Below are 72,089 nucleotides of genomic sequence, written 5' to 3'. Positions count from 1 at the left end.
TTTTTTGAGCAGTGTATATATAAAAAAAAAAAAAGTGACAAAAGGCGTCATTGCGGCGGCTCCCCCAGGCTACGCTAACGCCAATTGGCGTCATCTCGCGTGAGCCGAGATTTCCTGTGAACGCGCGCACACAGGCGCGCGCGCTCACAGGAACGGAAGGTAAGAGAGTTGATCTCCAGCCTGCCAGCGGCGATCGTTCGCTGGCAGGCTGGAGATGTGATTTTTTTTAACCCCTAACAGGTATATTAGACGCTGTTTTGATAACAGCGTCTAATATACCTGCTACCTGGTCCTCTGGTGGTCCCCTTTGTTTGGATCGACCACCAGAGGACACAGGTAGCTCAGTAAAGTAGCACCACTACACTACACTACACCCCCCCCGTCACTTATTAACCCCTTATTAGCCCCTGATCACCCCATATAGACTCCCTGATCACCCCCCTGTCATTGATTACCCCCCTGTCATTGATCACACCCCTGTAAAGCTCCATTCAGACGTCCGCATGATTTTTACGGATCCACTGATAGATGGATCGGATCCGCAAAACGCATACGGACGTCTGAATGGAGCCTTACAGGGGCATGATCAATGACTGTGGTGATCACCCCATATAGACTCCCTGATCACCCCCCTGTCATTGATCACCCCCCCTGTCATTGATCACCCCCCTGTCAGGCTCCATTCAGACATTTTTTTGGCCCAAGTTAGCGGAAATTATTATTTTTTTCTTACAAAGTCTCATATTCCACTAACTTGTGTCAAAAAATTAAATCTCACATGAACTCACCATACCCCTCACGGAATCCAAATGCGTAAAATTTTTTAGACATTTATATTCCAGACTTCTTCTCACGCTTTAGGGCCCCTAGAATGCCAGGGCAGTATAAATACCCCACATGTGACCCCATTTCGGAAAGAAGACACCCCCAGGTATTCCGTGAGGGGCATATTGAGTCCATGAAAGATTGAAATTTTTGTCCCAAGTTAGCGGAAAGGGAGACTTTGTGAGAAACAAATATCAATTTCCGCTAACTTTTGCCAAAAAAAAAAAATTTCTATTAACTCGCCATGCCCCTCATTGAATACCTTGGGGTGTCTTCTTTCCAAAATGGGGTCACATGTGGGGTATTTATACTGCCCTGGCATTCTAGGGGCCCCAAAGCGTGAGAAGAAGTCTGGTATCCAAATGTCTAAAAATGCCCTCCTAAAAGGAATTTGGGCACCTTTGCGCATCTAGGCTGCAAAAAAAGTGTCACACATCTGGTATCGCCGTACTCAGGAGAAGTTGGGGAATGTGTTTTGGGGTGTCATTTTACATATACCCATGCTGGGTGAGAGAAATATCTTGGTCAAATGCCAACTTTGTATAAAAAATTGGGAAAAGTTGTCTTTTGCCAAGATATTTCTCTCACCCAGCATGGGTATATGTAAAATGACACCCCAAAACACATTCCCCAACTTCTCCTGAATACGGCGATACCACATGTGTGACACTTTTTTGCAGCCTAGGTGGGCAAAGGGGCCCATATTCCAAAGAGCACCTTTAGGATTTCACAGGTCATTTACCTACTTACCACAAATTAGGGCCCCTGGAAAATGCCAGGGCAGTATAACTACCCCACAAGTGACCCCATTTTGAAAAGAAGACACCCCAAGGTATTCCGTGAGGGGCATGGCGAGTTCCTAGAATTTTTTATTTTTTGTCACAAGTTAGTGGAAAATGATGATTTTTTCTTTTTTTTTTCTTTCAAAGTCTCATATTCCACTAACTTGTGACAAAAAATAAAAACTTCCATGAACTCACTATGCCCATCAGCGAATACCTTGGGGTGTCTTCTTTCCAAAATGGGGTCACTTGTGGGGTAGTTATACTGCCCTGGCATTCTAGGGGCCCAAATGTGTGGTAAGGAGTTTGAAATCAAATTCTGTAAAAAATGACCAGTGAAATCCGAAAGGTGCTCTTTGGAATATGGGCCCCTTTGCCCACCTAGGCTGCAAAAAAGTGTCACACATGTGGTATCTCCGTATTCAGGAGAAGTTGGGGAATGTGTTTTGGGGTGTCATTTTACATATACCCATGCTGGGTGAGAGAAATATCTTGGCAAAAGACAACTTTTACCATTTTTTTTATACAAAGTTGTCTTTTGCCAAGATATTTCTCTCACCCAGCATGGGTATATGTAAAATGACACCCCAAAACACATTCCCCAACTTCTCCTGAATACGGAGATACCACATGTGTGACACTTTTTTGCAGCCTAGGTGGGCAAAGGGGCCCATATTCCAAAGAGCACCTTTCGGATTTCACTGGCCATTTTTTACAGAATTTGATTTCAAACTCCTTACCACACATTTGGGCCCCTAGAATGCCAGGGCAGTATAACTACCCCACAAGTGACCCCATTTTGGAAAGAAGACATCCCAAGGTATTCACTGATGGGCATAGTGAGTTCATGGAAGCTTTTCTTTTTTGTCACAAGTTAGTGGAATATGAGACTTTGTAAGAAAAAAAATAAATAAAAAATATCATCATTTTCCGCTAACTTGTGACAAAAAAAAAAAAGTTCTATGAACTCACTATGCCCATCAGCGAATACCTTAGGGTGTGTACTTTCCGAAATGGGGTCATTTGTGGGGTGTTTGTACTGTCTGGCCATTGTAGAACCTCATGAAACATGACAGGTGCTCAGAAAGTCAGAGCTGCTTCAAAAAGCGGAAATTCACATTTTTGTACCATAGTTTGTAAACGCTATAACTTTTACCCAAACCATTTTTTTTTTTACCCAAACATTTTTTTTTTATCAAAGACATGTAGAACAATAAATTTAGAGCAAAATTTATATATGGATCTCGTTTTTTTTGCAAAATTTTACAACTGAAAGTGAAAAATGTCATTTTTTTGCAAAAAAATCGTTAAATTTCGATTAATAACAAAAAAAGTAAAAATGTCAGCAGCAATGAAATACCACCAAATGAAAGCTCTATTAGTGAGAAGAAAAGGAGGTAAAATTCATTTGGGTGGTAAGTTGCATGACCGAGCAATAAACCGCTAAAGTTGTGGAGTGCCGATTTGTAAAAAAGGGCCTGGTCTTTAGGGGGGTATAAACCTGTGGTCCTTAAGTGGTTAAAAATCATATGTACCCCAAAATAGTACCAATAAAACTGGCACATTATCCCCTAGTTTCCAAAATAGGGTCACTTTTTGGGAGTTTCTACTGTATGGGTGCATCAGGGGGGCTTTAAATGGGACATGGCATCTAAAACCAGTCCAGCAAAATCTGCCTTCCAAAAACCATACAGCGTTCCTTTCCTTCTGCGCCCTGCGTGCGCCTTTACATCAGTTTACGACCACATGTGGGGTGTTTCTGTAAACCGCAGAATCAGGGTAATAAATATTGAGTTTTGTTTGGCTGTTAACCCTCAATGTGTTAAAGAAAAAAAAATTAATAAAATGGAAAATCTGCCAAAAATGTGAAATTTAGAAATGTCAACTCCATTTTCCTTTAATTCTTGTGGAACACCTAAAGGGTTAACAAAGTTTGTAAAATCAGTTTTGAGTTACTTGAGGGGTGTAGTTTCTACAATGGGGTCATTTATGGGGGGTTTCCACTTTGTAAGCCCCACAAAGTGACTTTAGACCTGAACTGGTCCTTAAAAAGTGGGTTTTGGAAATTTTCTTAAAAATTTTAAGAATTGCTTCTAAACTTCTAACGTCCTAAAAAAATAAAATTACATTTCCAAAATGATGCCAACATAAAGTAGACATATGGGAAATGTTAAGTAATAAATATTTTATTAGGTATGACTTTCTGTTTTAGAAGCAGAGAAATTGAAATTTTGAAAATTGTGAATTTTCCAAAATGTTTGGTAAATTTGGGATTTTTTTCATAAATAAAGGTGAAATACACTGCTCAAAAAAATAAAGGGAACACTTAAACAACACAATGTAACTCCAAGTCAATCACACTTCTGTGAAATCAAACTGTCCACTTAGGAAGCAACACTGAGTGACAATCAATTTCGCATGCTGTTGTGCAAATGGGATAGACAACAGGTGGAAATTATAGGCAATTAGCAAGACACCCCCAATAAAGGAGTGGTTCTGCAGGTAGTGACCACAGACCACTTCTCAGTTCCTATGCTTCCTGGCTGATGTTTTGGTTACTTTTGAATGCTGGCGGTGCTTTCACTCTAGTGGTAGCATGAGACGGAGTCTACAACCCTCCATGTGCTCGCCAGAGGTAGTCTGACTGCCATTAGGTACCGAGATGAGATCCTCAGACCCCTTGTGAGACCATATGCTGGTGCGGTTGGCCCTGGGTTCCTCCTAATGCAAGACAATGCTAGACCTCATGTGGCTGGAGTGTGTCAGCAGTTCCTGCAAGACGAAGGCATTGATGCTATGGACTGGCCCGCCCGTTCCCCAGACCTCAATCCAATTGAGCACATCTGGGACATCATGTCTCGCTCTATCCACCAACGTCACGTTGCACCACAGACTGTCCAGGAGTTGGCAGATGCTTTAGTCCAGGTCTGGGAGGAGATCCCTCAGGAGACCGTCCGCCACCTCATCAGGAGCATGCACAGGCGTTGTAGGGAGGTCATACAGGCCCGTGGAGGCCACACACACTACTGAGCCTCATTTTGACTTGTTTTAAGGACATTACATCAAAGTTGGATCAGCCTGTAGTGTGTTTTTCCACTTTAATTTTGAGTGTGACTCCAAATCCAGACCTCCATGGGTTGAAAAATTTGATTTCCAGTTTTTTATTTTTGTGTGATTTTGTTGTCAGCACATTCAACTATGTAAAGAACAAAGTATTTCAGAAGAATATTTAATTAATTCAGATCTAGGATGTTATTTTTGTGTTCCCTTTATTTTTTTGAGCAGTGTATATTGACTCAAATTTATGACTATCTTGAAGTACAATATGTCACGAGAAAACAATCTCAGAATGGCTTGAATACATAAGAGTGTTCCAAAGCTATTACCACATAAAGTGACGCATGTCAGATTTGTAAATTTTGACCTGGACACTGGGGCATCAATGACCCTTAGTCATGAAAGGGTTAAGGATCCTGTTTCCTGGAATGGCTCATATGTATGTGTGAGTGAAGTAATATCATTTACAGAACTCTGCCAAGAATCCCCTAAAGCTAATGGCAGTATGTGCACCAACTGTGGACAGCCTGTTCCTGAAGACAATGTAGGTGATGTCTGCACCATTGCCTCCCAGCTGAAGATCTCCAGTGCAGACATAGTGCAGAGGTTGTGGAATGGTTTACTTCTCAGCGGGCAGCTTTGGCTCAGGTCCTTTTTGCTCCTATAGCTATAAGACCTCCCTTATCTACAACTCCTTTTACCTTATCTCCTGCCTCATCTCATCTGGATGTGGACTCTGTCTCGGTGATCAGGAGGATTCTGAAGATCTTCGTTTCATGATGGCATACCTTCATTATTAAAAGCTGTGCTAGCTCACCTTAAAATGGTTGCACCTAGAGGGGATAAGCCCAAAATGGATAAAAAAAACAAACACCAAACTCTAGGGTATTTCCTGATGATCCTATATTAACCACCTCGGCTCCCCTAGCTTAAACCCCCTTAATGACCAGACCACTTTTTACAATTCTGCACTACACTACTTTCACGGTTTATTGCTCGGTCATACAACTTACCACCCAAATGAATTTTACCTCCTTTTCTTCTCACTAATATAGCTTTCATTTGGTGGTATTTCATTGCTGCTGACATTTTTACTTTTTTTTATATTAATCGAAATTGACCGAAATTTTTGCAAAAAAAAAAAGAAGTCATTTTTCACTTTCGGTTGTAAAATTCTTCAAATAAAACTACATTTCTATCTAAATTTTTCTCTAAATTTATTGTTCTACATGTTTTTGATAAAAAAAAATGCAATATGTGTATATTTATTGGTTTGGGTAAAAGTTATAGCATTTAAAAACTATGGTGCAAAAATGTGAATTTACGCACTTTGACTTTCTGAGCACCTGTCATGTTTCCTGAGATTCTGCAATGCCCAGACAGTAGAAACACCCCACAAATGACCCCATTTCGGAAAGTAGACACCCTAAGTTATTCGCTGATGGGCATAGTGAGTTCATGGAAGTTTTTATTTTTTGTCACAAGTTAGCGGAAAATGTTTTTTTTTTTCTTACAAAGTCTAATATTCCACTAACTTGTGACAAAAAAATAAAACTTTACTTGAACTCACCATACCCCTCACGGAATACCTTGGGGTGTCTTATTTCTTAAATGGGGTCACTTGTGGGGTATTTATACTGCCCTGGCATTTTAGGGGCCCTAAAGTGGAATATAAATGTCTAAAAATTTTTACGCATTTGGATTCCGTGAGGGGTATGGTGAGTTCATGTGAGATTTTATTTTTTGTCACAAGTTAGTGGAATATGAGACTTTGTAAGAAAAAACAAAAAAAATCAATTTCCGCTAACTTGTGACAAAAAAAAAAAATCTTCTATGAACTCGCCATGCCCCTCAAAAGTGATCTTTTGCGCCGCAGCGATTTTACGGTGTTTTTGCAGTGATCAGAAAAAAAAAAAATTGTGTCACTGCGGTGGGGCGGACTGAACGTAAGTGTGCGCACAAGATCAGGCCTGATCGGGCGAACACTGCGTTTTTTTTGTAGAGCCTATAGAACATGTCCTATTCTTGTCCGCAATTGCGAACAAGAAAATGCATTTTCTATATAGTTCTGGCAATGTGCGGATCCGCAAAATGCGGAAAGCACATTGCGGTGTCCGTGTTTTGCGGATTCGCAAAACACATACGGACGTCTGAATGGAGCCTTACGGGGGGGGGGGGTGATCAGGGAGTCTATATGGGGTGATCAGGGGTTAATAAGTGACAGGGGGGGGTGTAGTGTAGTGATTGGTGCTACTTACAGAGCTGCCTGTGTCCTTTGGTGGTCGATCCAAGCAAAAGGGACCACCAGAGGACCAGGTATATCAGACGCTGTTAACAAAACTCCTTTCAGGGGTTAAAAAAATTGCATCTACAGCCTGCCAGCGAATGATCGCCGCTGGCAGGCTGTAGATCAGCTCGTTTACCTTCCAATCCTGCGAACGCGCGCTCCTCTGTGCGCGCGTTCACAGGAAATCTCGCGTCTCGCGAGATGACGCGCCGATGCGTCAAGGAGGAACAAACCGACCTCCCGCAGGACGCATCCCTGTGTTAGGCGGTCGGGAGGCGGTTAAGGGGAGTCTGTCACCAACCTGATCGGTTTTAAACCGATCACATAGTTCAGTGGGACACAAAGACATGACACAGATGTTACCTTTGTTTCGTTTTTCAGATCATCCAAATTGCCCAAAAAGTCGTTTTTATGATATGCTAATGAGCCGTTGCAAGTGCCCAGGGGCGGAGAGTTTGCTGAAAGTGCCCAAGTTCCCCCGCCTCACTCCGCCCCTCAGTAAGCTCAGGCCAGTCCTGTGGCTCTGTGACATCATATATCCCTATAGGTAACAGCTGTGTCATGTCTTTGTGTCCCACTGAACTATGTGATCGGTTTAATTTTTCTTTTTTATAAGCTAGCGAAGATTTGGAACATTGTGTTTTCACCTTCTCATTATGGAGTATTGAGTGCAGAATGGATGAGGAAAAATTTGAACTTTTTTTTATTTTAGCACAAGGCTGCAATAACTGTTGTCTGGGAGGCCGATGGGAAGGTGAAATACAGTGCACTACAGACTTCAGAAAGGGACTGGGCATGCTTCAAAGAGTAGTGGGCTGTGAATTATGTAATGGGTATAGTGGGAGGGTCCAACAGGCTGAGTTGGTGTAGTGAGTGGTGAGGAAGGAGAGAAAACTCTTCTAAAGATACAGCTGATCACCTGATGAATGAATGAATGAAACACTCGTTCATTGGGTTACATAGTTAATACGGTTAAAAAAAAAAAAAGAGACCATCAAGTCAAACCAAGGGATAGGTGAGGACGCAAATCCCAGAAGGAAGCGAGACTTAGATTTCTACGCATTTTCATAAGCGTTAATGTGATTTACTTTTAAAAAGGGTTTAGATGAATCCTTAAAACTGTCCACTGTTCCTGCTGTGACCACATCCTGAGGAAGTCTATTCCACAGATTCACAGTTCTTACAGTAAGGCCTAGTTCACACGAACGTTTTTTTTGCGAGTGTACGGGCCTTTTTTTGTGTTCCGTATACGGAACCATTCATTTCAATGGTTCCGCAAAAAAAACTGAATGTATTCCGTATGCATTCTGTTTCCGTATTTCCATTCCGTTGAAAGATAGAACATGTCCTATTATTGTCCGCAAATCACGTTCCGTGGCTCCATTCAAGTCAATGGGTCCGCAAAAAAAACGGAACACATACGGAAATGCATCCGTATGTCTTCCGTATCCGTTCTTGCTGAACCATCTATTCAAAATCTTATGCCCAGCCCAATTTTTTCTATGTAATTACTGTATACTGTACATGGTATACAGAAAAACGGAAAGGAAACAAACACAACGGAACTCCAAAACGGAACAACGGATCCGTGAAAACGGACCGCAAAAAACTATAAAAGCCATACGATTGTGTGAACTAGGCCTAAAGAAGCTTTGATGCTTCTGGAGACTGAACTTTTTCTTCTTCAGTCGGAGGCAGTGCCCCCTTGTCTTTTGAGGGCATTTTACATGGAACAGTTTTTCACCTTATTTTTTGCATGGCCCATTCATATATTTGTACAGATTAATCATGTGCCCCCTTAGACGTCTCTTCTCAAGACAAAATAAATTCAATTCTTTTAATCTTTCTTCATAACCAAGACCCTCCATGCACCTTATCAGTTTAGCCGCTCTTCTCTGTACTTTTTCCAGCTGTAGTGTGTCCTTTCTATGTACTGGTGCCCAGAACTGGACTGCATATTCCAGATGAGGCCGCACCAATGCTTTGTAAAGATCACATCCCTGCCCCGCGAGTCTATGCCTCGTTTAATGCATGACAATATCCTGGTGGTCTTAGAAGCAGCTGATTGACATTGTGTGCTGTAATTTAATCTACGATCTACAAGGACACCCAAATCCTTCTCTATAAGTGACTCTCCCAGTGCTACATCACCTAGGACATATGATGCACAGAGATTACTACTACTACCACCAAGATGCATAACTTTACATTTATCCACATTGAACCTCATTTGCCAAGTTGATGCCCAATCACTCAGAGTGGTCAAGTCAGCTTGTAGTATATGGACATCTTCCATAGACTGTACAGTTCTACACAGTTTAGTGTCATCTGCAAAAATAGAAATGGTGCTATTAATCCCGTCCTCGATATCATTAATAAATAAATTAAATAGAGGGCCCAGCACTGAACCTTGGGGTACACCACTTATAATCTGGGACCATTCTGAATAGGAATCATTGACCACAACTCTAGACACCGTCCTTCAGCCAGTTTCCAATCCAATTACAAACTATACTTTCCAAGCCTATAGGTCTTTAATTACCTGTGGAGGACCTAGATTCTTTTTTGAATATGGGCACCACATTTGCCTTGCGCCAATCATTGGCAAGAGAATCTTTAAAGGGGTATTCCTATCACATACAATGGGGGCATATCGCTAGGATATGCCCCCATTGTCTGATAGGTGAAGGTCCCACCTCTGGGACCCGCACCTACAAGGAAAACGGAGCGGGGAGAGCTGTGGCTGGAGAACCACTACCAAGCGCTGCTACCATACAAGTGAATGGGAGCGCACCACACACGTGCAGCCCCTGCTCCCACTCCGTTCTTGCTGTAGATGCGGGTGCCAGAGGTGGGACCCGCACCTATCACCTCTGGGACCCGCACCTACAAGGAAAACGGAGCGGGGAGAGCTGTGGCTGGAGAACCACTACCAAGCGCTGCTACCATACAAGTGAATGGGAGCGCACCACACACGCGCAGCCCCTGCTCCCACTCCGTTCTTGCTGTAGATGCGGGTGCCAGAGGTGGGACCCGCACCTATCAGACAATGAGGGCATATCCTAGCGATATGCCCCCATTGTATGTGATGGCAAAACCCCTTTAAAAATTACAAACAGGGGCACAGCAATGACTGAACGGAGCTCTTTAAGCACTCTTGGGTGTAATCCATCTGGACCTGAAGCCTTGTTCACATTTACCTTATTTAACTTTGCTTGGACCGTATCTACAGTTAGCCAATTGAGTATATTACTGGATGTACTAACAGCCCCAGCACCACCAATATCGGCTCCTTTCTCTTTTTTTTGTATATACAGAGCTAAAAAAAATTTTTTAGTAACTCTGCCTTTTCCTCATCTTCAGTGACTAACCCCCCCCCCCCCCTCACCCCTACTATTATTTAGGAGACCTACCTGCTCAGACCTTGTTTTTTTTAGCACTTATACATTTAAAGAATTTTTGGGGATTTGTTTTGCTCTCTTGCCACCTGCTGTTCGTTTTGTATTTTTGCAAATTTAATCTCCTTTTTACAGATTTTTTTTAATCCTATACCACCCAGACCTATTTTCCAGGCACACCCAGGAATTTAATCTAAACCTGCACACTATATTGGTGTTAAAGCCTATAACAAAATAATCCATAAAATAAATAAAATTATATTTCCTTTATCAAACTCAATTAAAATACAAGAAAGTTAAAATGAGAGAAATCCACATGATCGTAGAGAAAAAAAAATTGGATTTTTTGTACTCACCGTAAAATCCTTTTCTCGTAGTAGGCATTGGGGGACACAGCACCATGGGTATATGCCCAGCTGCCACTAGAAACAAAAAAAGTGTTGGCTCCACCCAGGTGGGCTATACCCCTCTGCCAGAGCCGAGAGAGATCAGTCGGTACAAAAGCAGTAGGAACCTCACACCTGAACCAAAAAAACTGAAAGCCAACAAGTCTTCAACCGGGGAGACCCGACAACCAAACAAGGCAAAAACCGTGACCTCGAACAAGAAGAAAATCAAGAAGGGTGGGATCTGTGTCCCCCAATGCCTACTACGAGAAAAGGATTTTACGGTGAGTACAAAAAATCCAATTTTCTCGTGCATGGCATTGGGGGACACAGCACCATGGGATGTCCAAAAGCAGTCACCGAGGGAGGGAAGAAACAAGCGCCATGCCACCAATCTAAAGCACAGCTGCTTGCAGAACCTTGCGCCCCAGACTGGCATCAGCAGAAGCCAAGGAATGAATATGGTAGAACTTTGAAAAAGTGTGAACTGACGCCCAGGCAGACCTGGGAAGCTGATGCCTGATGACGCACCGCCCAGGAAGCCCCAACCACCCTAGTCGAATGTGCGGTCAACCTGGAAGGGGGAGCCCGGCCCTTCGCGACATAGGCCTCCTTGACGGCCGACCGAACCCAGCGAGAAATGGTGGCCTTGGAGGCAGGCAAACCTTTACGAGGGCCCGCCAGGACCACAAAAAGAGTCAGAACAACGGAAGGGTTCCGTGAGGCGAAGATACAGGCGAAGAGCCCGAACCACATCCAGGCAATGGAGGGATTTCTCCCTAGAGTGAGAAGGATTGGGGCAGAAGGAAGGAAGGACGATTTCCTCATTAATATGAAACGAGGAGACCACCTTCGGGAGAAAGGAGGGAACAGGATGCAAAACCACCTTGTCCTGATGGAACACCAGGAAAGGCGAACGGCAAGAAAGCGCCGCAAGTTCGGAAACCCGGTGGATGGAGGTGACAGCCACGAGGAAGGCCACCTTAAACGAGACAAACGACAGAGGGATCTCTGCCAAGGGCTCGAAGGGCGATGACTGAAAGGGTCGAGGACGAGATTCAGGTCCCATGGCTCCACCGGAAAGCGAAAGGGAGGGGCTCGGCGAGCAACACCCTGGAGAAAAGTCCTAACCTGGGGCCACAGGACGCTGGAAGAGGACCGAAATCTGCCCCCTGAGAGAAGCCAGGCGAAGACCCTTATCAAAACTGGCCTGAAGGAAGGCCAGAATGTTAGGGATGGAGAAACAGAGAGGGCGGAAACAACCAGATTCGCACCAGGCAAAATACGCTCTCCAGGTCAGATAGTAAATGCGGGCCGACTGGGGCTTGTGAGCGTGAAGCATCGTCCGGATGACCGAGTCCGAGAGACCGCGGGACTTAAGGACCGTGGTCTCAACAGCCACGCCGTCAAACGAAGCTGAGGTAAATTCAGGTGGAACAGAAGACCCTGGGAAAGGAGATCGTGGTGCGGAGGAAGTCGCCACGGAACGTCGGCGAGCAGAAACACCAGATCTGCGTACCACGCCCTGCGGGGCCAATCCGGAGCCAGCAGGATCGCCAGAACTCGGGCTGCCTTGAGATGCTTGAGCACTCTGGGAAGGAGAGGAATGGGGGGGAAAAAAGATTCAGAAGGTCGAACTGAGACCAAGGCAGAACTAGGGCGTCGACCGCGAGAGCCTGAGGGTCCCTGGACCGCGCAACATAGCACGGGAGCCTGCGGTTGAGGCGCGACGCGAAGAGATCCACGTCCGGAGTTCCAACGGTGACAAAGTTGGAGGAACACTTCTGGGTGGAGAGACCATTCGCCCGGGTCGACGACTGAGGAAGTCTGCTGCCCAATTGTCGACCCCGGGAATGTGCACGGCGGAGAGGACCGGAACGTGCTTCTCCGCCCACCGCAGGATACGGGAGGCTTCCTGTAGGGCCATCACACTCCTGGTGCCCCCTTGGTGGTTCAGACGGACAATTCCACCGCTGTGGCCTGTCTGAACCCAGATCGGGAGACCGCGGAGACGGGGAGTCCAGTGAGACAGTGCCAGGAAAACTGCCCTGAGTTCGAGAACGTTGATCTGCAGGGAGGACTCCTGAACAGACCAAAGACCCTGGACAGTGAGGGACTCGAAGACCGCCCCCCCAACCCGAGAGGCTGGCATCCGTGGTGATCACCCGCCAACTGGGGGGAAGAAAGGACCGGCCCAGGGACACCGTCCGAGGATTCAGCCACCAGGAGAGATCCTGGCAAAGCTCGGGAGGGAGACGGGTCCAGCGATCGAGGCCTGCCGGGGACTTGTCCCACCTGGATAGGATGAACAACTGAAGGTCCCGGGAGTGGAATTGGGAATGGCCTCGAAGGAGGCCACCATCCTGCCCAGGACATCCTGATGGTCAGGGGGGACGGGTCGCGGAGACGAGTCACCCCTGCCTGAAGAGAGGCAATCTTCTCTGGGGGAAGGAACACCCGCCCAAGGCGAGTGTCGAAGATCATGCCCAGAAAAGGCATCCTCCGGCATGGGACGAGAGAGGACTTGGAGTGGTTGATGAGCCACCCGAATTGGGCAAGAGCCGAGAGGGTGATGCGTAGGCTGGACAGGTTTACCTCCAATGACAGAGCCCGGATCAGAAGGTCGTCCAGGTAAGGCACCAATACGACCCCCCCTGGCACGGAGAAGGGCCACGAGAGGCGCTAGCACCTTTGTGAAAACCCTCGGGGCAGAGGCCAGGCTGAAGGGCAGGGCGACGAACTGAAAATGAAGAGAACCTACCGCGAAGCGAAGGAACCTTTGATGGGAGAGGGCAATGGGGACGTGTAGATAAGCGTCCTGAATGTCTATGGACGACAGGAACTCGTCCGCCTCCAAAAAGGCAATCACCGACCGGAGTGATTCCATGCAAAAATGACTGACACGAACAAAGTGATTGAGCGCCTTCAGGTCCAGGATTGGGCGGAGCGAACAGTCCTTCTTGGGAACCGTAAAGAGGTTCGAGTAGAAACCCTGAAAGAGTTCTGATTCCGGAACCGGAACGATGACCCCTAGAAAGCGAAGGGAACGAATGGCCCGAAAAAACTCGTCTGCCCTGGCGGGGGACTTGGGGGTTGACGTCAGGAAGAACCGTACCGACGGAAGACCGGAAAATTCGATCTTGTATCCGGAGGAAACCACCTCCAGAACCCAAGCGTCCTACACACTTGCTTGCCAGATATTCTGAAAGGCGAGCAAGCGCCCCCCACCTTGACCGGAGCCGAGTCATGCGGAAGGTGGCTTAGTGGACTGGGGGCGAGCAGGTTTGGGCTTGGCATGCCAGGAGGGCTTGGCCTTAAAGGAAGGCCTAGTGGACTTCTTGTCTGATCAGGCGGAAGGGGCCCGAAAGGAATGCGCCCGAGAGGACGACCCAGGAAAGCAACGGCGGCGAGGTTGGTTCTGGGGGAGAAGGGAACTCTTACTGCCAGTGGCCTCAGAGATGAGCTCCTTCAAACGCTTCCCAAAAAGCTTCCCACCGAGGAAGGGAAGAGAAATTAGAGCCTTCTTGGAGGTGGAATCCGCCGCCCAGGAACGAAGCCAGATAGTGGAGAGGCATCGCAAAGAAACTTGGATGCCTGGTAGATCTGAGAGGCAAGCACTGCCAGTTCCCCCTGGACCGAGTCTGGAGGTAAGGCTCGGATGAGCTGTTTTGCCCAGATAGCGCAGGCCTTGGCCACCCAGGAAGCTGCAAACGCAGGACGGATGGCGGCACCCGCTGCCACGAACACAGACTTGGCCAAGGAGTCGACCCGTTTGTCAGCGGGATCCGACAAGGAAGCCACGTCAGCCAGAGGAAGGGTAGTGGCCTTCGCCAGGCGAGCCACCTAAGAGTCTACCAGAGGAGGAACCGTCCAGAGGTTGACGGATTCCTCAGAAAAAGGATAAGGGACATCCGAGGCCTTGGTAAGGTGAAGGCGCGGATCAGGATGACGCCACTCCTTAGCCAGAAGTGCATCAAGATCTGCGTGATTCGGGAAAACCACAGTGGAATGTCTACAACGGCGGAAGGACACCGACTCCTGGGAGGAAGAAGAAGGATCGTCCTGCACATGGAGCGCTTTCCGGACAGCTTTAATGAGATCCTGTATGGCCGCAGACATCGCCGAGCACCGCTCTGATTCAGAATCAGAGGAGTCCCCAGGAGCGGCGGAAGCGGCTAAAGAAGAAATCTCACCCGTCTCAGACTGCTCCGGGGAATGATCCGGGGAAGCTGAGGAAGAGTGGGACCCGGCCGAGACCCTACGAGGTCGCTTGCGGGATCGCGTGCCAGAGCGAGAACGGACGTCCCCAGCGGTAGAGTCCCTGCTAGAGGCGGCCGCAATCTGAGCAGGCAGACTGTCCAGAGACTGCACCAGGGATTGGGAGAGGCTGGCAAGGTTCCCTATGGCTTGGGACAGGGTAGCAGCCCATTCTGGAAGGACCGACCCGGAGGGGACTGCAGGGGCGGCCTGGGGTCGAGGCACTGTGCGCAGAGGGAGTTAGACTGGCCGCATGGGAACTTCTTATTACACAGGGAACAGGCATAATGAGTAGAAATCCCAGCAGGGGGAGTGGGGTTCCAACCAGAAGAAGACATGAGGGCTTAGGATGGAGCCTGCAAGGACAAAAGTCAGCCGAAAAGGCTGCCTACCAGACCCAAATGGTGCTGTGTCCCAGATGAGAAAAACAATCGCAGGAGAGGAGCAGCAAGATGGCGACCGAGTGCAGGCACTGCAGGAGAGGAAGGAGCCGGCAGAGAGAAGGGAACGCCCTCCGAGACCGGCAGAAGCCCGTGCAGATACAGGATAGGAGGAAAGGCCAAGCGCCTCCCAGGGCTCCACCCACGTAGGGGAGGGTGAATGAGAGAGCCCGGGAAGCCAGGAGTGGGCGGAGAGAAGGCTCTGCGCCACGTGACCTGCGGCCTAGTCGGCCGAAAAGCCGGGGCCTGAATTAGAAACATGCGGCCGGGAACGGACGCCCACGATCGCGGAGGTGTCCGGAAGCGGCCGCGGGGTGTGAGGGACACAGCGCCGAGGGTAAAAGCCGCCCTGCCAGGAGAAGCACCCAAAATGACCCCCATTATGAGCTCCTCCATAAGGTAACGCCCCGACTTCCAGGGCGAAATGCCGGACCCAGAACAAAGACATGGGCCTCCCTGCAGGTACCCTGGCCCCAAAACGACCCCCTGGAGATGGGGTAGATAGAATGTAGGGACCACCGAAGCAAAAGTGCCTCAGGCACTAAGAGCCCATGGGAGAGGAGGGGGGGAGGGGGAAGGGGACTACAGGGCCCCCGCAATGGATCCGGATCCCTACTTACCTTCCAATGTCTTCAGGCGCAGCAGTGACCACCCCCTCGGCGGAGCAGTGGGTCCACCGGAATTCCACTGCGGAAGCAGTTTCAAGTGGGGACTGGGTGGCTGCCAGGCAGGGGCGGACTGACCGGTCGGGCACTTCGGACATGGTCCGAGGGCCCGACTGGGATGGGGGCCCGCCGCAGAATAACAATATGTTATGCTGGCCTGGTAATGGTGGTAATGGCAGCGGGGCCCGGTGCACTCACTGTATTCTATCGCACCGGGCCCAGCTCACTGTAATACTAATTTTCATATGTGAACAAGAACAAGAGAAATCCTCTGCGATCCTCTCCCTCTCTGTACTCACAAGTCACAAACTCAGTAGCAGGCAGGCCGGGCAGCAGCGTAACTCACTGACGTCACGCGCCTGCTTCATTCATAAAGTGGGAGGAGCAGGCGCGTGACGTCAGTGAGTTGCGCTGCCGCCCGGCCTGCCTGCTACTGAGTTTGTGAGTACAGAGAGGGAGAGGATCGCAGAGGATTTCTCTTGTTCTTGTTCACATATGAAAATTAGTATTACAGTGAGCGGGGCCCGGTGTAATAGAATACAGTGTTATGGGGGGATCTGTGGATGACACATATATAACATAAGGTGCTATATATGTGTCCCCCACAACAGTGCCATCCACAGAGCCCCAACAGTGCCATCCACAGAGCCCCCACAACAGTGCCATCCACAGACCACCATTAGTTCAAAACCCTGGATTCATGCCCACATAGCCCGCAAGTAGCAGAGCAGTGGAACAAGTACAAGGTGGAGGGGACTGTTTCTAACAGAGGCTCACTAATGGACGCTGAGATTAGATCACCCCATACGAAAGCATTGAATCAATGCTTTCCTATGGGGAAAAATCTGACCCTGGAGGTCATCATGCAGAGTGTGAGGACGTCCAGCGTTAGATACCAGACCAAAGGTCTGTTTTACTCCAGGAAGCCCTCAGGTGGCTGCCAGCCACTAGAGGCTGACTTATTGCTGGAACTTAAACAATGCAGTTTCTCTAGAACATTGCAGCTCGATTTGCAAAAGGGACACTGTACCCAGACCACTTCAATGAGCTGAAGTGGTATGGGTGCCTTTTGTGTCGCTTTAACTTTGAAATCTTATTAAAGATTGTGTAGGGTGTGGCTGGAGGCGGGGCATGGAGGCGGGACAAGGGTGGGGCTTGCAGCAGAACATGGGTGGGGCCTGTAAGGGGGCCCTTGATTTATTTTGCCCAGGGGCCCTGAGGGTTCTCAGTCCGCCCCTGCTGCCAGGTACCTGAGTACGCGCCCGCAGGGGGGCAACTAAAGTGGAACACGATGGAGCCACCCCTACAGCAGGCCGAAACCTGCAGAGAAAAAAAAAAAGAGAAAAATAAAATAAAAAATTAGCAGAATGACCTGCGAAAAAAGATAACAGGTCATGTCTGCCTCCTACGGACACTAGAACTAGACTGCTCTCTCTCGGCTCTGGCGGAGGGGTATAGCCCACCTGGGTGGAGCCAACACTTTTTTTGTTTCTAGTGTCAGCCTCCTAGTGGCAGCTGGGCATATACCCATGGTGCTGTGTCCCCCAATGCCATGCTAAAAATGCCAAAACTAGTGAGTGTGACTAGCTCACATGCAGACAGTTACAAACTTATACATTGTATAATAAATACCAGTAAACAAAATATTAAAATGTCATCATATCCAAGTGGATTATGTCTGATATCAGAGCACATACATACACTTAGCGACTTCACAATAAGTCGCATATGAACCCGGTACCACAAGCCACAAAATAATGAAACAATGAAAAACGTACATCAAGTACACACTGTGTGCATGAAGGTCCCTCACTTACCTAACTCGTTTCGCCAACGGCTTAGTCAAGGCAGCAGATCATGTTGTCTAAACAGCACTCTGCTGCCCAGAAATAATGCAGCTGTATGAGGATAAGCCCTCATACTGTGGAGGTGATTTCTGCATGCATTTCTGTATTATTTTTACGAGCTCAGAATAAAGGTCCATTCACACGTCCGTATGTGTTTTGCAGATCCGCAAAACACGGACATCGGCACATCGCTGGCACTCTCATAGAAAATGAACCTATCTTATCCGCAATTGCAAACAAGAATAGGACATATTCTATTTTTTTGCGGAACGGAAGTGTGGATCCGGAAGTGCAGATCCGCAAATGCGGATATGGACAGCACATTCCGGCCCCATTGAAAATGAATGGGTTCGCACCTGCTACGCAAAATTGTGGAATGGATGCGGACCCATTTTGCGGATGTGTGAATGGACCCTAACGCTTTCATTTGGGGTATCCAGTAAACATCTGTAATATTGAAGAGAAGGCAATTCAATGGGACAGACCCTAGTTAAAAATTCAAAAATGATTTACTATTCAAACATATTACCAGATTTCCATGACTGCGGCTCTTGAAATGCAGCCCCGATATAGACATCTCATATTTTCACTTAAAATGTCATATATAAATATACACATACATGTTGTAATTCAATAAATCAAGACAAGATGGGCATATTAAAAATCTTTATGTTGTTTCCTACATATTTACATTTGTAAAATCTTCTAGAAGCATTCTTCCAGCAAACTTACTTTAGTTCGGCAAAGTGAACAGTCTCCACAGTATAAATTGCCAACTACAAACAAAACCAAGTGCTCCACAATAGTCTCTTCCGTTCATCATGCAATAGCTGATCTGAGTTATGATAGTAGGTTATATCAAAACAATACAACTTGTTTTGGGAAGAAGAATCCCTCCCTCCAGAGATGAAGTATTAAAACATTTTTCATCCTTGACATTAATCCAGCATCCAAAAGTAGCCTTGACTGCTGTAAGTGTGCAGAGAAGTCACTTTTCAATAGTTAATCTTTAAAATCCCATTGTCAAAAAGAAAAAAGAAAAACCGTGCATCTTTGCTGGACAGCAAAAATTTACCTGGTCCAAAAATGTTCAAAAAAATACTGTAAATATTGGTCATAAAACTGACAATGCAAAAGCTTGGAAAGTCTGATACATGTAAAGTGACATACAGTCAAGCTCAAATCTCAACATCACTCTCCTTGTCATTGTCATGATCCCCATCATAAAACTCATTCGAGGCTTCAGGCCTAGAAACAATAAAAGACAGTCAACAATGCAGGTTCAACGAATACATTAGATGGAAAAGGATAGAGATATAAACCGATAGATATTGCCATTCTAAATATAGTAAAGGATACGCCGTTCAGATTGGGGATTAACATTAGGCATATATTTCACCAATCCACTTACCAGTCACCTTTTAACTAGGTTTTCAGGAATCTAGGAAATATATAAAAAACAAAAAACAAAACAAAAACACACCTATTGTAATTATCCTCTGATCCTCTCTCCTCAGGATCTGGCTCATCTGTGCGGTCATAACTCAGAAGATCAGAGGGGACATCATGGATCTGAACACTGGGAGCGTGGTTCAGCATCTTCAAGTTTTCAAAAATTGTCTGTCTTATTTGATCTAAATACTGTAAGAAGAGAAATGTTATGTTCTGCAAATGATGTACACATAAAAGACGGTCGAAATGCAGTATAAGAGGACAGTTGTGAAGGAACACTCTAGGCTAAACTGATCCACTTAGACAGATTATGCTACTGTAGCTAGAGATAAAAATGTGTCCACAAAGTCTTAAGGTTCTGAGTATTCCTTCACATACCACTATGATCCCACAGATTTCTGTGTGGATTTCAAATCAGCGTCAGTGGAAATCAGTTTCCACTTATGGTGGAGATCATGGTGGGATATCACATGAATGGGGCTAATCTATTTGCAGGTCAGTGGGCCATCAAACTTCAAATCTGTGGCAGAAATCGGAGTCAGACTCGGATTTCTGTTGCCGATACTGTATAATTTTTCTACAAAAAAAAGACACCGTGTGAAAAAAAAGAAAAAGAAGACTCTATATAACCTGTCGTGTATTCTGATTTTCAATCCTCGTGCTGACATCCGGGTGAAGGGTGAAATCCGGTGCAAAATATTCAAAGTATTCTAAAGAACAATAAAAAAAAAAAAAAAAAAAAAAAGTACTCAGCAAACCAAGAAAATAACATCATGCACTCTCTTGGAAATAGGTTATGGCAAAGCATTTCTAATTTATGGTGATCAAATCCAGAAAAAGGATCAAAGGAATTTTCACACAAAGCTATATTTTGTCAATGAATTAATATCTTACTAAATCTGTCTGATCTAAGGCTACTTTCACACTAGCGGCAGGGGACTCCGGCAGGCTGTTCCGTCGGGTGAACAGCCTATCGGATCTGTCCTGCCACTAGTGACCGTGTGCCCCCGGGACTGCCGCTCCGTCCCCATTGGGGGCGGTGCGGAGTTCCAGCAGAGGCACGGCGAGAGGCTGCCGGAATAAATATCGGACATGTCATAGTTTTATTCCGGCAGCCTCTCGACGGGCGCTGTCGTGCCTCCGCCCCCATTATAGTCAATTGGGACGGAGCGGCAGTCTGGGGGCACACGATCACTAGCGGCAGGACGGATCCGGCAGGCTGTTCACCCGACGGAACAGCCTGCCGGAGGTCATTGCCGCTAGTGTGAAAGTAGCCTAATGAAGATAAAACAAAGCACTATAAGAATCATGCCATAAAATCAGGTAACTGACAAACGCTTACCGCTATAAGGCAATTCTTCACTAATTGTTTCATCCACTAGCAATGATGTTTCATACGTCCTGAAAAACACAAATCCAGAATTAGCAAACGTTAAAAGGGACTGTATAGGGTAAAAGAAGTTCAGTCAATGTACTTTCTGCTTCAGTTTACATACAACATTTCTGGCAAAGAAACACTTTGTGAGCTAAACAGGGCAAGAACACATATTTCTGTATGGTTCCGAATTTCATATCTCTAGCACTCATCTACGTGGATACAATGTAACAAACCAGCAGCCGTGTGAGCAGGACATAGTCAGGGTGCTTGTATCAATTCTACTGCAAGGGAAAGGTGGAGCAGCTGACCATAGATTCCAAATGGTTGATATGGGAAACCGCTCCACTCTCTCCTTTTAATTTTTCCGTTTTAAAGTCAATTAAAAACCAATGCAAAGAATGGCCTGGAGAGAGTAGTCCACAAACTGAACAACACAGGTTAATAGGAATTCATACACCCTCATCCACTTATATGTATTTCACATCCGACAGCTACAATAGAATACCGCAGCAACAAATCAGCCACAATGCTACTTTCAGTATACTGTATTCAGACACTATACAGTGCTTGATGCTGCTAACACCAACATGAGAGGCTCAAGAAAATCCCTCCTACAGGGCCCAGAGAAATAGGGGTCTACATCTTTATCTTACTTTATGAATGGGCAGGGGCTCACCGTGACCGGATAACTGCTGCAGGGCAATCTGCTGATCTACACTGGGGTGCGACACCCACAGAAACCCCCATTTACTTATATGCAGAACCTGCGTTAAAGTACATTTAAAAAGAAGATTTGAAGTTCACCAGAAATGTGAGCAGGAAAACACAATATAAAAAATAGGATTAATTAAAGCCAATTAACATATTACACTAGAAATATTTAACGATATTAAAAGGTTTTTTCAGTAATTCCTAGAAATCAATGTTCCCTAACTTATACCTCTCCAGCAGTTACAGAAACACAACTCCTCCCATCATGCCATGACAGCCATAAGGACATAATGGGAGTTGTATTTCTACAACAGCCAGAGTGCCAAAAGTCGGAGATTATTGCTACAGATACTCACCAGCATCGCGCTACATTGCGGACAGTGTAACCACCCCCTCCAAGTACAAGCAGGGGAATATTAAAGCTTTTCACATACTGAACACAGTCACTATGGATATAAAAAGAAAAAGAAAAAAAGTTATATATAACAGTCCACTGCTCATACATAGAATGTTTACTGAGAGTAAAAAAACTATAGGCTAAGGCTACATGCACATCCCGTATGTGTTTTGCAGTCCGCAAATTGCAGATCCGCAAAAAAACGACAAAAACAAACAAAAAAACGGGCAACATCTATATGCCATCCGTTTTTTTTGGTTTTTTTTGAGGATCCATTGTAACAATGCCTAAAATGGACAAGAATAGGACATGTTCTATTTTTTTTTTTTGCGGGGCTACAGAACGGACATACTGATGTGGAAGGTACACGGTGTGCTGTCCGCATTTTTTGCGGACCCATTTAAATGAATGGGTCCGCATAAAAAAAAATAACGGACACTGAAACAAACAACGTCCGTGTGCATGTAGCCTAAAGGGGCTCTCCTGTCTGAAGAAAACTGGTGCCAGAAGGCTTTCAATGGCTTAAAATCATAAGAGACGATACTCCCTGCAACTGCCCTCTATTCGTGCTCCTGTCTTAACACAAGGAAAGTACCCGCTCAAAAAATCATTTGCTGAAGCGTCAACCATGTGGCCAGTGACTGACTGAAAGGACATTTCCAGCACAGAGAGCAGCAGGGACCAGTGAAGATAGTATTTGCTCTCTTATACTTAAACCACTTTGAGCCTGAGGTAAAATAAAATTCACTCTGACAATCTGAGACGGCCTTCTGGCGAGGTATGAAACTTTTGAAGATACAGGCCAAAAGCCAGAGGCTACACTACTGGGAAATTCTAATGACTATATGCCCCCTTATTTCTGCCATGTGGTTGAGATCTTGTGTTCCAGGGGGATTGTGGTTTCATGAAATCAACGTCCTGTCCTCGTGATAAGTCATCAGTTTCAGATAGGTGGGGGGGGCGACTCTCACCGATCAGCTGTTTGAAGGGAGCGAGGCACCTCTTCAATGTCTACCTACACACCATCTACATTGTAAGGACACTGCAGTGGATGAAGAGGATGCATCGCTTGCACAGGGGCGGCAGCCCCTTCAAACAGCTGATTGGTGGCAGTGCAGAGAGTCGGACCCCGCGATCTGATATTAATGACCTATCCTGATGTTTCCAACAATGGTGCAGTCGGCAGTCCGTTGATTCAGTGGCATGGTGCTCGTGTCCCGGATCAATCTCCCATGTACGCTGTACAAAACATGACTGGCACTCAATGGAGGCGATATCTCTTCTTTTTTTATTTGTCACAAACAACAACCGTGACGTGTTTAGGCTCGTGAAGTGAGCATCTCAGACTGTTTCAGAAAAGCTCACTTCACAAGCTGAAACGTGTCACAGTTCTTTATGTGACAAATAAAAAGAGAAGAGATATCGCATCCAGCGAGTGCCGGTCTTGTTTTGTACAGCTATCCTGATATTACATCATCAAAATCCTAAACTGGACTATTCCTTTAACTCACATGACTAAATACATTGCTATATGGATAATGTGGTGGTTTGAATACATAAAGGATCTCATGCCAGCACTGCAGGCATTGTAAGTCACTGTATGACATTCAAAGAATAGCCCATATAATATATTATACACAAAGAAAAAAGTCTTGCTGTTGTCAACATGCCACGCAATAAGGATTAGTGCCCAGCTTACCCATGTCCCCTAATACTCAGGTTAAAACATCCCAGTCTGTCACAGCCAAGTGAGTCAGCGCCACACTACAAGTGAAGAAGAAATATGCAGATAAGAAAATCACCTTTCTACTTTCAGTAACTAATTCATTGCTGCATGCTGTGCTGTACAGTATCCCTAATGTCCATCTACAACCATGGGGGGGGGGGCATTCCTTTATGGGCCAGTACAGCAAATAAAGGCACTCATATAATGGGCCGTAGAGAGCCAAACACACATGACACACATGAGTAATATATATGCTACACATAAACAGTCTACTGCCCCTTTACACTGGATGCAGTGCTGTAAGAAGTAAATAACGGGTTAAATGGGTCACCCCCATAAATTATTTTAATACCATAAGTCATGAAATGCTGCCAATAGCAAATTAAAGTGGTATGAACATGTGTTCTCCTTGGCACTGCTGCTAATCGGTAGTACTGGATGAAAGCTCTGGACAGCATCAGTCTCCTTCCCCCTCTGGCAACTGATAATATAGTCTATTATTATACCTTCCCTACAGAAGGGGTCTTCTCAGCTATACTACCATGCTAAGCAGAGGTTCTATTCCTTAGATCTTTCCTATTTCAATCTCAAGTGATCTACAAAGAGCACACATGCGCACCAGCACTAGGCAGGTGGACATACACTTTGCTATTTAATTTGACCACCAGGTGGTGCCATACTATGTAAGAAAATTACATTACTTCACTGGATCATATTTTTAACAGTATATAAATTAGAAACGGTTAATGTTTTATGATAATCGTACAATAATTGCTATGTAATGGTGGAACAATCCCTTTACACTAGGGTTAAAGAAAAGTGAATATGGGCTAAAGCAGGAGCCAAACAGTCACTTCAATAGGTATTGCTTCTACCAATCCTGTGTAAGGGTATACTGAAACCCACTTAGTAAATAGGAGATACAATGTGTGACCCCACCAACCAAAATGCAGTTTATGGGGCGACAGACCCCTTATAATGATCACAGGGCACATGCACTATAACCCAGAGCCAGTTTGTAGTCTTTACCTGTAGGACAATGCAGGTAGGCTGGTAGAAATCTATCACTTGTTTAATTACAGGCTGAAAGAGGTGTCTGTAACCTTTAAAGACAGAAAGGAAAGAAGCCACACGTGTAATAGATGGAATAAGGCACCGACTGGTTATTAAGAATCTACCTCTACTGGTGGGAATATTCACAAGACATCTAGGGTCCCTCACATGAAACAGATTCTTAAAAAGAGTCAGTGTTGCCCAGAGAAACTACTCCAGCTTTTATTTTTCCAGAGTGTGAACAATTAAAGGAGTTTTCCCATCTCAGACAATAGGGACATATCGCTAGGCTATGCCCCCATTGTCTGATAGTTGTGAGTCCCACCTCTAGAACCCACACCTATCTCGTATAACCAACCAGCAAAGTGAAGGAGGGCGCACCGCGCATGCGCGGCTGCCCTCCATTCATTTCTATGAGGCGCCAAAAATAGCAGAGCGCTGGCTTGGCCATTTCCCTCTGCCTCATAGAAGTGAATGGAAGCGTTGGCTGCGCAAGCACAGTGCGCTCCCATTCATTTCTACTGTGATTCTGAAAATAGCCGAGCGCATCGGTCTGCTATTTTCAGCGGGCCAATAGGAATGCTTGGTGGTGGCCAGACCTGGTACTGTCAACCACCACTTTGCATGATTGATTTTCGGCTGCATTTTCCCAGAGGTGAGACCCACACCTATCAGAAAATGGGGGCACATCCTAGTGATATGCCCCCATTGTCTGAAATGGTAATACCCCTGTAAAGCCGTCATCTAGATGGTTGCTATGGCCAACATCAGCTCGGTTTTTAGATGTTTAGGGTTATTCACCCAGATTGTATATTGTGAGCACTTACTTTGGTCATCAATGCCATCCCTTAATGGGACATTCAGACAGTAATACCTGCCACTTTCAGCTCCAACCTCATACATGTCACCTGAAACAAGACAATAGGCAAAAAACAGAAGGTTAATTATGTGCAAAAGGGAAGCCAAGTGAAAAATCCTTAAAGGGGTTCTCAGAGAATAACTTAAAATGGCTACCAGCAACCTGTCCTAGAATGTAGAATAGCCTTCACTTCCAGAGCTTCTAAGAGGGATGAGGGGCTGGGCCTCACTACACATTACGCTCTGGCACTTGCATATACTACACATTGGTAAGCATTCCTGTCAGGCTGATCAACCATGATAGCATATCCTAGGCAGGATTGCATGATAACCAACATATACTACACATTGGTAAGCATTCCTGTCAGGCTGATCAACCATGATAGCATATCCTAGGCAGGATTGCATGATAACCAACATATACTACACATTGGTAAGCATTCCTGTCAGGCTGATCAACCATGATAGCATATCCTAGGCAGGATTCCATGATAACCAACATATACTACACATTGGTAAGCATTCCTGTCAGGCTGATCAACCATGATAGCATATCCTAGGCAGGATTCCATGATAACCAACATATACTACACATTGGTAAGCATTCCTGTCAGGCTGATCAAACATGATAGCATATCCTAGGCAGGATTCCATGATAACCAACATATACTACACATTGGTAAGCATTCCTGTCAGGCTGATCAACCATGATAGCATATCCTAGGCAGGATTGCATGATAACCAACATATACTACACATTGGTAAGAATTCCTGTCAGGCTGATCAACCATGATAGCCTATCCTAGGCAGGATTCCATGATAACCAACATATACTACACATTGGTAAGCATTCCTGTCAGGCTGATCAACCATGATAGCATATCCTAGGCAGGATTCCATGATAACCAACATATACTACACATTGGTAAGCATTCCTGACAGGCTGATCAACCATGATAGCATATCCTAGGCAGGATTCCATGATAACCAACATAGACTACACATTGGTAAGCATTCCTGTCAGGCTGATCGACCATGATAGCATATCCTAGGCAGGATTGCATGATAACCATATACTGTACAACAGTGTGTAGTGTGGGTCGGTATTTATTTTCTGATCACTGATTTTTTTCATTCTATTTCCTGGACGTTATGGGGGCGGACATCTTGCTTGAGCTGTTTTTAACAGCATTTAGAAAGCATTAAGAAAATTGCACTACAGCAGCCAGGACCTCACTGACTTCTATGGGAGTTTTCTGGCCATGCTCTGTGACCTGTGCAGAGGTCACTGTACAAGGAAATAACAGAAAAGCTTTGACCATCACCAGTTGTGAATGGTGGATCCTGTCTTTCCCCTCATTCTAATCCTGCCTGTAATAGATAAGCAGGTAACTATTATTCGGCTTAGTGGCCAGTGCAGGATTTTATGGTTTTTGTTCAAATATAGACATTGACATGGAGACACTTCACTAGATCCCTGACTTCCATGTCAAAGCCTGGGCACCCTGCAACTGAGATCACAGGGATGCTGATGGGAGGCAGAGGGAGCTTCCTTTCTTTGGAACCACTTGGAAAGCGGCCATTCCCTCCTCGCTTTGATTGACCAGGCCAGGCAGTGAAAATGTCATCATGCCTGGCCCTGACAATGAAAGTGGAGAGGACGCAGCAGTCTCAGAGAAAGGGGAGCCTCTAGGTGTAATGGCAATGCCCCCATTGCTCCTAGAGCAGGGGTGCACAACCTTTTCTGGTTGAGGGCCACATTGTCAACCTGAACCAATTCCAAGGGCCGAAAATAAACTTTAAAGGGGTATTATCAAGTAAAATACTATATTTATGGCATATTGAACATACAGTATATATTTTAAATGTCTAGTTACACTTCTAGGACTCCCATCTAATGGGACAATACATGAAAGATTCATGTGAGCAGCCACAAGACATAGACTTACATGTCTGCTACCAGATGGCTGGGGGCCGCATAGAATGGTATTGAGGGCCGCATGTGGCCCCCGGGCCGCAGGTTGTGCACCCCTGTCCTAGAGGCTAATTTGCATATATTAAAACATTGTTTTCTCAGCAATGCGTGCACATATGAACATGGGAATGGAACATGAGCCTCATGCGGCCTTAGAACTACTCCTAAATGGCTAGACCATTGTGCAGATCAAGCACTTGTTACCTTTTGTCTCATCCCCATCTTCTCAGACTGTAAGCTCTTCTGAGCAGGGCCCTCATTCCTCTTGTTTGTTTCTATGTTATTTATGACTCGGTTTGTACAGCGCTGCAGACTATGTTGATGCTATATAAAGATTTTTATGGGACCCACTCAGGTGCCTTCAGCTGGCAGGCGCATGTGCTATAGGTCATTAAGATTCATAGCTACAAATCTTATGACAGTTAGACTGGTGTGAAAAGAGGTTTAGTTGATCAATAACGGGTTATAACTGAGAAAAAGCTCTACCATGTCCGCGCTCTCCTCCTCACTGCCCTGTGTTTGACTGTAAGACAGCTGGCTGCAGCAGCCTCCTCCCATTGCTGGTGTGACTACAGTAGGAAAAAGACTAAAGCCCTGCCCTTTTGGCTAAGGCCTCTTTCACACTTGCGTTGTTGGGATCCGGCATGCACTTCCGTTGCCGGAGGTGCCCGCCGGATCCGGAAAAACGCAAGTGTACTGAAAGCATTTGAAGACGGAACCGTCTTCCAAATGCTTTCAGTGTTACTATGGCACCCAGGACGCTATTAAAGTCCTGGTTGCCATAGTAGGAGCGGGGGAGCGGTATACTTACAGTCCGTGCGGCTCCCGGGGCGCTCCAGAATGACATCAGAGCGCCCCATGCGCATGGATGACGTGATCCATGCGATCACATGATCCATGCGCTTGGGGCGCCCTGACGTCACTCTGGAGCGCCCGGGGAGCCGCACGGACGGTAAGTACACTGCTCCCCCGCTCCCCGCTACACTTACCATGGCTGCCAGGACTTTAGCGTCCCGGCAGCCATGGTAACCATTCAGAAAAAGCTAAATGTCGGCTCCGGCAATGCGCCGAAACGACGTTTAGCTTAAGGCCGGATCAATGCCTTCCAATGGGCATTAATTCCGGATCCGGCCAAAAAACGTTCCGTTCCGGAACTGAAGACATCCTGATGCATCCTGAACAGATTTCTCTCCATTCAGAATGCATTAGGATAATCCTGATCAGGATTCTTCCGGCATAGAGCCCCGACGACGGAACTCTATGCCATTTAGACAATAACGCAGGTGTGAAAGAGCCCTAAGCCACCACCGCATCCAGCAACCAGCTGAACTTTGGGGACAACTATCATTTTGGCTTACATCATTCACTCCCCTAAGTTTAATAATGGATGTGGTTGATTTAGCTCTGTGCACAGACCCTTGTTGTCTTACCTGTTCCAGGAAAAAAATAGTTTCCATATTTGTGAAAAGAAACTGTCATGACTCTGTCTGTGAGATAAAATGCTTCTTGTACGCCATCTCCATGGTGAATATCAATATCTATATAGAGAACACGCGGATGGTACCTGAAAAATAGTTTCATTTATAAAGATGTATAAAACACGGCAATAAGATCCAGTATTCTTCCAGCTAAGGCTACTTTCACTCTAGCGGCAAGGAACTCCGGCGGGTGAACACTACCGCTCCGGCCCCATTGTCAATGGGGCCGCTACGGAGTTCTGGCGGCAGCACGGAAGACATGCCAAACTGAAGAACCCCTTTAAATAAGAGTGTCTGAGTTGCTCCTACTATTGTGCAGCCCAGTCGATAAGCAAGGGCACACCAGAAATGGCTCTTTACCACCAGCACTGGACATATTAAGTGAATGGTCTGAGAGGGGATGAAAAGAAGACTAAGGGGCGAAATAAGAAGTATAGAACAGCAATATCTAGACATATGAAAAATGTAATCCTGGGAAAACTCCTTTATAGGGGTTTTCCAAGATTTTCATATTGATGGCCTATGTTCAGGATATGTCATCAAGATCAGTTTTGGCTGTGGTCCGACTCCTAGGACTCCCACCATTCAGCTGATTGAAGAGACAGCTGCCCCTCTGTCAGTGCTTAGGCTTCTTCCTAGGCCGTGTAATGTTGCGTTCACAGGCCACGTGGTCCATGTGCAGCTCAGTCCATTTCAAGTGAACGGGACTGAGCTGCCTTTCCAAGCACAGCCGCTATCAAATGTAAGGCGCTGTGCTTGGTGAGCCGCAAGGAGGCCCCCCCTGATCACAGGAGTGCTTGGGTCTCAAACAGCGATCAGACCCCTACAGATCACATATAAATGACCTATCCTGAGGATACGCCATCAAAATTTAAATCCTGGAAACTGCTAGATGATTTCTTGTCCTATCTGAACGCAGCATATGATAGAGGGAGAGAAGCAGATCTCTATGATATGGCTCATTTTATGCTTTGGAGCAGGATTGGTGAGTACAATAAAAGAGTTCAAGAGGGGCCTGGATGTATTTTTGGAGCGTAATAATATTACAGGCTATAGCTACTAGAGAGGGGTCATTGATCCTGGGAGTTATTCTGATTGCCTGATTGGAGTCGGGAAGGAATTTTTTGTCCCCTAAAGTGGGGAAAATTGGCTTCTACCTCAGTTTTTTTTTTGCCTTTCTCTGGATCAACTTGCAGGATAACAGGCCGAACTGGATGGACAGATGTCTTTTTTCGGGCTTATGTACTATGTTACTATGATTTCTGAGTAAATCCTGACAGGACTTCTAGGAGTAGCTGAGTCCTGATTACCCTGCCCCCACAGAATGGTTAACAATTCTTACTGTATCAGCGTGACCAAGTCGGGCAATCTGGACTTCCAGTGTCTCCCCCTAGGGGTCCTGTAAAGGTGTAAAGCTCCCATACACATTAGATCAGGCATCAGCAACATTTGGCACTACAGCTGCAGAAAAACTACAACTCCCCACAGGCTCCATTCATTTCTATGGAAGTTCCCAGAACAGCCAAGCAAGTGTGCATGCTGGGAATCGTAATTTCACAACAGCTGGAGTGCCTAAGGTTGCTGAAAACCAAATTAGATTATTGTTGGGTGAACTCGCTGAATTCAGTGCAGGTGGCCCACTGTCTAATGCATATGGGGCCCTCACTACTCTCCCCTGGCAGATGAAGTCAGGGGAAAGGGGATCGGGCAGCTTTAAAGGGAACCTGTCACCAGGATTTTGGGTATAGAGTTTGAGGATTCCTGTTCTAAGGCGACATTCACATGTACATTTTTTTACGCCTTGTTTTGCCTCCCATAGTGCCTGAGGTGCCAGACACTTCTGTGAATCAAAGGGAACCTTTCACCGGGATTTTGGGTATAGAGCTGAGGACATAGGTTGCTAGATGACCGCTAGCACATCCGCAATATCCAGTCCCCATAGCTCTGTGTGCTTTTATTGTGTAAGAAAAACGATTCGATACATATGCAAATTAACCTGAGATGAGTCCTGTCCCAGACTCATCTCACCTACAGGACTCATCTCAGGTTAATTTGCATATGTATCAAATCGTTTTTTTTACACAATAAAAGCACACAGAGCTATGGGGACTGGGTATTGCGGATGTGCTAGCGACGATCTAGCAACCCATGTCCTCAGCTCTATACCCAAAATCCCGGTGACAGCTTCCCTTTGATTCACAGAACTGTCTGGCACCTCAGGCACTATGGGAGGCAAAACAAGGCGTAAAAAAATGTACATAAGAATGTTGCCTTAGAACAAAAATCCTCAAACTGCGGCCCTCCAGCTGTTGTAAAACTACAACTCCCAGCATGCCCGAACAGCCTACAGGTATCAGCCTACAGCAGGGCATTGTGGGAGTTGTAGTTTTACAACAGCTGGAGGGCCACAGTTCGAGGATGCCTGCCTTAGAAGATGAGAAAAATTAAAATGTCTTATTCCAAACTTAATGTTTGTGAACTTTTGTAAGAAGAAATTTTTCCTAAATGCAGTATACCCACAGATGAAGGCCGTTATCTGCATATATAATCTGCTAACTATCTAATTTCACAGCACAAGCCTTGAAGTCAACTTACTCCTCAGATCTCCCTACTGTTGAAAATCCATTAGACACAGCTTGGTTTAAGATTTCTCTGTTTCTACTGAGACTTAGCGCCATTTAATATATCATACGGTGTATGGGCCCAGAATCTCTCAAGCACTAGCTCTTCTGTTTTATTCCTGTATCCAGATACATTGGTAATCTTAAACTGCAGAATCTCCACATCGTTCTCCATATTTCACAGTTTATTAGGTTGCTTTCACATGGCTGTGTGGTTAGGGAAACAGTCCGCTGCCCACCTGAGGCGAATATAGTGATCTGTGATGTTCCAACCCATCCACACGGGCTACCGTCCCATACCCAAATGATGCTGTGAGTAGGGGAGGGTAGACCCAGACCATAGAATCAGATCACTATGATGCAGTGTGCTCAGCTCAGACCGGCCTGTCCAGGAAATGTGCCCGTTACAAGGACCATTCTTCTTAGACCCCACACAACTATGTAAAGCAGGATAATCTATAGAGGGAATCAGTCACCCATTTTTACTAATAAAACCACCTGCAATGGCCAGCAGTACATGTTAACACCATTCCGATCATGCCTGCAAGTCATCAGTATGTGCACTGAATGCCCAGAAATCTGATACAAAGTGCCCATCTGGGATGGCTTTCCTTTTCAAAGTGCCCATGCCGCCCTCTTGTTCCTGATGCTTCCTCCTCCCCTGACATCAGTGCTTCAATACCACATCTCACATCAGAGGGCACCTATCATTAAGAGCATAGGGCCCAGTGCCTGCGCAGAACACACCCTGGAGGCAGTAGCCCACAAAAGGGAATATAGTGTGCAGGCGCTGGTACAGCATCAGGTGGCGCCTGAATTGCCACGATGTCGGGGGAGGAAGGCTTGGGAAGTTACTGGAGGAGCAGATATCAGAGAAAAGAAGAGGGATCGGGCACTTTGAATCAGAAATCCTTTCCATCTGCATATGAATAGGCATTGTGGGCATACACCGGTAAGATCGGAATGGTATTAACATGTACTCCTGGCCATTGCAGGTAGTTTTATTAGTGGGTGACAGATTCCCTTTAAAAAGTCTGTTATATTTTGGGAGCAAATGGCTAACTGCCCATTGTGAACCACAATGAAACAGGCTAGCTACCATCCAGAATCCTATGGATTTATTCACATGTTATGGGCATAAGCAGTGATTTTCACAAAATTCCTTATATGACTGTTTAATGCGAACAGACCCCGAATTATGGATCCACAACTGTAAATCCTTATTATTGGGAAAGATCCCCCCCTCCCCGAGATGAGGAAAATTGTCTTCTAGCTCATGGAATTGTATTTGCCTTCCTCTGGATCAACTGCAGGATCAAAGGTCGAACTGGAAGGAACAATCAGGGTCATTTATCAAACTGGTGTAAAGTAGAACTTGCTTAGTTGCCCATAGCAACCAGATTCCACCTTTCATTTTTGACAGCTCCTTTGGAAAATGAAAGGTGGAAATAATTGGTTGCTACGGGCAACTAAGCCAGTTCTACTTTACACCAGTTTGATAATTGACCGCAAACATTTTTTTTTAGCCTTATAAAGTTTACTACTATCCTTGTCATGCTTCCAAAACAACCTGGTTGTTACCTCAAGAGTCTAAACCTGGCCATACACATTGCATAGAATTTAGTCTTCGCTTTTCCACTACCCCAGACATATGGGAGACTGTATTATACATGGAGATCATTTTCGGGTAAGCCATGAAAAGCCTTTTATGTATTCTCTCAGGTAGGTGTTCAATTATATTACTATTATACAATAGTGAAAATCAGCATTTAACCTTCCAATGGATAACATGAGAGCAATGAAGCAAAGGTAAATTAGAGAAAAGCTATTTAAGTGATTTACTAACATAAACTCCATAGTATATAGGATTAAACATACTTACTTGAGCAGCTCCAGAATACCAATCACAATATCATTGACATAGCAGAATCCAGAAGCCTACAAAAATAATTGGCGATATGAGTAAAAGAAAACCTAAGAATATCAGAGAACAATTAATGTCATACTCTCCAAACCTACCTCAAACTTCTTGGCGTGATGAAGTCCTCCAGCCCAGTTAATTGCAATGTCACAAATCTGTTCACAAATTTATATCACAACAGAATTAGCAGGCAAAAAAATATTATTAAGAGTACAGTGATCCCTCAAGATACAATGGCCTCGGGATACAATATTCTCAGCACACAATGGTCTTTTCTGGCCCATCAAGTTGAATCTAGACTCAACATAAAATGCCTCAGATCCAACCAATCTACATGGCCATTTCTCAGGTAAAACATCTGTATTGGTTGTCTAGTACAGGCATGCTCAACCTGCGGCCTTCCAGCTGTTGTAAAACTACAACTCCCACAATGCCCTGCTGTAGGCTGTTCGGGCATGCTGGGAGTTGTAGTTTTGCAACAGCCGGAGGGCCGCAGGTTCAGCATGCCTGGTCTAGTAGATCCTCTGTGGTACTACGTTTTATGTACTGCCCCCTGTCTGTGCCAGGATGAGCTGCTCCTTTGAACATTTAAGTGAACTGCGTCTTCATTTTACTTTTCTGGTACATGTATGTACTATGTAAGACCCTGAAGAGGCTCCTGCCCTCACCATAGAAAGTGATTTATAGCGTACAGCATCTATTCCTGTCTTGGTTATCTGCATATTTTTCTTAAAACTTCTCTTTTTCTTATCTTGAGATGACATTTTGGGCTTTGGAACCAATCACGGGTTTTTCCATAGAGTTATGGACTAAAGTTGCAATGGTCGTTGTAACTTGAAGGACCACTGTATATATAATTATTAAAACTTAAAAGGGATAATTTGATATTGATGGCCTATGCCTAGGACAGATTGTGGATGTTCAACTACTGCCACCTGATTGAGTTCCAGAAGGAGTTGCACCCACTTCATTGTTTACAGGCACATCCTTGTACATTTTAGAGCTCAGTCCCATTCACTTGAATGGGAAAGAGATGCAGTATCTGGCCCAGCCATTATAAAGTGTAGGGCGCTATGCTGGGTAAACAATGGAGGCTGCAGCCCTTTAATTAGTTGATCGCCTATAGTGCCAGAAGTTGGTCCTCCACTAGAGATGGTTGAATCGATTTGCTCATCAACGTTCTTGAGCAGTGAGGGTCTGTCCCCGCTGCTCAAGGGACTCCCGTTCTCCAACATGATTGACAGGGCCGGACATCTCACCGAGCCTGGTCAATCTTGCTCTGGCGCTGCTACCAAGTTGAGATGTCTGGCCCTATTAATCATGGTGCAGGGGAGAGCTGCATGAGCAGAAGACACAGCCCCTTGCTAATCAAGAACTCTGTTTAATGAACAAATCAAATTGCCCATCTCTATACCACACTGATCCAATACTGATGGCCTTAATGATAGGCCATCAATATCAAAGTTCAGGAAAACACTGTTAATTGTCCATAGCCATTAATTATTCTGTACAGATTCATCGACTGCAGAGCTGTACACAGTGGTAAGAAAGAGTGTAATATAAAGTGGTATATAAACATAACCACAACATTAGAGAGCAAAAGGTTCTACCTTGTCAGTGTGGTCCATATGCTGAGACCCAAAGGGTTCACTAGAAGTGGTGTGTGGAGCTCTTCAGAAGACAACTGCAGCCTGAGGGGCAACACATGGTGAAGAGTTCCACAGCTTCTGTGTTCTAGCAATCAATGTAGGTCTAAGCATAAGGGCTCATGCACACGAACGTATTTGCTTTCCGTGTTTTTTTGCAGACCGTATGCAGAACCATTTATTTCAATGGGTCTGCAAAAAAAAAAAAACGGAAGTTACTCCGTGTGCATTTTGTTTCCGTATGTCCGTTTTGCAAAACAAAAAAAAATAGAACATGTCCTATTATGGAAAAAGATAGGACTGTTCTATTAGGGCCCAGCTGAAAAATACGGAATGCACACAGACGTCATCCGTATTTATTGCGGACACGGTTTTGCGGACCCCAAAATACATACGGTCGTGCGCATGAGCCCTGAAAATGGATCCCGTGCGACCAGTCCTATGGTGTCTAATAGGCATCAGTAAGGTTGCGCTCATAGCAACATAATATCACCTAAGCGAGGCATCATTCACATTGCATATAATGAGATAATAAAGCATAATAATAAAGAAGTATTGCTGAATACCTTGTTGTTTAGTTGTGTAGCACCCTGTAGAGAGGCTCCGGTGTAGCGAGAGCAAAACTCAAAGAGGCCTGGAAACACTGGGCTGTAAAGAGATAAATGGCAACAAGGACAGACTGAGGAGGCGAGGAGCAGTGAACCGGTTTACTGTACTTCAAAGGGGACTTTATCCAACATGCTTCCAAATCTAGGACTACACAGTAGCGTAAAATTAACACTTTAGACAAGTCGAGCCACCAAAAAGTGTGTGTGATTTGTCTGACTTGCTGTCACATGGCTATTTTAGATTTGCTATTTGGCTGGTCACAAGCTCGTTGCACAACGACTTACATTTCAGTCTATGATGGCAAAGTTGGATGTGTGACTTGCTACCAAAAATTTAGTTTGGATTATGGATGACATGGAGTCACCACAATAATAGATGTTGGGAGCCAGGTATGTGATTCTGCTGATGGCACCCACTGCCTATATTTGTATTAAAAGGTTAGTTATCTTCATTGGTGGCAGTGGCCACAGTGGGGAGGGAGAGACTGCTTCCTTCTCCACTGTGCTGCTGAAGAGAACATGGTGCGACAGCAGCGCGCGCCATGTTCTCTGATACTAGATTGCACAGTAGCACAGCCTAGTATCGGTAAAAGGCAAATCCCGGTATCGAATCGATCCAGGTACAAAAGTATTGATTATTTGATACCCAGTGCAACCCTATTGCCAATCATTAGAAGTAATGTCACAATGCTACATTGTGGTCTTTATGTTACAAGACCAAAGTCGCTGGGGAGAACTAGCCTTACTCTATTCATACAAGCTGACCTCAATGAGCTCCAGCTGCTGGAACTTACTGCAACCACTGGTGAAAGCTACAAATATCTGGACATACTGTGCTGCACACACTTGTGTGGAGTCTGGCACAGAAAGGGTTGCTCTTTGAGGTGGGCAATAAAGGAACATCCTGAGCAAGAGAACCCCATCTGTACCATGCACGCAGGAGATGCTTTATGAGTATACAGGAAGGATTTGTGAGCTGCTACTGCCAGGAAAGAAACTACATGCTTTTTAAAGGGATTTTCGAGGATTAAAATATGTATCACCTATCCTCAGGATAGGTTACCAACTATCTGATGATTGGGGGAAGGAACGGGCAGGGATCGACTCCCAGTACTCCTGACAATCAGCTGTTAAAAGACCCTAGGCCAGTGACATGTCACATGGGCTTTGTGCAACTCGCTGCCACTGAAGTGAATGTGACAGAGTTGCAATGCCAAGCACAGCCGCTATATAACGTACAATGCTGTAACAGGAATACTATGAAGGGACCCCACTAATCAGCTATCCCGAGGATAAGTCATTAATATTTACAGGGGTTGTCTCACTTCAGCAAGTGGCATTTATCATGTATGAAAGTGAATACAAGGCACTTACTAATGTATTGTTATTATCCATTTTGCCTCCTTTGCTGGCAGGATTCATTTTTCCATGTAATAATATCTGCAAAGACAGGTGCACTCTGTGTTCTTACTAAACCCTCAAACTGATGTTAAAATTGAGAGATTAGCCAACATATCCTACTATGGAGGACATGTCTGAGCACCGTGCCAAGGTTTCTCAAGTAGCTTGGGTCCTAACACTCACCTACCTGTGCCGTATGGGCAATACCAGGGGCCAGTGGGCGAATTACAGGAGTGTGAGGTCCGACTCACAGAAAACTCACCAGTTACCTCCAGCATGTAGCCATGCTAGAAATGGGAGGAGGGAGGAGTCTGCGAGTCCCACTCAAGACTGGCTGATATGGCCCAGGCCTCGCAGGTGCACCTAAATGTAGCCTGTGGATGGAAAACAGGCACATTTAAATTGGAGTTTATACACCTCCAATTCATTTTTCCATCACATTATACACTGCTCGTTTCCAGGAGTTACGACCACACTGCAATCCATCAGCAGTGGCCGCGCTTGCACACTAAAGGAAAAATTTTCCTTGAGATCACCATGACGACCACAAGGAGATTGACCCCTGACCTCTGCAGGGGCAGGAACAGAGAAAGGTTAAAACACCATACACCAGTGCTTTCCAAAATTACAAGAGTGAGAGGTGGAGATAAATCTAAGCAACTATTATATAATTAGAAGGTATTAATTCATACCCTCAACGAAATTAAGCAAATAATGAAAATAATTGGGGAGGTAATAACGGGCTGTCAGGGTGATTTCATGGAAACCAAAATTACCGGTAAGTCCAATTCAGATTTTCCAGATCACCACCATGACTGCCACAAGAAGATATCCAAAATTATAACATCAAGGGGGGGCTAATGCCTGAAGGACTTTACGTCCAAAGGACAGTTCGGGAAGAATTGGAGAAATTTAAGCGGTAATGCTTAATAAAAGTATGTACAGTCGTGGCCAAAAGTTTTGAGAATGACACAAATATTAGTTTTCACAAAGTTTGCTGCTAAACTGCTTTTAGATCTTTGTTTCAGTGGTTTCTGTGATGTAGTGAAATATAATTACACGCACTTCATACGTTTCAAAGGCTTTTATCGACAATTACATGACATTTATGCAAAGAGTCAGTATTTGCAGTGTTGGCCCTTCTTTTTCAGGACCTCTGCAATTCGACTGGGCATGCTCTCAAAAAAACTTCTGGGCCAATCCCTGACTGATAGCAACCCATTCTTTCATAATCACTTCTTGGAGTTTGTCAGAATTAGTGGGTTTTTGTTTGTCCACCCGCCTCTTGCGGATTGACCACAAGTTCTCAATGGGATTAAGATCTGGGGAGTTTCCAGGCCATGGACCCAAAATGCCAACGTTTTGGTCCCCGAGCCAACTCGTTATCACTTTTGCCTTATGGCACGGTGCTCCATCGTGCTGGAAAATGCATTGTTCTTCACCAAACTGTTGTTGGATTGTTGGAAGAAGTTGCTGTTGGAGGGTGTTTTGGTACCATTCTTTATTCATGGCTTTTTTTTTGGGAAAAATTGTGAGTGAGCCCACTCCCTTGGATGAGAAGCAACCCCACACATGAATGGTCTCAGGATGCTTTACTGTTGGCATGACACAGGACTGATGGTAGCGCTCACCTTTTCTTCTCCGGACAAGCCTTTTTCCAGATGCCCCAAACAATCGGAAAGAGGCTTCATCGGAGAATATGATTTTGCCCCAGTCCTCAGCAGTCCAATCACCATACTTTCTGCAGAAGATCAATCTGTCCCTGATGTTTTTTTTGGAGAGAAGTGGCTTCTTTGCTGCCCTTCTTGACACTGGGCCATTTTCCAAAAGTCTTCGCCTCACTGTGCGTGCAGATGCGCTCACACCTGCCTGCTGCCATTCCTGAGCAAGCTCTGCACTGGTGGCACTCCGATCCCGCAGCTGAATCCTCTTTAGGAGACTATCCTGGCGCTTGCTAGACTTTCTTGGACGCCCTGAAGCCTTCTTAACAAGAATTGAACCTCTTTCCTTGAAGTTCTTGATGATCCAATAAATTGTTGATTGAGGTGCAATCTTAGTAGCCACAATATCCTTGCCTGTGAAGCCATTTTTATGCAATGCAATGATGGCTTCACGCGTTTCTTTGCAGGTCACCATGGTTAACAATGGAAGAACAATGATTTCAAGCATCACCCTCCTTTTAACATGTCAAGTCTGCCATTTTAACCCAATCAGCCTGACATAATGATCTCCAGCCTTGTGCTCGTCAACATTCTCACCTGTGTTAACAAGACGATTACTGAAATGATCTCAGCAGGTTCTTTAATGACAGCAATGAAATGCAGTGGAAAGTTTTTTTTGGGATTAAGTTAATTTTCATGGCAAAGAAGGACTATGCAATTCATCTGATCACTCTTCATAACATTCTGGAGTATATGCAAATTGCTATTATAAAAACTTAAGCAGCAACTTTTCCCATTTCCAATATTCATGTAATTCTCAAAACTTTTGGCCACAACTGTAGTTGACTCCACATTACTGAGGGAATGCAGGCTGTCAGAGTTCCCAGCAAACTCATAGCTTCTCTTATAGAGCAGATCATCTTCCTCTGGAAGGTTTTGACTTTCCCTTTAGAAACGGAATCTTGTGGTCTGCGACTGCGGGTCCAGGATGACTCCCAGGAACCGTAACTCTGGTCGATGGCTGTAGACATGATTTCTGCGGATTGACAATCCAGCCCAGTTCTGTTACAGGGGATAAAAAAAAAAAGTGTCCAGATCTGTTAGTAATTGGTCTACTGTATCTCCCACTAGAAGGAAGTCGTCTAAATAAGGGATCAAGTTTAGTTCTTTTTGTCTCAGGAATGCTACCATCTCGATCACCAGCTTGGTGAATATTCTGGGAGCTTAGGAAATCCCAAACAGAAGAGCTGTAAACTGAAAATGGCAAGTGTTGCCTTGCTGGTTTTTTATGGCGAATGTCAAGAATTTTTGAGAGTTGTGGTGGATCGGGATGTGATAATACGCATATTTTAAGTCCACTGTACACATCACTGCATTCCTTTTTATTAGGGAAATTGAGGATCCCAGGGACTCCGTCCTGAACTTCCTGTAGGAAATGTACTGGTTGAGGAATTTCAGATTTATAATCATACGGAATGACCCTTCCTTCTTTTTCACCAGAAAGAGACTGGAATAGAATCCCCGGCCCTGTTCTGAAACTGGGACCTGAATTACAACCCCTAAATCTATGAGATCTTTGATCCCTGCCAAATGCTGCACTAAGCTTTCACTGACCCCAGATTTGATATAAAAAAATCTGCTCGGGGGGACTGAAGAAAATGGTATTTTGCAGCCTGCTCTGACTACCTCCTGGGCCCAGGTATTTGAGGTTACCTTCTTCCAGGAAGATAGAAATTTCTTTACCCTTCCCCCCACTCTGGCGTCATTGTTCATCGGCGGGTTTACTCTGGGGATTGAGTAGAAACCCTTTCCCCTTACCCCCTTTGGGGTAACTCCAGCAGCCTGACTTCCCTTTCCCTCTGTAGGATCTCTCTTGGACCTGAAAGGAACTAAAGGGAATTTCCCTCCCATAAGGTCTATCCTCCGGAAACCCCTTCTTTTTATCTGATGCCTTTTCCAGGATCTTGTCTAAGACTGGACCGAAGACATATTCACCTGAAAAGGGGATAGAACATAACTTAATTTTTGAAGTCTTGTCCCCTTACCACGATTTGATCCAAAGGGCACGACGTGCCGCATAAGAAAGACCTGCATCCATGGCTGAGAATCTAATGGACTCAGCAGACGCATCTGTTATAAAGGCAGTTGTTGATTTTAGGAGAGGGATGGAATTTATTATTTCCTCCCTGGGGGTCTTATCCCTCAAATGGGTCTCTAACTCATTTAGCCAAAGATACATAGACCTCGCGACCGAGGTTGCAGCAATGTTAGATTTAAGATTAAACATGGACCCCTCCCAGGATTTACGTAGTAAGTTGTCTGCTTTCCTCTCCATGGAGTCCCTCAATTGGGATGCGTCTTCAAAGGGTAAAGAGTTTTTTTAAAATAACCTTGGCTACCTGTACGTCTATTGTGGGGATCTCGTCAAATAGTCTTGACTCTGCCGGATCAATTAACAGGTGGTTCTTGTATTCTCTAGATACCCCTAGCCTCTTCTCAGGGTCTAACCATTCCTCCAAGATCATATCCCGAATGTTTTCGTTAATCAGGAACACTCTGGTTCTTTTTGTCCTTAGTCCCCTAAACATCTCCTCCTGAATGGAGTGATTTTTTTTTTTTTAACATCCTCCACCCCCATGGTGGCTCTTACGGCTTTAAGGAGGTCAGACATCTCATCTGTGGAAAGTAGAATTTTTTTTACAGCCTTCTGGAATTAATTTCTCCCTTAGAAAGGGAGTCCCTCCTCCCACTGTCTGGAAGAAGAGGCGTAGTCACCCATGCATTCCGAATCAGAAGGGGAGTGTGAGATTAACTTTTGCCTTTTCGGGGGTAAGGCTCCCTGGTCAGCCTCCGACATCTGAGATAACGAAGCCTTAACCTTCTGAATCATGGAACGAACCTCTTCCCTCAGTGAGGCACGTTCCTCCCGTATTATATTAGCAATGCACTTTTTGCAAAGCTTTTTGGAGTAACCATCGGGTAACTTTTTGAAACATGAAATACATTTTGCAGGTTTTTTTGGTTTCTTCTGAGCCTCCTTAGATACCTGTGAGGCGAGAACAGACCAAAATTAGACGGGAGGAACTATGAACTGCAGCAAGGTGAAAACACCACTGTGCGCCATAGCCAGAGAAGGACACACCAGACTTAAGTAAAGGGTGATCCGCAACCCCAATATGTGTCTGACCATAAAAAGGCAATCCCCGCAGGGAACTTACTGGAGGCTGAGAAGTAGCATCAAGCTTGCTGGGCGATTGCAGTTCCGGACCTGACATCTGTTACACCAGACCTCAGATCAGTGCCTACACGTGGCTCCTCGCTTTCCAGCCGGCATTTTGAATGCTGAACACCGCCACGCGTCGCCCACCTCCTACGTCACTTCCTGGACGCACCGGAAGGGACGTCATCCAAAGCACAAATGCGCTGGGCGCTCGCTCCAGCTTAAACCACGAAGGGCCAGGAGGAGGACGGTACCCCGGGAGCAGGCTCCGGATGTACCAGAGCGAGCCCTCCCATCTCTCCCCTGCCCAGCTTTAGTACAAAGACCGCCGGCGAGCAGGGGAGTACCGCAAGCTCCAGCGGTTAAGATAAGTGCCACAGCACACATACTCCCAGCAGGGAGTTCCATACACAGATAAAAAAACGTCATCTTCTCTCACATCTCCCTGACCCACAGGGAGACCTTTCTCTGCCCTGGCCTCTGTAGGGACAGGAAACACTGGTGTATGGTGCAGGAGGGGAGTGTCTTAACCTTGCTCTGTTCCTGCCCCTACAGAGGTCAGGGGTCAATCTCCTTGTGGCCGTCATGGTGATGATATGGAAAGTACCGGCCTCTCTGGTGGCCGGGACCATGGGGGTGCACAGCGGTGGCTGTAACCCCTGGAAACGAGCAGTGTATAATGTGATTGAAAAATGAATCCAGCCAGTAAAGGAAGCAATATGGACAATCACAGTACATTAGAAAGTGTCTTGTATTAACTTTCTCTACATGATAAATGTAATTTGCTAAAGTTCCACAACCCCTTTCATTTCTCGGTGTCTGCTCTTTCAATTCTCTACTGTAATACTCACTAAGCTTTCATGTGATGCCTCCATAGATTAGTAACAATCTGGACAGACATTTGATGAAGCCCAACTTACCAATCGTCACCAACATTGAAGGCATTTAAGCTTTTAGTGAAGCCTTGCATGTTGTTGGGGCTCACCCGCTGCAGGAAATCAATGTAATCCTCAGAGTGAAAGCGGCACATATCATGCTGAGAAGCTTGGTAAGGCTTAAACATCTGTGGGTAGCAAAAAGATGACGAGTCACTTCTTCAGACAATGAACCAATGCAGACAGCGCTCCAAGTGGTCGAAGTTGGTAGGTGCACGCCCCTAAGACCTCTCACACGAATACGGATTGGCTCAGGATGCGTTCAGTGAAACTCGCACCATTTCGCAAGTTCAGTCAGTTTTGTCTGCGGTTGCGTTCAGTTTTTTCTGCGCGCGTGTGATCTGTATTGATGTGTTTTTCACGCTTGTGAAAAAAAATGAAGGTTTACAAACAACGTCTCCTAGCAACCATCAGTGAAAAACGCATTGCATCCGGATGCAATGCGCTTTTCACTGAAGCCCCATTCACTTCTATGGGGACAGGACTGCGTGAAAAACAAAGAATATAGAACATGCTGCGTTTTTCACGCAATGCAGAACTGATGCGCGAATAAAACACTCATGTTAATGAATGGGTCAGGATTCAGTGTGGGTGCAATGTGTTCACGTCAGGCACCGCAGCTGCACGGAAAACTCGCTCGTGTAAAAGGGGCCTAAAGGGCAAGGTCCAAATTTCCCAAAATATCGGACAGTTCAAAGTAAAAATGGATGGAAGCAGCACTCCAAATTGGAAAATACTTGTGCCTCTTTTATTCTATATGAATCACAAGTATTTAGCAATTTGGAGCTCTGACTCCCATCATTTCTTACTTTGAACTATGCGTCCTTTCTTCAGTGGCCCGTGGCTCCCTCATATGGCTAATGTCTGGCCTTAAACTACATTAAAGGGGTATTCCGGTTATCGCAAGTTATCCCCCATTCTGTGGCTATGAAATGGATGGAGCAGCTGGTCGCAAATTTGCGCCGTCACTCCATTAATTTCAATGGGAGCGCCAGAGAGAGTCGAGTGCTGTACTCTGCTATCTCACACAGAAATGGAGTGGCGGCGTGTTTTTAAAACCGGCTGCTCTGTCCATTTCAGTGGGGCCCCACAGGGTAAGGGATCCACACGGATCTGTGGAAAGGGGATAACCTGTTATAACCGGAATACCCCTTTAAAAGGCAATATACAGTCTGTAAAAAATAATAATAATCTAAGTAAGGCAGAAAATATGATGTTCCTCCAGGAACTTGGCAGTATTTTGGATTCCAGTGTAGCATTTCTAATACTACTATTAGATTTTGGCAATTCCCTTATACTTTTCGAATAGTTCATTCAAGCTGAGCTTCAACTTAAAGGGGTTGTCTGCTTTTTTTAAATTGATGACTAATTAATAAAAAGAAGTAAAAAACAAACAAAAAAAAAGACAACCCGTTTAAGGGTTTTTTAAGATCTAACACTGAAGGTCTCTTCTTCGTATCCTTCGGATAAGCCACCAATGTTATAGTCTACAAAATCCCTTTATGGGTATAAACCAATTAAGCACAGTACTTACAATCATCTTTTTATACAGGCCATAGTGAAGAACCAGGCTGTGGGTGAGGGCCAAGCGGTGAGGTTTCATCGGGTGGCCTGTGCCTAAAAATTATAAAGAGGTTATGCAACAAGCTGTATAAAACCACGACATGTGAATACAGCCTAAGCCTAAACATTGCTTGAAGGAAACCATGTCCTATTAACCTAGAGTTGTGGCAACTACCTTTACAGAACGAGCTGCCTCCATGAGTTGGAGGGTCCATCTAGATCAGGTGTTGCAGTTATCCATAGTGACAATTTACTGCCAGCATCTTCAGCTGTTATCTGACTGCCGAGGGCAACTGCTCACTTGACCGTTGCACCATCTTCTATTGTTTTCCAATGAAAACGTCGCCAAAATTTAATGTCTACAAAAAAGCTTGAATGTCGCCTGGTGTTAAAGGGATTGTTCGGTTTCGGCAAGAAGATAACCACCAGGGATTAGCCTGGTACTTTGATCCAGCATCGCTTTCTCCAAAGCGGGCTTTACCTGGCTGCAGCGGTGAGGTCACGTGACCCCTAAAGACAATCACTGATCTCAGAGGTGCACCGCTGATACTCTACCCATACATGTCTGATGGAAGGCTCAGACATGCTTGTGTCTGCTATAGAGCTCATGGTGACAGGGACTGATGCCAGTCTGTGTACAGCACTGCACAATCTGTTGGCACCATAAACATATAAAGCCCCTTTTAGGCCTGTGTCACACTTACTTTGTGGCTCTCTGGTTTTGAGATCTGGCAGAGGATCTCAAAACTGGGCCAAAACGGAACATTCCGTTCCGTTTTTTTGACCTGGACACAAAACCAATGCAAGCTGCGGTTTTGTGTCCGGTCTGCGAAACATAACAAACCGGATCTGGAATGAAAATCAATATAAGTCAATGGTGCCAGATTAGATTTCTTTTTTGGCGGTGAAAAAAAAAATAATAATAACGGATCTGGCACCCATGGACTTACAATGATTTTCATACCGGATCCGGTTTATGCATTCAGTTAAGATTTAATCCAACCGGATTTACCCGAAATGGATGCGTCCGGATGTATTAAAGAGGACCTTTCATCTGAATCAAGTAAGTAAACTGAATATACATACATGGAGAGCGGCGCCCAGGGATCCCCCTGCACTTACTATTATCCCCGGGCGCCGCTCCGTTCTCCTGTTATAGGCTCCGGTAAAGTCACAGTTAGGCTCCACCCATTTGAGCCTGCCGCCGTCTCCTTCTCCTATGCTGTAGCGCTGGCCAATCGCAGCGCTCAGCTCTTAGCCATGCTATGAGCTGAGCGCTGCGATTGGCAAGCGCTACAACATAGGAGAAGGAGACGCCGGCAGGCTCAAATGGGTGGAGCCTAACTGTGACTTTACCGGAGCCTATAACAGGAGAACGGAGCGGCGCCCGGGGATAATAGTAAGTGCAGGGGGATCCCTGGGCGCCGCTCTCCATGTATGTATATTCAGTTTACTTACTTGATTCAGATGAAAGGTCCTCTTTAAGACATACTGATAGGGACCTTAGATTGTGAGCCCCGTTGGGGACAGTTGGATGCTAATGTCTGTAAAGAGCTGCGGAATATGTCAGCGCTATATAAGTGCATAAAATAAATAAAGTAAAAGGCACAGATCCGTTTAATTCCCGTTTTGAGATTCTCTGCTGCATCTCAAAAACAAAGCCACAAGTGTCAAGCAGGCCTTACATGACATTTAGGACATATGCTCAACATAGACTACATAAGTACACAAGTCTAATGAATGAGGCCAGAGGCTTGGCTATAGGGTTACCCATAGGATGTACCATAAATGTCTGAGGGCGTATCTGCACACGTTCCTGTCTATAGGGTTATCTATAGGATGTACCATAAATGTCTGAGGGCGTATCTGCACACGTTCCTGGCTATAGGGTTATCCATAGGATGTACCATAAATGTCTGAGGGCGTATCTGCACACGTTCCTGTCTATAGGGTTATCTATAGGACGTACCATAAATGTCTGAGGGCGTATCTGCACACGTTCCTGTCTATAGGGTTATCTATAGGACGTACCATAAATGTCTGAGGGCGTATCTGCACACGTTCCTGTCTATATGGTTATCTATAGGATGTACCATAAATGTCTGAGGGCGTATCTGCACACGTTCCTGTCTATAGGCGTGGATCCCAGAGCGATCAGACTTCATTATAACATAGCCTTTCACACAGGCAGAGGGTCAGGACAATTATTAGGTCCGAACACGGATTCCGAGCCACGTATAAAACTACTGCCTATCACCACTCATCTTTCAAACAGCCCATTCATCTGCTTATACACTGCAGACAAACAGTGAAACTGTAGGGGAATGAATGACCACAGCTGAGATCATTCATCCGCAGGCAGAGGAGATGACTGATGGATGTAAGTGCTGAATGGATCCCGACATGCCAATGTGCCCTAAACATCTGGGATGGCATTGGCAAAGCCTGGGAGTATTAGGTAAATCATCCTCCGGCTATATACTGGGACCGGCAATTCCATGAAGCAAGCTCATCCCGACAGGTAACGGGCACAAGGAGCACATCCACCACCGGCGCTCACTGAGGGCGGCGGACTCACCATAATGGAAGTTGCCCACGTCCGGGTCGTAGAAATAGGCCACGGTTTTCGCCATTTTGGGAAATAAATATAACCAGCCCCGGAGGCAGAATATGAAAAGTACGCTTCCGCCTGCGCTCCGGAAGTACGTTCTGTGCAGAGCGTCCGCCACACAGCGCGTCACTAGTTACTAGGTGGAACCCGCTCTGCTCTTTGGCGCCGTCTAGTGGAGCAGAAGGGAGGCGGCAGCTTCTAGAACGTGACACCGAATTATTCCGCATGTTAGGTCTGCGCAGGAAACGTGTCACCAAAACAATGGCGGTGTTCCACACAAGCTATGGTATTAACCAGGGTGTCTCAGGACTTAAATCTCTATCTCCTATTTATGTATCTGTCTATCTCATAACTAGAAAAGCCCAAGACATGTGAACAGCACAGCAGAGTATGTTGACACAGGGTGCAGGGGCTGCTGGAGCGACCCTCTCGCCCAAATTGTATAAACCAGAAGTCCACAGCACTTCCTTCAGTAAAGGAGATTGATTCCCCAATAGCAACGTTTGGGTCCACACACCGGAACCGTCCTCAAGCAGCGATAAGAACAATGCATATAAATAGCGCGATCCATAATAAACATAATTCTGGGGAAAAGCTAAATACAGTGATAATACAATCAAAAATCTTTGATTCAACTAATGTACCGAAGTATTAAATGTGTATACATGATTGTGAATTAAGTAAATGTTAGAATATTATGATAATAAATTTTAAAAAAAACTTTTAAAATTATAATCAAGTGATGATCAACACATATAAAAAGTGCACAAAATTAAAATCATTAATTGAACAATAATAACCTGGCTGGGATCCCTGGTTCACATGAGGGATCGTGCGTGATCTGTGATCCGTGGAACGCATCGTTAGAGCTCTCACGTGCCGCGTGAGGTTCTAGTCATGTGTCTGAGATCATGTGATCAAAGACATCGCGATCACATGACCCACCTCACCAGAGTTCACTGCCGCAGCGCTCATGTGACTACACATGTCAAAGTCACATGATCTGCCGCCCTCATATTCACTTAGCCAGAGCCTTCAGAGCAAACCACTTAATCATTAAATTAATGGTATATTTTAAGTTGTATAATTATTAATATCAGCATTCACGTAAGGATACATGCACACGACCATATGTGTTTTGCGGTCCGTATGCCATCGTTTTTTTTTTTGCGGATCCATTGTAACAATGCCTAAAACGGACAAGAATAGGACATGTTCTATTTTTTATGCAGAGCTACAGAACGGACATACTAATGCGGACAGCACTTGCATTTTTTGCGGACCCATTGAAATGAACGGGTCAGCATCCTATCCGCAAAAAAACCAGAACGGACACAGAAACAAACGTTCGTGTGCATGTAGCCTAATTCTGTTACTTTCTCGTGCATGGCATTGGGGGACACAGCACCATGGGTATATGTCCAACTACCACTAGGAGGCGACACTAGACATAAAAAGTGTTGGCTCCTCCCCGTTGGGCTATACCCTCTCCACAGACACTAGACAGATCAGTCTTGTTCTAGTGTCCGTAGGAGGCAGACCTGACCTGCTTTTTTGTGCAGGTCATCCTGCTACTTTTTTATTTTATTTTTTTCTTTTAATCATTTTTTCTTATTTTTTTCTTTTAATCATTTTTTCTTTCTCTGCAGGTTTCGGCCTGCGGCAGGGGTGGCTCCATCGTGTTCCACTTTAGTTGCCCCCCTGCGGGCGCGTACTCAGGTACCTGGCAGCCACCCAGTCCCCAAATCTGCTTCCGCAGTGGAATTCCGGCAGTCCCACGGTTCCCGTGTTGAGTCCGCCGAGGGGGTGGTTACTGCTGCGCCTGAAGACGTCTGAGGGTGAGTATGTTAGATTAGGGATCCCACCCTCCTTCCCGGGCCTGGACGCGTTCCCCCCTCATGTTCCCTACCCGGATACATGATACAGCTTTTATTGCTGTGTGGGACAATGCCTTGCCTCTGATAAGCTGCCTTGCCTCTGCTACATAGCTTGGGGGTTTTTTCTCTCAGCTGTATCCTGGCCCCTGAAACCCCTGGCCTTCCGTTTTTTTCTCTCCCTGGGGGTCTCTTCCTCAGCTCTCTCCCCCACCTGGCCCCCGTTCGTCGCGGCAATTCTGGGGCACGATCGCGGTCGCGGCCCTTCGCTCCCGGCCGCACTCCATTACTTTAGTCCCCGGCTTTTCGGGCCTACTAGGCCGCAACTCCCCGCCCACTTTCTTCTCTTCCCGGGCTTACTCCGTCTCCTCCCCTCCGTGGGGGGAGCCTGGGAGGGGCCTCTTCTGCCTGCCAAGCCGGCCCCAGGTTCTCTGCTCTCTCTCTGAGGGGCGGTTCTTTCTCCGGCTGTCGGCTACTTCTTTCTCCGGTCGCCGGCTCCTGCTATCTCCGGTCGCCAGCTTCTCCGCTGGGTGCGCTGCACAACTCCTGGGGTCCGGTAGGCAGCCTCTGGCTGAATTGCTCCACAGGCCCCTTCCCTCTCTCCCCTCTCTATTGCTGCATTCTCCTGCAGCCCTGCCACCTGCATGAGGTTTCCTGCCTACTATATAGCTGCTGCAGCACCTCTTGGGAACTGTTGTTTCCGGGGTTAGTTAGGTCAGCCCTGCTGCTCTATGGGGCCTCCTCTCCCAGCCTCCGTATCGGATCGCCACGATTTTCGTGCGTCCGTTGTCTACGGAGGTTTCCACGTGGTAGGGCCCCCCCCCCCCGCGCGAATGGGCTCTCTCCATGGCGATCCTTCAGTCCCTGGCGGATTCGCTGGAGCGCTACCTACAAATTGCGGTCTCCTTCCCCCCTGAGCCACGCGCACGCTAAGATACAGGGTCACGCAAGGAGTAGCCCATGGACCACCCTTGGGTGGTCTCAACTAGCTTCCACCCCTCCCCGGCATCCTTGGGTCCCCCAGGACAGTCCGGAGGCTGGTGACGAAGCCTTCTCTGTCAGTTGCCTCTGGGGACACCTCTGCACCGATTCCCTCGGAACAGAGCATCAGGCGGTCTTCCACCGTGCAGAATCCCTCTGCGTGGTCAAGTCAAACGTGCATGGTGGTACCTACCCTACCAGGTTTGGTGCCCCTCTAGTGGACTTTCAGATGGCGCCCTCCTGCCTGCACAGGTAATTACCGCACAGGTAAGGCAGCCGTCACCGTGCTTAGCAACTGGGACACCTACGCGGTGTCTCTGGTATGTACGCCCTCGTAGGCTGTGCACGACAGACCTTCCTGGCCCCTATCCAGGGGCTATGTTTTAGGCAAGCTGATAATTCAGGCAAACGCCACTTGTAGGATTGGCTCCCCTTCTCGGCCTCTAAAGGTTCTTTTGTAATGCCTGTACCAGAGAATACAGGCCGGCTTCTATGCCGTGGCGATTACATCTGTCTGTTTCCAGCTGCCTTGTTACTTTCATAGGTAGAGTTCCTGCTGACTGGTTAGGTGTTCCATGCGGCACTATTTCCCCCTGCCGGGCGAGATACACAGGCCGCCTTCAATTGCCGTAGCAATTGCACCTGTCTGTTTCCAGCCACCTTGCTCCCTTCATGGGTAGAGTCCCTACACCATCTCCTGATGCTGTATCCAGTATCCCTGGCGGGCTCTATTGTTCCGTGCGGCACTATTTCTCCCTTCCCGGCGAGATATAGAGGCCACTCAAAATTGCTGTGCAATTGCCTCTGTTTGGTTCTAGTGGGCACCAGGCTGCCACCTTGTGCCCTTCATTTTTATTTAACCTCTCTATCTCCAGGAGCTGTTGCCGTTGCCTCTGTCTGGCCTTATGGTGTACCTTGCGGCACTATTTCTCCCTTACTGGACGAGATATTGAGGCCACTTTGTAGTGCCGTTGCCACTGCAACCTCATCTAGAGTGCACCAAACAGCCATCTTACTCCCTTCTTAGGTGAGTTCCTGCACCGTCTCTGATGCTGCAGCCGTTACACCTGTCGGGCTCTATGGGGTGCCATGCGCCCCTATTTCCCTCTTTTTAGGTGAAATAGAGGGCATTCTTCAGTTGCCATTGCACTTAACTTGTTGTGGTGTGCACCTGTCGTTCCTTGTGGTACCGTGTGGCCCTATTTTTCCCTTCCCGAGCGAAATATAGGTGCCATAGCTAACGTGGCAGCCGTTGCACTTCTCTGGTCCTAGGGTGCTCCATGTGGACCCATCGCTCTAATCTTAGACCTAGTACCTCGACCATCTCCAGATGCTGTACCCATTGCACCGGTCTGGTCGTATCTCTGCACTACACAGCCTCATTTCTACCTTACAGGTTGAGGACCTGTACCCTCCAAATGCGGTCGCATTCCTGGATGCTGTGGTTTTGTTTCCACCCTCCTTAGTGTGCAACATGCAGCCACTTTACCTCGGTTTTTGGGCGTGTATTTTTAGTACCCACGTGCTGGGCCCTATGGTGCAATCTGTGGCCCATACATTTTCTGTATTACTCGGTGCTTCCTTCCCCGGGCTCTACTCTGTGCTGCGGATGTTGGTTACTTCCCTTTTCGGCATCCTGGTTCAGCACGAATATGGTAGCCATATCTGGCAGGGGTGGGCCAGCCCAACCTTCTCCTTGTCGGTCTATTTCTACTTCTGGTGTACCCAGTATATGACTGATCTGTTCTGATCTGGTGGGTGGTCCACATACAACCACGCTCCCTACACCATGGCCTGGTGGTTGTTGGTTTTTGTGCTAGGGTTGCTATTGCCATCCTTATCAAATACTACTTTCGGCTGCACTCCGCGTTCCACATATTATAAAGGAGTATCCGCGCTGTTTTCTATTACAGGGCGGACCATTCCTCGTGGAGTACAGTGATCTCCACTGGATCTTCTCCTTGTTGGGATACGTAGCTTGCTGAGCTCCGGCCGCTGCAGTAGTTTTTCGGCCATCACTTGATGTCCTCCGCCACACGGAATCCTCCTGGGGTCAGCGACATTTCCTCGCTGGACGTCCTCCCTGATGAGTCAGGGACAGAACCACTGAGCGTCACACACCTTCCTGGTAGGTGAATTTTCTGCTGATTGCTCTGACATAGGACAGGGTTCCGTAGTTCCTTCTGGGTCCGGGTTTTCCCTTATATCTATGCTTAGTTGTACTATCTAACAGAGGGCAGTCCTTTGGGACCTTGCTATTGTCCTCGCCCATCTGGTACTCTCTCCCCCTGGGAGCCTTCTGTATGTCGGTTGCAGCTGGTTTCTACATTTCGTGTAGTCACCCCCGCTTCTTTTATAGCGACTTCACCATTCCTTATGCATATGGGCGTCTGTTGTTTTAGTGGTACAACCCAAGCCGCTGTATTTGCCCTCCCCGGGACAATGTATGCTGATTGCTAGCCACTATTCTTGGAATGGCTAGTTGTCCATGGCCAATTCCTTCCCACAGGGTGGTTCTTTTCATTTTTTCTTGGATATTCAGGTTTTTGTTGTCCTCTGGTGGTTCAGTTCCTGGTTCCTTGTGAGCCCATTGCGGGTAACTCCTTTCTGGAGTCCCTGTCCCCGTTCATTTGATCACACAGATTCTGTAGGATTATCGTTGTTTGGGAGGGGCCTGGGTTGGTGGTTCCCCTTGCGGGTTCCAATAGCCTTTTGGACCTCATGGGGTTCATGTCTGTCTTCCCATCCTCCCACTTCAAGTACCTGGTGTTGAGTGGTTTAGTGCTACGGTTTGCATTTCCACCTTATGGTATCCTTCGGGAGGGACTCCTCCTGTTTGTAGAGCCTTCCTCCTTAGACTTTTGGGAGTACTCTCCTTCTATTCCCATGTCTCTCAGTCCAGTGTGTCCCTGCTGAGATTTCCTTGCCCTGCATCTCCCTGATACTTCATTTGGCCGGAGTTTTCTCCGGTCTTGCGCTTCTCAGCGATTATTTTATTTCAGGGGCTCGTTCCTCGTCTCCTGGTTTTGGGATGCAGGTCTTCTCTTATTTTTTTCTTTTTTCCTGGCCTTTACTTCCTACCCCCTCCCTTTCCAAGGGTTGGCGGTTTCCCTTAGCGCCTTTGGGAGTTTTCTCTTTCCAATAGGACGTTTATCTTCATCACCTGCTTCGCGGTGGGGGGGGGGGAGTCTTGCTCCCTTCATATGTGAGCCTTGCTATGGCTTCCCTCTCTCCAGTGTGCCCCTGCTGAGATTTCCTGGGCTTGCATCTGGTTCCCTTCTTCCCTGATAATGAGTTTCGCCAGAGTTTCTCCGGTCTTGCGCTTCTCAGCGATATTTTGTTTTCAGAGGCTCGTTCCTCGTCTCCTGGTTGGGGATGCAGGTCTTGTCTTTTCTCTTTTCCTGGTTTTTACCTACAACCCCCTCCCCTTCCAGGGGTTGGCGGTTTCCCTTAGCGCCTTTAGGATCTTTTCCTTTCAATAGGGCGCTTAGTTTTTTCACCTGCTTTGCGGTGAGAGGAGACCTGCTCCACTCACATGTGAGCCTTGCTATAGCTTCACTCTCTCGTTTGGCCTTCAGTGGTTCCAATTTCCCTTGCTCCCCTGGCCCTTCAGGGGTTGACCTCAGGGTGTTTGTGCTTTCGCCTGAGACAATTGGGATGTTGGGTAGATCCGATACGCGATGCTGTCCTACTTTCACTCCAGCCTTCGGCTGAGCTGGGTGTTCCTTGCCTTCTTCTTGCATTTGGGACCTTCTCCCAGGCATTTGTCCTGGGGTGCTGGCAGTCGTCACTGTGGCCTCCTTGGAGTTTCTCCCTTGTTATGAGGCTTCTTGCCTATTCCGTGCTTTTCTCCTGTTGGGTCACATGGTTCTCCCGCACCTGTATGCCCACAGGTGGCATGGTTGTTCTTCCCACCCTCGGGGACTGCTTTGGGACGTCCCATGGTGCTGTGTCCCCCAATGCCATGCACGAGAAAATTGGATTTTTTGTACTCACCGTAAAATCCTTTTCTCGTAGTAGGCATTGGGGGACACAGATCCCTCCCTATGTTGTTTTACTTCAGCTTCTCCGGGCTGGTCTCTTGATCTTTCCCGGTACGGGAGTTGTTGGTTCCTTGCCTTTCTTCTCTCTCCTACTGCTTTTGGTACAAACTGAGCTGCCTAGTGTCTGTGGAGAGGGTATAGCCCAACGGGGAGGAGCCAACACTTTTTATGTCTAGTGTCGCCTCCTAGTGGTAGTTGGACATATACCCATGGTGCTGTGTCCCCCAATGCCTACTACGAGAAAAGGATTTTACGGTGAGTACAAAAAATCCAATTATTAACCCCACAGTGTAGTCCATGTACTTAAATGTATATAACATACGTAATTTTTATAAATATGAGTAGGTCTATTTGGGCCACATACAGTATTTCTATACATAAGGCTCTGGCTATGTGAATATGAGGGCGGCAGATCATGTGACTTTGACATGTGTAGTCACATGAGCACTGCGGCAGTGAACTCTGGTAAGGTGGGTCATGTGATGGCGATGTCTTTGATCATCAGTGTCACAGATCCCCATAAGTGTCATCTACAGATCCCCCATCAGATGCATCAGTGTGGAGGGAGGAGGCGGGGACACTCATGGCGGGGCCCGGTGCAGTGACTCTACTCTAATACACCGGGCCCCGCAGCTGTTAAGTACATTCAATCCGATCCATATCTTAATGTATACCACACTGTTCTGTACTTACTGTAGTACCATATGTATAGCATTAAGACGGCGCAGACCGGCAGCTCCCTCGGTCATGCGCTGCCTGTCCCAGCTCCCTCCTCATGCGCCACCTGCCCACCGATCTCACTTTATGAATGAACAGGCAGGCGGCGCATGACAGAGGGAGCTGCGGCAGGCGGCGCATGACCGAGGGAGCTGCCGGTCTGCGCCGTCTTAATGCTATACATACGGTACTACAGTAAGTACAGAATAGTGCAGTATACATTAAGATATGGATCGGATTGAATGTACTTAACAGTTGCGGGGCCCGGTGTATTAGAGTAGAGTCACTGCACCGGGCCCCACCATGAGTGTCCCCGTATCCTCCCTCCCTTCGGCCAGCGAAGTATCCGCTTTATAAGACACACGACCATTTCCCCCCCACTTTTGGGGGGAAAAAAGTGCGTCTTATAAAGCGAAAAATACGGTATTTCCAGGGTGCAGAGAGCCTTTATAGTGGTGTAGAACACTGTGCCTTGAAGTAACACGCATAGGGAGTTTGCTGGGGTAGTGAAATTATACTATGAGTCAGTATGACATGCAGATGACAGGCGTCACTCTTAGAATCACTGCACACTTCAGTTATTTGGGCAGTCACGGGGCCAAAACCAACCAAATAACTCAGGTATGAACTCAGCCTTACAGGTCCATGTTAGCACCAAGAAGAAGCGCACTACTTTTTACACCGTCATCAGCTGATTCCACATAGATGCCTACAGAACCTGTTATATTAAACAGTTATACAAGTAAAGCCCCCCCCCCCCCCCCCCGACAGAGTGGAGAGGGTGTCAGCAGTAAGTATGTGGACGTTACTGATTAATTTGCCCTTCCTCTGATCAGTCACAACAATAACCACTCAAAAAACGGATCCTGTCTGTTGAGCATACGCCTTCACTCGGTCAGCATTTGGTCAGTAATTCAGTAATTCATCAGTACTGCTAATGCCCCCAAAAAACTGTGGATCTTAACCGCCTCCGGACCGCCTAACGCAGGATCGCGTTCCGGAGGCGGCAGCTGCAGGCAGAGTCACGCATATACGCGTCATCTCGCGAGACGCGAGATTTCGCTCAAAGCTGGCCCGCGCATGCGCATCGCGGGCCGGCAAAAGTTCGAGGGGTATTACATCACCAGCCTGCCAGCCAATGATCGTCGCTGGCAGGTTGCTGATTTTTAAAAAATCGAATCACAAGCCATCTAACACCTTATATTTATAAATATAAGGTGTTAAATGGCTTCTCTGCTCCTCTGCTGGTCCTTTTGGTCGGTTGGTTCCAGCAGAGGAGCATACATCACAGTGAGTACCCACCAACACCACACTTAGCCCCCAGATCACCCCCCATCACCCCAATTAACCCCTTGATCACCCCTGTCAATCACTAGTGAAAGGGAAAAAAGTGATCAGTGTAAACTGTCACTTTTTTTTCCCACTAGTATTGACTGTTAGGTTTTAGGATAGTTTAGGCCCCTTGGTTAGGTAGTTAGCGTCAGTTAGCGCCCAGCCCACCGCAGTCACTGATTCGCTGATTAGCGTATCGCTAATCAGCATTTGTACTTTTATAGTATCTGTAAGTGATCAGAACTGATCACAGTCAGATCTATAATAGTATTAGTGTCACCTTAGTTCGCCCTCCACCCAAAACGATGTGTTTGCCCGATCAGGCCTGATCGGTCGCCCACACGTGCGTTCACCCACGCCTGCCCCGCCGCAGTGACAAAAATTATAATTTTTTTTGATCACTGCACAATCACTTTACAAGCGCTGCGGCGATAAAAAAATCAGTTTTGATATTTTTTATCAATCGCAGCGGCCTCCGGTAATTCGCTAGCCTCCCATTTGTAAGACAGGCTTGCTTTTTTTCTTGGGTAGTCTCAGGGAATACCCCTAAATTTAGTAGTCCAAATGTCAAATAGGGGGTATTCTTCTGAAGAGGCCTACAGGCTTCTGACCCAGTCGGATGAGGAATGGGAACCCTCATCTGACAAATCTAGCGGGTCAGAATATGAACCTGTAAAAAGCAGTGGCAGTCTGACCCAAAGTTCGGACGAGGAGGTTGAGGTCCCTGATAGCACCAGGCGTACCCGGCCCCTTGTTGCTAGACCACAGGTTGCGCAGGATCCGCTTCAAGAGCAGCAGAGTGGGGCTGGCGCTGTCGGATTACGTGGTAAGGCATACACCAGCAGCGCAGCCCTCTCTGGACCTAGTACCAGCACTGCCGTACAACATGGTGAAGTGGCGAGCACCAGAAGGGCAGTTGAAGCTGGTACGGTGGCACGTGCAATAGTTACCCCGTTGCAGCCACTGCACAGACAGGCCCGTAGAGCCCCTAGAGTCCCTGAGGTGCTGGCAAACCCTGATTGGCAGTCCCCAACTTCAGCCGCACCTGTAGTTCCCCCTTTCACCGCCCAGTCTGGAGTTCGGGTTGAGACAGCTCAGATCGTTTCGGCACTGGGATTTTTTGAGCTGTTCTTGACTGCGGAGCTCTTGGACTTAGTCGTGGCAGAAACAAATCGGTATGCCACTCAATTTATAGCCGCCAACCCGGGAAGCTATTATGCCCAGCCTTTCCGGTGGAAACCAGTCCAAGTTTCCGAATTAAAAAAATTTCTGGGCCTTTTCCTCAACATGGGTCTAACCAAAAAGCATGAATTGCGGTCATATTGGTCCACGAACCCAATTCATCACATGCCTATGTTCTCTGCTGCTATGTCCAGGGCACGATTTGAGGCCATCCTGCGTTTCCTGCACTTTAGCGACAACACCACCTCCCGTCCCAGATGCCACCCAGCTTTTGACCGGCTCCACAAAATTCGGCCCCTCATAGACCACTTCAACAACAAATTTGCAGATTTGTATACCCCTGAGCAAAACATCTGCGTAGATGAGTCCCTTATACATTTTACCGCGCGCCTTGGCTTCAAACAATACATCCCAAGCAAGCGCGCCCGGTATGGGGTCAAATTGTATAAGCTCTGTGAAAGGGCCACAGGCTATACCCACAAATTTCGGATCTATGAGGGAAAAGATCAGACCCTGGAGCCGGTCGGTTGCCCTGACTACCTGGGGAGCAGTGGGAAGACAGTCTGGGACTTGGTGTCACCCTTATTTGGCAAGGGGTACCATCTTTATGTGTACAATTTTTACACAAGTGTGCCCCTCTTCAGGCATTTGTTCCTAGAACAGATTGGCTGCTGTGGCACCGTGCGACCTAGTCGCCGGGGCTTCCCCCAACGGCTCGTTACCATCCGTCTTGCAAGGGGGGAGAGGGCTGCCTTGTGTAACGAAGAACTGCTCGCGGTGAAATGGACAGACAAGCGTGACGTGTACATGCTCTCCTCCATTCACGCAGACACGACAATACAAATTGAACGGGCAACCAGTGTCATTGAAAAGCCCCTCTCATTCCACGACTATAATGCGCTCATGGGAGGGGTGGACTTCAATGACCAGATGTTGGCTCCCTATTTAGTTTCCCGACGCACCAGACGCTGGTATAAGAAGGTGTCTGTATATTTGATTCAATTGGCGATGTACAATAGTTTTGTTCTCTACAGTAAGGCTGGGAGAACAGGATCCTTCCTCAAATTTCAGGAAGAGATCATCGCGAACCTCCTGTATCCAGGAGGTTCCGTGGTCCCAACCACCAGTGTAGTGAGCCGTCTACACGAGCGACATTTCCCCAATGTCGTTGCTGGTACCTCAACCCAACCGTCACCCCGAAAAAGATGTCGTGTCTGTAGCAGGAGTGGAATAAGGCGTGACACCCGCTATTTCTGTCCTGACTGCCCTGACCACCCTGCCCTATGCTTAGGGGAGTGTTTCCGGAAGTACCACACACAGGTACACTTAGCATAGGGATTGCATCTCACAGGACAGGCACACAGGGCTATTAGGGCCCTTTCACTCACAGCTGCTGCAAACCTCTCCTTTCACCTGGGATAAAGTGCATAATGTACTTCGCCACATCTTTGCGCGATTTGCGCTTTGCACATTGTCCCATGGGGAAGGAGAGGTTTGTCCTATAAAGGTAAAAAAAAATAAAAAATAAAAAAATCACCGGTAAGCAAAAAAGTTAACGTTAAGTTCAAAAAGTTAAATAAAGTTTATATGTTCCGTTCAAATGTTATTATAAAGTTAATAAATTTATTGCGTTGCAGCCTGGTTTTTTCTTTTTTGTTTAGTTTTTTTTACCTTCCAGGTGGACCAACCGATCGACTAGCTGCAGCACTGATGTGCATTCTGACAGAAGCATTGTGCTGCTGTCAAATTACACAAAAGTCGGTGTATGCGGCGCTGCAAGACGAGATTTCTCCTCTGCAGTAAAAGATACGTTTGCCGAGGCATATGAGCTGAGGAGGCGGCGGTGTTCATATACTTTGGCAAACACTTTGTATATAAAAAAAAAATAAAAAATCCCGGCAATGATTTATTCATCCACATCGATTGATGTGAATGGAGAAATCGGGTTTGCCAGGGCATACGAGCTAAGTGGGTATGGATGTTGGGCGGAGCTCCTATGTCCTGGCAGACGCCTTTCCCCTCCTTTTTTTTTTTGGCAGAGATTTTTTCATCCACATTGATCGCATCAACAAAAAATAAAAACTTCCATGAACTTACTATGCCCATCACGAAATACCTTGGGATGTCTTCTTTCCAAAATAGGGTCACTTGTGGGGTAGTTATACTGCCCTGGCATTCTAGGGGCCCTAATGTGTGGTAAGTAGTTTGAAATCAAAATGTTTGAAAAATGACCTATGAAATCCTAAAGGTGCTCTTTGGAATGTGGGCCCCTTTGCCCACCTAGGCTGCAAAAAAGTGTCACACATCTGGTATCGCCGTACTCAGGAGAAGTTGGGCAATGTGTTTTGGGGTGTCATTTTACATATACCCATGCTGGGTGAGATAAATATCTTGGCAAAAGACAACTTTTCCCATTTTTTTTATACAAAGTTGTCATTTGACCGAGATATTTCTCTCACCCAGCATGGGTATATGTAAAATGACACCCCAAAACACATTGCCCAACTTCTCCTGAGTACGGCGATACCAGATGTGTGACACTTTTTTGCACCCTAGCTGGGCAAAGGGGCCCACATTCCAAAGAGCACCTTTAGGATTTCATAGGTCATGTCACTACCAGAGCTTTGAGACATTCTCACAGCTCTGTTTCTCCACCCCTGTGATGATGTCACTACCAGAGCTTGGAGGAGTTCTCACTGCTCTGTTTCTCCGCCCCTGGGATGAGGTCATTACTTCTGTTTCCTTCCTCCCAGCTGTTCCTCCTATGTTTGATTTCTCTGCCTTTAAATCACCCCTCCTCCTTTGTAGAGTGTGGATTATATTTCTCATTTGAGTTGTAGCTCTTGCTTGAGTATCTTCACTTGTATGCTATCATTTCACTGGACCTGTGTTCTGCTGCAGCAAGTACTCCGGATATTGCCACCTGTCTTTGGATCCGTCTTCTCTGCTGCTGCAGCTCCTTCAGCTAAGTGTGCAGACATTGTAGTGTATCTGTTTGTTTTCTGACCGGATCCGAGGCGACCACGGTTCCCTCCATATACTGAGCAGGGCACCGGTGGCCGTGCCCCTTCCACTATTGTAGGGGTTACAGTGGTCATCAGTCTTAGGTACGCGGGCATGCCTTGTTCCACCATTAGGATCCGGGTATGTGCTTAGCAGCATAGGGAGAGCTTTGAGGGTCTGACAGGGGTCACCCTTTATCCTCCCTAGTTTGGGTCCGGTCAGTGGCTCTATTTTCTGTGTATGCTCTAGTTGCTCACATACAGCCTTGACATTATAATCCACCAAAACCGTCTTTTTTGACATGGATCCGCTTTCTGGCCTGGTTGACCGCATGCAGGGTCTTTCTTTGGAGGTAGCGGATCTCCGTCAATCTATGACTCAGCTTCAAGCATTGGGCTCTGCTCCGGCCCATGGAGTCTGTTGCGAGCCAAAGGTCTCACTTCCGGAAACGTTCTCCGGGGGCAGTGAGAATTTTGTTCGCTTCAGAGAGGCATGCAAACTCCATTTTTTGCTTGTGTCCCCATTCCTCTGGTAATGAAGAGCAGAGGGTGAGGATTGCCATCTCCCTGCTCAGGGGTAATGCTCAGACTTGGGCTTTTTCACTGCCATCAGGGGATCCCTCCCTTCAATCCGTGGAGAGATTTTTTGTGGCCCTGGGGCAGATATATGATGACCCGGATAGTGTTGCGCTGGCCGAATCTAACTTACGTTTTTTATGCCAGAACAAACTGTCTGCGGAGCTTTATTGTTCTGAATTTCGGAGATGGGCAGCTGATTCAGGTTGGAATGATGCTGCACTCCGGAGTCAGTTCTGTCATGGTCTCTCAGAGAGATTGAAAGATGCGTTTGCTTTCCATGAGAGACTAACGTCCTTAGAGTCTGCCATGTCATTGGCGGTACGCCTTGACAGGCGTCTAAGAGAAAGAAACGAGACCTCTCTGTCCAGCCATTGTCAGTCTAGGGGCAGTGGGGCGGACTCATTCTGTGTCAAGGGCCTCATCCTGTCTCGGTCCCCTCTGAGGAGGAGCCCATGCAGCTAGGTCGACTTGCCCCTGATAAAAGAGGATTTAGTCCTCAGAGTATGCTGTGTTTTTGTTGTGGGGGCATAGGCCATTTGGCAAATGTTTGTCCGTCTAGGAGATTCTTGAACTGTACTAAGAGCGATAATAAGAGAAAAACCTCAAAAGGTAAATCATCAAACTCTGCTTCATCTGCTACTTTGGGCAAAGTTGATGTAGGAATTGATGCTTTTCCTCTGACCTGCAGTTCCCGTTTTCTCCTGTCTGCCAGGGTGGCGCTAGAGAGCAAAGTCATTTCTTGTGAGATTTTTGTCGATAGTGGAGCGGCCGTCAATCTTATTGACACTCAATTTGTAGCCATGCATGGTTTTCAGGTTTGCACATTAGAAAAGGATATACCTGTTTTTGCTATTGACTCTGCTCCACTCTCACAGAGATCTCTGAAGGGCATTGTTCACAATATCCGGTTGGCTGTGGGTGACACTCATGTGGAGGATATATCTTGTTTTGTCCTTAACGGATTGCCTTCTCCTCTAGTTTTGGGGTTACCCTGGCTCACTAGACATAACCCCACTATTGATTGGCAAGGAAGGCAAATAAATGAGTGGAGTGACTTTTGTAGAGAGAATTGTCTCACAGCGACTTTTGCAGAGGTGTCTACTAAAACTGTGCCATCATTTCTCTCTGATTTCTCGGACGTGTTTTCCGAGAGCGGTGTTCAGGAGCTACCTCCTCACCGGGAGTTTGACTGTCCCATTAACCTCATTCCCGGCGCCAAGCTGCCAAAAGCACGCCTCTACAATCTCTCACAACCGGAAAGAATCGCAATGCGAACCTACATCTCCGAGAGTCTCGATAAGGGGCATATTCGTCCCCCAAAATCACCTGTTGCCGCTGTTTTTTTTTTTGTTAAAAAGAAAGATGGCTCTCTGAGACCTTGCCTAGATTTTAGGGAGCTGAACCGTATCACGATTCGCGATCCCTATCCCCTTCCTCTGATCCCGGACCTCTTCAACCAAATTGTTGGGGCCAAGGTTTTTTCCAAATTGGATTTGAGAGGCGCGTACAACCTGGTCAGGGTCAGAGAGGGGGATGAATGGAAAACGGCCTTTAATACCCCTAACGGGCATTTCGAGAATCTCGTTATGCCTTTCGGCCTGATGAATGCTCCGGCCGTCTTTCAGCATTTTGTTAACAGTATTTTCTACCATTTAATGGGGAGATTTGTATTGGTGTATCTTGATGATATTTTGATTTTTTTCCCCTGATGTTCAGACCCATCAGGATCATCTTTTTCAGGTTCTGCAGATTCTGCGGGAAAATAAATTGTACGCCAAGCTGGAGAAATGTGTTTTTATGGTATCAGAGATTCAATTTCTGGGTTTTCTCCTCTCTGCTTCTGGTTTTCGCATGGATCCGGAGAAGGTCCGTGCTGTACTTGAGTGGGAGCTTCCTGAGAATCAGAAGGCATTGATGCGCTTTCTGGGTTTTGCGAACTATTACAGAAAGTTTATTTTGAATTATTCCTCTGTTGTCAAACCCCTCACTGACATGACAAAAAAGGGGGCAGATTTTTCCTCTTGGTCGGAGGAGGCGCTTGCAGCTTTTTCCAAGATTAAAGAGAGTTTTGCGTCTGCTCCCGTCTTGGTGCATCCCGATGTTTCCTTACCTTTTATTGTTGAGGTGGATGCTTCCGAGGTGGGTGTGGGTGCGGTTTTGTCCCAGGGCCCTTCTCCTGCCAAATGGCGACCCTGTGCCTTTTTCTCTAAAAAACTCTCCCCGGCAGAGAAAAACTATGATGTGGGAGATAGGGAGTTGTTGGCCATCAAGTTGGCTTTCGAGGAATGGCGCCATTGGTTGGAGGGGGCCAGGCACCCTATCACCGTTTTTACCGACCATAAGAATCTGGCATACTTGGAGTCGGCCAGGCGTATGAATCCGAGACAGGCCAGATGGTCTCTGTTCTTCTCCAGATTCAATTTTGTCGTTACATCCCGCCCTGGGATCAAAAATGTGAAGGCTGATGCTCTCTCTCGCTGTTTTCCGGGAGGAGGAAACTCAGAGGACCCGGGTCCCATTTTGGCGGAGGGGGTAGTTGTTTCTGCTCTATATTCTGATTTGGAGGCCGAGGTCCAGGCTGCCCAGACTGAGGCACCTGCCCGTTGTCCTTCTGGGAAGTTGTTTGTGCCTCCTGAGCTACGTCACAAACTCTTCAAGGAGCATCATGATACTGTTCTTGCTGGTCACCCCGGGAGTAGAGCCACGGTAGATCTCATTGCTCGGAGATTTTGGTGGCCGGCTCTTCGTAAGTCGGTGGAGGGTTTTGTGGCTGCTTGTGAGACGTGCGCTCGCGCTAAGGTCCCTCGTTCACGGCCTTCAGGTTCCCTTCTCCCGTTACCCATACCGTCTCGTCCTTGGACACACCTGTCCATGGACTTTATCACGGATCTTCCTCGTTCCTCAGGGAAGTCGGTGATCCTGGTGGTGGTGGACCGTTTTAGCAAGATGGCTCATTTCGTACCTTTCCCTGGTTTACCCAATGCTAAAATGTTGGCGCAAGCTTTTGTCGACCATATTGTTAAATTGCATGGCATTCCCTCTGATATTGTTTCCGATAGAGGCACGCAGTTTGTGTCCAGATTCTGGAAGGCTTTCTGTTCTCGTCTGGGGTTTCGGCTGTCCTTCTCTTCTGCTTTTCACCCGCAGTCAAATGGTCAGACTGAGCGCCTCAATCAGAATCTGGAGACATATTTGCGCTGTTTTGTGGCAGAGAACCAGGAGGATTGGTGTTCATTTCTCCCTCTTGCTGAGTTTGCTCTGAACAACCGTCGTCAGGAATCTTCTGATAAGTCACCATTCTTTGGTGCATATGGGTTCCATCCGCAGTTTGGGACATTCTCGGGAGGGGCTCCTTTTGGTTTACCTGAGGAGGAGAGATTTTCCTCGTCTTTGTCTACCATTTGGCAAAAGATTCAGAGTAATCTTAGAAAGATGAGTGAGAAGTATAAGCGTGTGGCTGATAAGAGACGTGTGCCTGGTCCGGACCTGAATGTGGGTGATCTGGTGTGGTTGTCTACAAGAAATATTAAACTGAAGGTTCCCTCCTGGAAATTGGGTCCCAAGTTTATTGGGCCTTATAAAATCTTGTCAGTCATCAATCCTGTTGCCTTCCGTCTTGATCTTCCACGGGTTTGGAAGATACATAATGTATTTTACAGTTCTCTCTTAAAACCATATGTCCAGCCCACGGTACCCTCCTCTTTGCCTCCTCCTCCGATTTTGGTTGATGGCAATCTGGAGTTTGAGGTTTCCAGAATTGTGGACTCTCGCATTGTCCGCGGTTCTCTTCAGTACCTCGTTCATTGGAAGGGTTATGGTCCTGAGGAGAGGATGTGGGTTCCGGTGTCAGACATTAAAGCCACTCGCCTCATCAGGGCATTTCATAGGGCTCATCCTGAGAAGGTGGGTCCTGGGTGTCCGGAGTCCACCCGTAGAGGGGGGGGGGGGTACTGTCACTACCAGAGCTTTGAGACGTTCTCACAGCTCTGTTTCTCCACCCCTGTGATGATGTCACTACCAGAGCTTGGAGGAGTTCTCACTGCTCTGTTTCTCCGCCCCTGGGATGAGGTCATTACTTTCTGTTTCCTTCCTCCCAGCTGTTCCTCCTATGTTTGATTTCTCTGCCTTTAAATCACCCCTCCTCCTTTGTAGAGTGTGGATTATATTTCTCATTTGAGTTGTAGCTCTTGCTTGAGTATCTTCACTTGTATGCTATCATTTCACTGGACCTGTGTTCTGCTGCAGCAAGTACTCCGGATATTGCCACCTGTCTTTGGATCCGTCTTCTCTGCTGCTGCAGCTCCTTCAGCTAAGTGTGCAGACATTGTAGTGTATCTGTTTGTTTTCTGACCGGATCCGAGGCGACCACAGTTCCCTCCATATACTGAGCAGGGCACCGGTGGCCGTGCCCCTTCCACTATTGTAGGGGTTACAGTGGTCATCAGTCTTAGGTACGCGGGCATGCCTCGTTCCACCATTAGGATCCGGGTATGTGCTTAGCAGCATAGGGAGAGCTTTGAGGGTCTGACAGGGGTCACCCTTTATCCTCCCTAGTTTGGGTCCGGTCAGTGGTTCTATTTTCTGTGTATGCTCTAGTTGCTCACATACAGCCTTGACAGGTCATTTTTTACACATTTTGATTTCAAAATACTTCCCATACATTAGGGCCCCTAAATTGCCAGTGCAGTATAACTACCCCACAAGTGACCCCATTTTGGAAAGAAGACACCCCAAGGCATTCCGTGAGGGGCATGGCGAGTTCCTAGAATTTTTTATTTTTTGCCACAAGTTAGTGGAAAATGATGATTTTTCTTTTTTTTTTTTTTCTTACAAAGTCTCATATTCCACTAACTTGTGACAAAAAATAAAAACTTCCATGAACTCACTATGCCCATCACGAAATACCTTGGGGTGTCTTCTTTCCAAAATGGGGTCATTTGTGGGTGTTTGTACTGTCTGGCCATTGTGGAACCTCAGGAAACATGACAGGTGCTCAGAAAGTCAGAGCTGCTTCAAAAAGTTGAAATTCACATTTTTGTACCATAGTTTGTAAACGCTTTAACTTTTACCCAAACCATTTTTTTTTTTACCCAAACATTTTTTTTTTATCAAAGACATGTAGAACAATAAATTTAGAGAAAAATTTATATATGGATGTCGTTTTTTTTTAAAAATTTTATAACTGAAAGTGAAAAATGTCATTTTTTTTGCAAATTTTTTGTAAAATTTCGATTAATAACAAAAAAAAGTAAAAATGTCAGCAGCAATGAAATACCACCAAATGAAAGCTCTATTAGTGAGAAGAAAAGGAGGTAAAATTCATTTGGGTGGTAAGTTGCATGACCGAGCAATAAACGGTGAAAGTAGTGTAGTGCAGAAGTGTAAAAAGTGGCCTGGTCATTAAGGGTGTTTAAGCTAGGGGGGCTGAGGTGGTTAAACAGACAGGGCCGTCTTTAACACGGGGCAAAAGAGGCCCAGTTGCTCCTGGGGGGCCCAAGGAAGCTGCCTCTTGAGCCCCGCTGGCCAGTGGCGTAGCGTAGGGGAGGCCGCTGCCCCGGTCGCAAAATTCCAGGGGGCGCTAGCAGGGCCGCACCGCCAATTAGGCAAAGTGAGGTGATGGCCCCAGGCCGCACGGCCCTGGTGACAAGGGGGGGGGCAGCGGCAAGGCACAGGGAGATGAGCGCTTCCATTGTGGAAGCGCTCATCTCCATAGTCATCTGTATCGCCGTCCTCAGGACAGTGATACAGATAGATGTGCTGCGGTGGGGCAAGGGAGCGAGAGGCGTCTCCCTTCCCCGTTCCTCGGATAGGCTGCAGGCCTATTACTGTGGGGGCACCTTGGCACAGTATCAGCTTACAATTATTTTTGGGGGACGTTATGTTTGCACTATTAGTGTCAGGCGCACTATTTGCTGGGCGCAGCTATTTTAGGGCACTGTGTGCCAATAATTATTGAAGGGCACTATATGCATGGTACTACTATTATCAGGGGGTTTATCTGTTTCTGCAGTATAGTATTGGGGAGCACTGCGGCACAGTATTGGGATTGGTTGGATGATTTGTCGAGAAGATGGGAGGATAATGGAAAAGTAGTAAACTAAATCCCTTTTCACACGGGTGAGAATTCTGCGCGGGTGCAATGCGTGAGGTGAACGCATTGCACCCGCACTGAATCCGGACCCATTCACTTCAATGGGGTTGTGCAGACGGGAGGTGATTTTCACGCATCACTTTTGCGTTTCGTAAAAATCGCAGCATGTTCTATATTCTGCATTTTTCATGCAAAGCAGGCCCCATAGAAATGAATGGGGCTGCGTGAAAATCACAAGCATCCGCAACCAAGTGCGGATGCGGTGCGATTTTCACGCATGGTTGCTAGGAGATGATAGGGATGAAAGCAACCCCGAACCCCATTAAAGTCTATTCACTGTATTATTTTCCCTTATAACATTGCTATAAGGGAAAATAATAGCATTCTTAATACAGAATGCTTAGTAAAATGTGCCTTGAGGAGTTAAAAAAGAAAAAAAATTAACTCACCTCACCCACTTGATTGCGCAGCCGGCATCGTCTTCCTTCTTCTTTCAGGACCTGCAAAAGGACCTTTGATGACGTAATCGCGCTCACCACATGGTGAGTGCTGTGATGTCAGCGCAGGTCCTTCTGAATGAAGATAGAAGATCCTTCTATCTTCATTCAGCAGGACCTGCGCTGACCTCACCACGTAGTGAGCGTGATGACAGGTCCTGAAAGAAGAAAGAAAGAAGACGATGCCGGCTGCGCCATCAAGTGGATGAGGTGAGTTAATTATTTTTATTTTTTTAACCCCTCAAGGCACATTTGACTAAGCATTCTGTATTAACAATGCTATTATTTTCCCTTATAACAATGTTATAAGGGAAAATAATAAAATCTACACATCACCAAACCCGAACTTCAGTGAAGAAGTTCGGGTCTGGGTACCACATTCAGTTTTTTACCACACGCGTGCAAAATGCATTGCACTCGCACAGAAAAAAAACTGAACAGCGCAACACAATCGCAATGCATCCGGGACGCCCGTGTGAATGAGGCCTAAGATTTTGTTTGTCAGCCTGCAGACGAGAAATGGCTGAAAAATGGTGGTCTGGTCTTAACGTCTGAAAGGAGAAGATGAAGAAAGAGAACATCTACATCAAAGAGACGTCACTGGATGTAAGAGGTACAGTACAGACCAAAAGTTTGGACACACCTTCTCATTCAAAGAGTTTTCTTTATTTTCATGACTATGAAAATTGTAGATTCACACTGAAGGCATCAAAACTATGAATTAACACATGTGGAATTATATACATAACAAACAAATGTGAAACAACTGAAAATATGTCATATTCTAGGTTCTTCAAAGTTGCCACCTTTTGCTTTGATTACTGCTTTGCACACTCTTGGCATTCTCTTGATGAGCTTCAAGAGGTAGTCCCCTGAAATGGTTTTCACTTCACAGGTGTGCCCTGTCAGGTTTAATAAGTGGGATTTCTTGCCTTATAAATGGGGTTGGGACCATCAGTTGCGTTGAGGAGAAGTCAGGTGGATACACAGATGATAGTCCTACTGAATAGACTGTTAGAATTTGTATTATGGCATGAAAAAAGCAGCTAAGTAAAGAAAAACGAGTGGCCATCATTACTTTAGGTAATGAAGGTCAGTCAGTCAGCCGAAAAATTGGGAAAACTTTGAAAGTAAGGGCTATTTGACCATGAAGGAGAGTGATTGGGTGCTGCGCCAGATGACCTGGCCTCCACAGTCACCGGACCTGAACCCAATCAAGATGGTTTGGGGTGAGCTGGACCGCAGAGTGAAGGCAAAAGGGCCAACAAGTGCTAAGCATCTCTGGGAACTCCTTCAAGACTGTTGGAAGACCATTTCAGGGGACTACCTCTTGAAGCTTATCAAGAGAATGCCAAGAGTGTGCAAAGATGTAATCAAAGCAAAAGGTGGCTACTTTGAAGAACCTAGAATATGACATATTTTCAGTTGTTTCACACTTGTTTGTTATGTATATAATTCCACATGTGTTAATTCATAGTTTTGATGCCTTCATAGTCATGAAAATAAAGAAAACTCTTTGAATGAGAAGGTGTGTCCAAACTTTTGGTCTGTACTGTATGTGGTGCTGTATTACCCTGTATGTAGGGATGGATGGAGGGGTTAGTAGCACAGTACTATCTGCACATTGTAAAAATAAATAAAAAAAAGTACTATATTTTTCGCCCCAAAAGTGGGGGGAAAACGGCAGTGTGTATTATGGGGCGAATGCTGCAATTTTTACATCCCTAACACTGATACATCGCCAGCTGCGATGTTGCACAGCGCGGGGATGTATCAGGAGGAGGGGCTGGAGGCTGGCAACTGCTGGAATTGCGGCGGGGCCCGGTACAGTCCCTTTAGTCTTACACTGTACTCTTAGTAGCGCTATCCCGTGTACTACTACTTACTATCAAGCTCCCGTAGCAGGCAGAGCGGCCGGCAGCTGTAAAGTCACTCACTCACGTAACGTGCTTTCTCCGCCTGCTTCATTAAAGGGGTTCTGCAGTTTTTTTAAACTGATGATTTATCCTCTGCTCGGGACGTCACTAGGCCTGCGGTAAACAGTGAGAAGGCTGCGGCGCTACCACCAGTGCCGATGCCTTCTCACACAGCTAATCAGCAGGGGTCACGAGTGTCGGACACCCGCCGATCAGATGATGACGATCTATCCAGAGGATAGATCATCAGTTTAAAAAAACTGCAGAACTCCTTTAATGAAGCAGGCAGAGCAGGCGCGTGATGTTACACTGCCGGCCACGTTGCCTGCTACGGTACGGGAGCTTGATAGTAAGTAGTAGTACACAGGATAGCGCTACTTTAACTAAAGTTAAGAAGAGGTTAAGGATTATAGTTTACATATAAATACTGCTGTGAGAGGAGGGGCCCGGTGTATTGGGGGACACTGTTATGGGGGGGGGGGATCTGTGGATGACACATATATAGCATAAGATGCTATATATGTGTCATCAACAGATCCCCCTCCCCATAACAGTGCCATCCACAGGTCCCCGTCCCCATAACAGTGTCATCCACAGATCCCCCCATAATAGTGTCATCCACAGATCGACCATACTAATGTCATCCACAGACCACCATTAGTTCAAAACCCACCAAAAGCACACCTTTTGGTTAAAAAATATTTTTTTTATTATTTTCCTCCTCAAAAACCTAGGTGCGTCTTATGGGCAGATACATCTTATAGGGCGAAAAATACGGTAATCTGCAAAATACTATATATTTGTGTCAGAAGTTGTGCTTTTTTAATTTTTAGAATAATGATACAGCCATTTTATTTGATACTTTTGTACTGATTCTTTTTTCCCCTCTATATTAAGGGACACTATAGTCACCAGAACCACAACAGCTAAACATAGTAGTTCTGGTGTCTATAGCATGTCTCTGCAAGCTTTTTGATGTAAACACTGCCTTTAAAAAAAAAAAAAAAAGCAGTATTTATATTACTGCCAAGGAAAACCTCTAGTGGCAACTCATCATTATTAAAGTTTACTTCTGTACGAGGCGTGTGGATTTTTTTTGTGTGTGTGTGTTGTGGTGGAGTGCGTAATTGCATGCTAGAGTGTGGCAAGGCGGGATCCAGGGGGCCCAAGTAAATTCTTGCCCAGGGTCCAATCAATATGTGTTTTCTATCCACTCCTGCTTTTGGCTACCAAATCATAAGCCAATTCTGATGGGACCATACAGGTCTTAAAGCTGCTACACAGACAGGATCCGTTTTGCGTCTAATTTTTCCTTCCTTCTGACATCTCAGAAGAAGTGTCAAATAAATGATCTCAGCCAGACCGAAAGCCAATATAGTGGACCAGTCATGAAGTGGGGAAGGGTGTGAACAGCATGAGAAGTCCACAGAGTGGACCTATGACATAGTGGTGAGGTGGATGCAGCATGAGTAGGCACAACAACAGAGTCTGGAGGTGGCAGCAGCAGCATCAGGAGGAGGCCACAGAGTGGCACAATGACAGAGTCTGGAGGGGGCAGCAGCATGTGGAAGCCACAGAGTGGCACAATGACAGAGTCCACAGGATTTACTTTATGCTGTTAAAGATAAAACAGGGCGCACCATAGGGTAATACCGTTTGTAGACAGGTAAAATAAATGGTTCCAATACAAGGCTCACCTTTGGTGGTTGTGCTACCTGCAGGCACAACTCTAGTGAAAGCTTTTCAAGACGTGTACCGGAATCACGATTTGATGATGAATCTGCAGCCGTGTAAGGAATGACTTCTTGTCGGAGATACCTGAGGTCTCCAAGAAGTGATGAGATACAAAAGTATGTAGATAAGATATCCCTGGGCGCAAAAATTCAATCCAGTAGGTAATGGTAAAAAGATACTTTTATTGCAGAAGTACAACGCGTTTCGCGGAATAATTCCTCTTCATCAGGTACATAACACAGCATATAGAATACACAAACATTTAAATACATACAAAAAACCGCCAAAAACACAAAGTAGGCGAGAATAAAGGGGGAGTGGTTAATGGGGAGAAGTCCCCAGCAAATGTGTACTGATGTTAATAATCAAAAAAATAAAGTTTTGGACATGTTGCAGAAGTCGTTGGTGGCGTGGTGAGGCCAGGGTTTTATGAAAAATATACACCGATCGAGAAACATGCTCCTAGGCACGGAGCGCTCATACTGAAAGAAAGATCACATGATCACAGAGTCTGAAGGTGGCAGCAGCATGAGGAAGCCACAGAATGGCACAATGACAGAGTGTCGATCGACCAAGATACTTCTGGGGGAACCTGTCTGGAATGAACAGGCCTCTAGTAGCTACAAACAATGAGAAGACAAAGCGTAAAGATAGCTTTGAGCCCGGAAGAGTCGCAAAGTTTATCAAGAAACGTCACTAAAGATTTTACCGCATATAACCGCAGTGCTGACCACTGAATTAATTTTGTTTTTCGACCGACATACTTCAATAAAGATTTTACCACATATTACTACAGCGCTGAACACTGAATAAAATTTGTTTTTCCACCGAAATAAGTCACAAAAGATTTTAGCGAATTTAACGGAGATGGAGAGGGTCTTCGGATTCCCCTCGCACTATACGGACGTCTCAGAAATGAACGGCTGCTCCTGACACCAGCTCCTGGGAAGGTCATGGAGCGTCCCTGTCATCAGGCATCTAT

The 72,089-nt window shown here is 46.3% G+C and overlaps 1 protein-coding gene across 2 annotated transcripts; it reads right to left on the bottom strand.

The window, feature by feature from the left end:
* Positions 1 to 18,593: 18,593 nt before the first annotated feature.
* Positions 18,594 to 47,252, bottom strand: HDAC3 (histone deacetylase 3). 2 transcript variants are annotated; one of them, XM_040441471.1, is made up of 15 exons: positions 47,127 to 47,252; positions 44,520 to 44,602; positions 42,971 to 43,113; positions 35,727 to 35,808; positions 33,613 to 33,669; positions 33,476 to 33,531; positions 28,925 to 29,058; positions 25,489 to 25,569; positions 24,638 to 24,711; positions 23,582 to 23,646; positions 21,842 to 21,931; positions 20,739 to 20,797; positions 20,027 to 20,106; positions 19,428 to 19,585; positions 18,594 to 19,192 (listed from the first exon to the last, which is right to left on the bottom strand). In XM_040441471.1, exons 1-15 carry the CDS (start codon positions 47,179 to 47,181, stop codon positions 19,123 to 19,125), a joined length of 1,287 nt encoding a protein of 428 aa, XP_040297405.1. In that variant the 5' UTR covers positions 47,182 to 47,252; the 3' UTR covers positions 18,594 to 19,122. The 2 variants fall into 2 exon arrangements, with proteins under 2 accessions (XP_040297405.1, XP_040297402.1); XM_040441468.1 differs by lacking the exon at positions 47,127 to 47,252 and adding an exon at positions 47,031 to 47,093.
* Between the last annotated feature and the right edge of the window lie 24,837 nt (positions 47,253 to 72,089).

This window comes from Bufo bufo, chromosome 1 (genome assembly GCF_905171765.1).
Source record: "Bufo bufo chromosome 1, aBufBuf1.1, whole genome shotgun sequence".
Taxonomy (NCBI): Eukaryota; Metazoa; Chordata; class Amphibia; order Anura; family Bufonidae; genus Bufo; species Bufo bufo.
The sequence above is the reverse complement of the archived record's forward strand: the minus strand, read 5'-3'. Positions and strand labels throughout refer to the sequence as shown.

Coding starts and splice junctions, on each gene's coding strand:
- HDAC3 (XM_040441468.1), bottom strand. CDS start 47,091: ATGTGCTCCTTGTGCCCGTTACCTGTCGGGATGAGCTTGCTTCATGGA. Junction 33,670..35,726: donor CTACACAACTAAACAACAAG/GTATTCAGCAAT, acceptor ATTTGTGAACAG/ATTTGTGACATTGCAATTAA. Junction 29,059..33,475: donor GGTATTCTGGAGCTGCTCAA/GTAAGTATGTTT, acceptor ACTATTTTTCAG/GTACCATCCGCGTGTTCTCT.